This window comes from Dioscorea cayenensis, chromosome 2 (assembly GCF_009730915.1).
Source record: "Dioscorea cayenensis subsp. rotundata cultivar TDr96_F1 chromosome 2, TDr96_F1_v2_PseudoChromosome.rev07_lg8_w22 25.fasta, whole genome shotgun sequence".
Lineage (NCBI taxonomy): Eukaryota > Viridiplantae > Streptophyta > Magnoliopsida > Dioscoreales > Dioscoreaceae > Dioscorea > Dioscorea cayenensis.
The window spans coordinates 518,248-588,643 of NC_052472.1; the positions used below are offsets into that span (position 1 = coordinate 518,248).

Genomic DNA, 70,396 nt, shown 5'->3' on the forward strand with positions numbered 1-70,396 from the left:
TTAATTATTTCTATGGGTGACTTGGAAAATCTTGTCAAACAATTGTTTGAGAAAACGAGTTCATCCTCTGTTCTTTCTATTACTACAAGTAACCCTATCTCTTGGTATTATGAGCCTGGTTGTTGCAATTACATGACTCTTAACTACAATGTATGTCACCAAAAATAAAACTTGTCTTGTTCCCAATCAGTCAGATTGGTAACATATGTAGCTCTAAGTTGAACTTACATGATATTTTCATGTTCCAAAATTATTTTTGAATCTTGTCTTTATTGGTGTATTAACTTGATTGGATCTCAAAGATACTTTTTCCAATCATAGTTCTTGCATGCAGGATTCTCAATTGGGAGATATTCTTAGGTCCAACAGTACATCATAACACCTGTTTGAACTAATCAACTTGAAGATTTCTCAAAAGAACCTAACTAATTTTGTTACTTTTGCATCTTTTGAACTTTGGCATTCTCATTTTAGTTCATGTCTCTTCTTCCAGAGCCAAGTCATTAGTTTCAAGTGGGAAATTAGGATCAGCCACAAAAGAAAATAATGATTGCACTTCTTCTAACCCTGCTAAACATCATAGTCTTCCTTTTAATTTAAGGGATGTTTCTTTAGCTTCCTTTGGTTTGTGCATTTTGATGTTTTGGGTCATCACCTCATGAGACTATAGGAGGTTCTAAGCATTTTGTTACTTTGTTAATGTTTATTCTAATTATACTTGGATCTATCTCATGAAAACTCAATCCACAATTCCTAAAATTGTATTAATTTTCTCATACTACAGAAGTTCTAAGCATGGACAATGTCATGGAATATAGAGAAACTGATCTAGTTTATTTCTTTCACTTTAGGGCACTGTGATTCAGCAATCTGGCCCATGAACTTCTAAGCAAAATGGATGTGCAAAACACAAACACAAGCATATCCTAAATATTGCTCATGCTTTGCTCATATCTTCAAAATACCTTGAACATTTCTGGGGAAAAGTTGCTCTCACAACCATCTACAATATCAGCTGCATTCCTACACATACCATTGATAATATTTCTCCTTATGAACAACTCTATACTTCCTTAATTATAAATTGTTACGTGTTCTCACTTGTATATGCTTTATTCAATTTCAACCTCACGAGCCCAACAAACTTGAGCCTATAACCCGTTTATGTTGTTTCTTAAGTTATGGAATTAAGCATAAAGGTTGTTGATGTTGGGATCTTATTTCAAAACAACTTCAAGTCTCACATTATATCATCTTTTGGAAGCACAAAATGCTGTTTTTTTTAATCTGATTTTCAAATTTCAAACTTTAGTGTTTTGTATTTTACTAATCCCTCAATTGATTTGTTTCCCAATAAAACTTTAGATTCCCTACCTTATAAAAATTTATCTACTAGTTCTTCTAATGATCCTACTACAGCCACACCCACAGAAGTTGTCTCATTTAATGATCTCACAGATAGTGTTCCACTTGCCTAAGAGTTAGAGCTCTCCTAATATGCTCCTGCACCTTAAAGCATTTAACATAGTAAGTCAACCGCCTTCCCACCTTCATGATTGCCATGGTTATTCTGATATCATTTCTTTACATAAACCTAATACTTTTCAAAAAGTAAAGTCTGATCCTCTTTGGCACCAATCAATTGCAGAAGAACTATAGGCTTTAGAAAGAACACATACTTGGGATCTAGTTGATTTGTCCCTTGGAAAGTCAATTGTTGGTACAAATGGATTTACAAAGCCAATACCAAATCTAATAATTCTATTAAACATAATAAGGCTTGGCTAGTTGCCATGGACTTCACCCAAGAGTATGACATTGATTATGAAAAAACTTTGGTTCTTGTTGCCCGCATTACCTCTTCGCAACTTACTGGTAGTAGCCACTATTAGACATTAGCAACTCTTTCAAATAGATGCCAAGAATGTCTTTCTCAATGAAAATATTGAAGAGATGTACATGCAACCTCCACCTAGTTATGACCATCCTTCTTAATAAGGTATGCCTTCTTCGTTGTGCCTTGTATGGTCTTAAACAAGCACCACATCCTTGGTTGACAAAGTCCAGTTTTATTGCAACTCAGTTTGGCTTTAGCTAAAATTCTTATTATCATCCTCTCTTCATTTATCACTCTCAATGCAGATCTATTTTATTGTTGCTTTATGTTGATGACATAATTATAACTAAAAGTGATCTTTAAGACATCATTAAAATTAAGTGCTATCTTAACCAACAATTCGAGATGAAAGATGAAAGATCTTGGTCATCTTGCTTATTTCCTTGAACTAGAGGTTACCTCCGATGCTTCTAACTATGTCCTTTCCTAAGCAAAATATACGACAAATTTTCTATCTCAAGCAGGCCTTATAGATGTTAAAGTTGCTTCAAACTCCTCTTGAGGCAAAATCAGAAATTCACACCATTAGGTGGCAAACCTTTGAATAATCCCACTCTTTATCAACAGTTAGTTGGAAGCCTTACCTACCTCATAGTGACTCACTATAACATAGCTTATGCTATACAAGTAGTAAGTCAATTTATGGTTGCTTCTCAGACTACTCATTACGCAGCTATACTTCACATTATTCGCTATTTATTATGTCAAGGGAACCATGTTTTATAGTCTTAATTACTCTTCTCATTCATCACTGGAACTACCACATATTTTGATGCTAACTAGGCTAGTGACCCCATTGATTAAAAAATCACTACTGGTTACTAATTCTTTTTGGGATACTCCCTTATCTAATGAAGGAGGAAACAAATTGTTGTTGCCTAATCCAACACTCAGGCCAAATATCAAGCTCTTGGTGACACCACCTCGGAGCTTGTGTGATTGTGATGGCTATTTCAAACAATGTTATCAAAAGCACAACAAGCGCTCACCTAGGTGCCCAGGCGAAGCTACAACGCCTTATAACCCTCTAGGCGAGGCATCATAAAAAAAGAGTTACCTAGGTGAGCACCTTGACCCAAGTGCAAGGTAAAAAAAGCAAGAAAAACATTACCTTTATTAGTTCTCTTTTTTTTTAATAAATTTTAAATGTTTTTCAAGAGATTATATTACAGACCAATAAATATACGTTTATAAAGGACTGATAAATAATTATACTTGGAAAGTGTAATAATTAAGGGAGAGGTTTTCTATTTTTTAAAAACAAAATTAAAGCAATAAGGGCTATAAAAAGAGACTTTTTAAGAAAGAATAACGTAATAAATAATTATACTTGTTGGGTGTAACAATCAAGAAGAGAAAAATTTTCTATTTTTTCAAAACAAAATTAAAGCAATAAGAGGAATATAGAGAGACTTTTTAGGAAAGAATAGCATTACATGCTAAGCAAAATAAAGAAAAAAAAAAGAAACTTCAAAAGAAAACCAAAGGAAAACTTGAGAAATTTCAAGTGAAAGATAGGAAGTTTAATTGGGAAAGATTCTAAATGAAGTTTTGCATGCTAAACTTGAACGTTTAGATTGTCTTTTGTGGTTTTATGTTTATATATTTATTTTGGGTCGTCAATAGTTTAGTAGATGATTATTATATTAATTTAAGTTCAACCTTATGCAATTTCAATATTATTTTCTATATTCTTTCTATTTTTTATTTTTAACTACATCTTCATGTCACTCGGGGGAAGCGCCTAAGGTGGGGCCTAGCGCCTTAAGCGATTTACATTCTCATCGCCTTAAGGGCACCTAGCGCTTTTAATTACGCTAACTTCAAGATCTTGGTGTTCCTCTTTCCCATTCAATGACTCTCCTTTGCGACTATCACAACACTATTCAAATTGCATATAATAATATTTTTCATAAACAAACAAGGCAAATTAATATTGTTTGTCATTTTATTCGTCAACATTTTCTTCGTGACACTCTACATTTTGAATCAACTCCTTCCACTACATAGATTACATGTCTTTCACTGAGTCACATCCATCCAATCGCTTCCATGGTTTCTTATCTCCCATCTTGAGTTTGAGGGGGTGTTAAAATTAAAAGATCGCATGCAAATCGTGTGACATCTATTTAATGTGAACAAGTGAAATTGTGGCTTGAGTTTTTGTGTGAGGGTTTGCTTATTCTTAGTTAGCACTGTCGTTGCTTTCCTTGCAAGGCTTTCTTCTTCTTCTACAAGAATGACAAGCTTATCCAAGATGCCATCTTCTGCCAAATGTAACTTATATTCTTCTTACTTGCAGGCAGGAGGCAAGTAACATTTATGTATACTTTTCAACAACCTCCATCAAAGCTGAGTTAGGTTATCTAGTAGCCTCATGTAGATTTTTACATAGAATCAAGTAATATAAATGATACTTTTTTGAATCTAGAGATGGTATTCTGAACTACCATAACCTTTGATGCCCTTGTCTTGGTTACACAAAATCAGTGATTTAATACATATTTGATAACCAGAACTCCAAGAGAAAGTAAAAATTACTAATATTATGTAGGCAATTAACCAGAACGAAAGAAAAAGGTAATTTCAAGAAAAATTGTGTCAGGCAAAATTTTACCTATCCTAATCGTGTGGTCATTTAGAATTTGTTTCAATCTTTTGAAGGATATGAGAATTGATTTATGGTAAGAGCAGGGTTTAATTTTTAAGCTTTTTGGATAATGGCAAAAACCATGTCATACAACATCAAATCCATCAATAAAAGCAATCCGGCTTTCAAAGCCAAAAAGTAACTGTGAAGGGAAAATAAAACCTTTCTTTTTCTCGGTGGCAAGACTAATAAAGTTGAACCATCTCATGAGTTCAAAAACCTTCACCCATAATTAGCAATCAAACAAGAACGAAGTTGCTTGCTTGACCTTATTTGGTAACTTTAGTTCCACAATCAAGCACTAATTTCCATGACCACTAAATGCATTACTTATGTTGGGAGTAAGTATTGTGATAAATGGGTTATTTACCTAAGTTAAACCCTACAAAATATAAATATAATATAATGCAATGAAAATATAGATGAAACACAGATATAAGGTGGTTCGGCACTTCTTAACACAGAGAACTTCTTCATAGGTGACAGAACAAATGAAAATCTTAAACTCACACACACACACACAATGCTAGCAAATGATGGGTGTTGCATCCAGGACATCGGAAAACTCCATGAGTATCTCTCCTTTCCCCCTTTTTCTTTCTTTTTTACTTGCTCTCCAACATCTAGTTTCAAAGTGTTGCACCTTCCGAGATCTAACGATTTGATCAACTCTCACATACATATGTGGGTAAGGGTTACGTCAATTACGTAAACACAAAAAACCTTAACTCCTCATGTGATAACCAGTAATCGTCCTTCTTCACCCTTCATCTTCTTTACTTGACCTTACTTAACTTGGAAGTCTAATTATTGTACCCTAAAAACGGAGACACCATGACACCTCATGCAAAGAGACAAAATCGATCTGAGGGCAATGATCTATGTGCCTTATGGCCATGCTTAGAAATTCTAACCGTTTTACTTAATTTTCAGTTTATCTTGTGCTGATTGCATGCTTATAAGATTCATAACATCATTTTTCCAATCTTTCATCATTCAAAGTTTCCACTTAAACCTTAGCAACATCGAGGTAATTCAAAGATTTGTCTCCATGGTTGTTTGATTGCATAATTTCATCATCTACATATACCTTCCCTAAAGTTCCTGTTAATATTACAGAGATTACATCCATACCCCGCATTGCTTCAAAACAATAATATTTTAGTGATGAATTCACACAACTAGAATTCCACAGTGGAATGCAATCGTCTACCACTAAACATGCCCATCTACAACGCTCAATTCAACATCCAAATCAATTAAAAAGCAGGCATATTTCAATTATTAAAACGCAATTAACAATCCAAACATTCAAAAACAAGAAACGATAGAAATTGAAGAAAAGAAAAAAGCCAATGAAATGCCAAACCTCGTTTTGATCCCATAAATCCCGGAAGAAGACCGGCTCATCGGTGGCGGCAGAGAGGATGCTAACATCACCAAGAGCATCCAAGACACTAGAATCAAACCCAGAAACCGAAGAAGCCATTGAGCGCTCCGTCAAAGACCTCGTCCCGGAGATCGTTCTCACCGGCGCCTTTCGGGCAATGGATTGAGCGAAGGGCGAGCTCAAATTGACCGTAGAACGTGACGGAGAAGGGCAGAAGCTTGATCGAGGAGAGGAGAAGGCTAGGGTTTGGGGAGAGATGAGCGCCATGGAACCCTAGTGAATTGGATTGAAAACGAAAACCTAATTCGAATTGAATGTTTCTTCGCGGATGATGAAGGCTTGTGTGGCGGGAAACGAGGCCCGAAGCCCGAAGATGAACACGTGGAGTTTTATGGGCCTCATGGCTCCAATATGGAAATAGCTTAATGGGCCTTATTGGGCTCATTAACTTTTTAAATATTAATTAATTTCATTAAAAGAAAATGTTTACTTGAATTTTTTGTGAAATTGTAGATATAATTTAAATAATTTTTATTAAGATGTTTTTTTTATATATTTTAAGTATTATTTTTTTATATTTTATTTCATTTCTTTTGGTTTTTTTATGGGGCATTTTAATTTATATGATAAAAAATATATACATGATTTTATGGTGTCTAAAAGAAATATTTAAATTGATTTACATGATAATATTTTCATAATTAAAAAATAATCTACTTTAAAACTACTATTTAACCTTCAATTTAGCTTCTCTTTCTCTTTATAAAGCCTTATTATATTTACTACAAGTGAATTTTCAAACCATATTTCATGTTTATCATTATTTTTCTGTATTGTTTAGTTTTGTTTTACTTTGTCATGTTTTGTTTTGTAGCCATTTCTTTTTATTTAATAAAATTAAAATTTATTTACTTTAAGTAAGAAATAAAATAATGAAAAAAACATTTAACATAAAACTCTAAGTAAATGATTATTTATATATATATATATATATAAGAGTTTTTTTTTTCTCTCACACTAAAAGTAAAAAGATTAGTGCTAGTGTTACAAGGCAATATTGTTGTCAACACTAAGTTTAAATAAAATAGAAACAAACTTTTTTAGACTTTGTCATTGCTTAGCATCAAAGCACATGTTGTGGTTTGTTTAAAGCTCAAATCCCAAAGCCAAGAACATGAAGAAATGGGACTAATTAAGTATGATTAATTTTTTAATTACACTCAAGCAAGTGTTAATTATAATTAGCTAATAATAATAATAATAATCAAAAGTTCCCACACACACACTTGCATGTGAGCTAAGGCATGCATGAAGCTTTGGTTAACGAGAAACGGCCACTCATAATACAACTAATTAAGTTAAAGCAAGAGTGTTAGTTAAAACTTAATTAAAAGATGAAATTTTAATTAAATCCTTAATTAACTTTTCCCAATGCATGATGTCTTTCTAGGAGTGTGTAAAATAATTTTAGGCATCATTCCTAGGGTTCTCCCCAATCTCACTTGAAGGACTTCTCTTTTGTTCTCTTCTTCATTGCCAACACTATTAGTGATTATATAATTAATATGATGTTGTTCTTCATTAGTTTAAGATTATTTGATAATGTCCCCAAGATCAAGGAAGAGAGGTAGAAGGCATATATTGTTGAAGATTTGATGCTTTAGTTGTTTTAGTTTAATAAGGTTTAGGAGCTAATTCTATCTAGATTTGACTAGTCTTCAGGGTGTAATTAAAAGTATTTTAATTGAAAAATTAATTAAAGATAATTATCAATTTTAATTAAATATGATTTAAATTTGCATTTAGATCTAATAAAAAAAATCAAATATTGTTTGTGTTTTTCTCAAAATTTTAATAACACACAACTTTGTTTTTCCTTATTTTACATGCGATCGAATATGGAATGAATTAAGTAAAATATAATTGTTTGGTTTTTTTTTGCCTTGCATACCTTATAAAAATTAAAAAAATTACTTACATATTTGTTTATATACCATTATGAACTTATCTACTTATATACCATCTAGCAAAAAATCATCTAAACACTTCTAGTAAAAAATAAATTATTATTTATCTTCCACCTTCGTCGATTTTGAGAAACCAAAAAAACCAACATTAATTTATATTTTCATAAAATTTATAATTCAAGCTTCAAACATAAAAAACGTTTTGTAACAAACATAATTTTTATAATGGTATATTAGCAAATAGCAATTACCCACTTGTACAATGGTATGCAAACAAATTGTTTTTTATTTTTATTTTTTATTTGCTTGTTTGATGTTATTGGTGATCATTTAACAAAACATATTAATATAAATAAATTAACAAGTTGTTTATATATAATATACTACGTACCTAAGCTAGCTCTATTTCCCTTTCAATTGGAACTTGGTAACATAATTAATTAGCTATAGGTCATTAACATGTCATTTATATACACTATATGTGTGTAACAAAGTAATATATATAAATACAACTCGGTAGGTCATTGGAAATTCATTTATACAACCCATGCATGCATTTGTTGGCATGTGTGTAAGTGTATATATATATATATATATATAAGATTAAAAGGTAGGGGTGGGAATTTTGATGATGGAGAAAGGATGGAAATGGTCCCAATGAGAGGTGTTTAATTTCCCAAGCACAAAATAATATTATAAAAGAAGAAGAAGAAGGAGCAGAAGAAGAAGAGCATATAAAACCTAGACATTGATATTTGATACTCTCAAAGTGTAAAGGTTAAAGTGAGACATGTTCATGGGGGATGGTGTGTGACCTTGTTTTGGGAATCATTAAACCAACCTACTTTGCTCATTGTTTTACAACCCGCCACCTTGCATGGCCAACCCTAAAAACATGCACGTGTTCCCATAATCAATTTTTGAGAATAAAAACAAATAACAATATTAACAGCGACATATTTATTATATGTGTAATCAATATATATATATATATGAGAAAAGAACTCAATAAAAATACTTAATAAGACAATTATATATTTATACAAAACTTCTACTTGAAGCATAAGCAATGAAGTTGTAGTTGTTGAAGTTGTTATTAATTAATCCAGATATTATTTCATTGTTGTTTTATATTGTTTATGTGTTCATCTTGTCTGATTTACGTTTAGTGGATGTTGGTGTCTGTTATATATATATATATATTTATATTCTTATTTTTTTTAATTAATTACTTATCTTTTTGAATGAAATATGGTTTATTTATTTATTTTAAAATCAGATGGTATCAATAAATCACAAATATATATATGTATATTATACACAATTTTTAAAATCTAAAATTTTATTAAAAGTAATTTTTATTTTTGTAGAGTTTTTAATTCATATCAATATAGAAAAATATTACTTTATGCTTTCTGTTGTAGAATTTTCCTTCTTTAAAAAATGTGAATAGTTGTGAGAAGCAATATAGTAAAATAAAATAATTCAAATAAAAATTATTTTTTTAAAAAAAGTAAATCACTTATTTATAAAAAAAAAAAACCAAAGCATAAAATAATTTGGTGAAAGATTATGGAAAAAGAATATAATATATAGCATGATGATAATAAATATTATTATTAGATGGAGAACCCTTCTCCCTATATAATTTTATTTTTTATAAACATAAATATATATATATATTATGAGGATATTTTTTATTTCTAAAACATTATAATAAATAGAGAGACTTTGACCAAAAGAAGACAAAAGCACACATCATACCTAGGCTCCTAGGCTCTAGAGTATGCTTTTGTTTTGTAAAACCCTAGAGAAAGGATTAGGGTTTTTAGGTTCTCATGTCCTCACTTCATCCTAGAGACTAGGGCTCACCTCCCAACAATGTCCCTACACCTCCTTTTCTTTTCTTCTATTTATTAATCATTGTGCAAGTGCAACCCTCTAACAAACATTTGCATTTGTGTGTTTGATTATCAAAGTGTTCCTAAAGCCTTGCTTAAAATTAGTATTTTATTTAATTATATATAAAATAATATAGAACATATCAAGTAAATTAATGTTCCAAGAGTTAATATTTGAATATATGAAAAAAATAAAATAAAATAAACTAAACTAAAAATTTAAGTGAAATATAATATAAAAATATATTAATGTTAAAAATATCTAATAGACTGATAATATTTACATAAAAATAATTTGTTTATTGTTGTATAAAAGTTTATATTAATTAATATTTATAAAAAATTATTCTTTTAAAATTAAAATTTACTTCATTTTTGGTGCTGATACATTTAAAATAATTATTTTTAAAAAAATATATATTTATAATACATTAATTAGAACATGCTTGGTTTGTAAATATTTTTTTGTTTTTGGCAAATACGATATGGACGTATGCAGACAGTGACATGCACAAAAACAGTGATAGTTCACTTGTATTTATGAAGATTGAATTACAAATCTACTCTAATAACTGTAGACTTTTGATTTTATTTTATTTACTGTGCTTCGGTGTCAGCATTACCACCACACCAAATGTCTTTTAGAAAAAGAAAAAAAATTCTGCAAATAAATATATTATTAAAGATTTAACACTAATATAAACAGTGATAGTTCACTTGTGTATTCTTACATTATAAATATAAGGATTGGATTACAAATATGCTCTAATAACTGTGGACTTTTGGTTAGTTTTATTCTGTTTAATGTGTTTTGGTGTAAACAATACCACTGGATCGAATATTTTTATTTGTAAGAAAAAAAAATTCTCCAACTAAATATAACGTTAAAGATTTAGCACTAATATAAATACAGTGTATATAAATAAAAAATAATATTTCAATATATAATATATGGGCTATCCAAGTAGTAAAATAAAATATCAACATCTTCCATGGTAAAACACTTGTAAAAAATAATGCAACTTTTAATGATTTTTTTTTTAAAAAAAACTTTGATAAAATGTCTTAGAAATGGAAAAATAAATTTCTTATATATATATATATATTAAAAGAAATTAAATAACAGAAAGAAAAAAAAAAGAGGTTTGTAAGGTAGTGGGACCCAGTGACAGCTGAGAATGTTGGGCAAAGGACAAAAGTACACGTCAGCAAAGATGGGGAAAGGGGCAAGATGGTAATTTGAGTGAGGAGTGGATAGGACAAAGATGTCCACGTTGTGGGTCTCACACGTGTCAAGGTTGATTAAGATGTGACGCCGGAACAGTTTAAATGCGGCTGCTTTTGGGCCCCACCATCATGTCCCCTACCAGGAGGCGAACATCTTCCTTCCCCTGCCAAGCCATTTACTAACAAACATTTCTAACTCTCTATTTTTCTTTTATTATTTTTTTTTTTCAAATTTTTTTAAAATATATAAGTACTTTAATGGTCTTGGCAATTCAAAAAAATTTCAAAATTATGGTAGTTGTATATATATATATAAATGGTAATATATATATGTGTAGATGGAATCATGGAAATATGAGGAAGTGTAGGGGTTTAAATGAGAAAAAAAGAGGAGAGGGGTCCACGTGGGGCCCTGATCTGATGACACGTTTACATCAACATAAGTGTTTGATCGCGAGAGAACCACATGATTGATGATGGTCCAAAGAAGGGGAGCAAGAAATGGACGGCTATCGTTTTCCATCAGGATTTGCAAAAGATGCGTGTCCTTTTCGGATCCTAAACACCTCATCCCGGATCCGAACTTTAACGCTTACTAGGATCCGATCCGATAAGCCCCATTATTCCTGTGTTTCATCCGGAATTAATTAATTATATATTGGGTACATCCAAATCCCATTTTACTCTTAAAATATATATATGTGTGTGCAGAGAGGGTCGGTTTTTATAAACTTTCATAAATAAAAATTTTACAAACATCTGTATCTTTATTATTAGATTTAAATTCTATGACTGCAAATCATCATTTATGATAAATAGTTGACTCGATAATACTCGTGTACAATATTGGTCAACATTGCAACTCAGCAACCAACCAACCTCATACAACCCTCAGCTGCATATTGTTTCTTCACTACTGCTACACAGTACTTTTCCTTTCACTATGCTGTCTTTTTTTTTTCTCTTTTTTCTTATCAGTCATATTTTTTATTTTTTACTGACGTTTTATAAATGTCCGCATAGAACGTATTGTCATGTATATATATTTATATCATTGTAGCACTGGTTCTAAGTTTAATGAGAAAAGAAAAGTCGCTACTGGTTATCAATGATTAAACATTTGTTAGAAACACAATGAATATGAATTTTGGTTAAATACATGCTATATAGAGTAACATGAAAGAGAATAATTTATATAACTGACTCCAAATAGTCGGGACTATTAGCTTGATGCATGTATATGCATGTGTAATAAAAATAATTTAAATGATGAACTAGCTAGCTAGCTAGAAAAATAATTGACCATATCTCTAGAAATCAAAGTCCTTACACATTAATGGCATAGTATAGGTGATAATAAATCTTTCCACAAAGTTATGAGGAAATCAAAAAATCAAAAGAAAAGGTAAAAAAGAAGTTGCAAACATCATTGATTCAACCAAAGGCTTTGCAGAGACAAAGATATAAAAGATCAAAAGCACACATGTTTATGATTTATCATTAGAGTTGTCACAATATAAAATATATATATATATATATATAATATAAGAATGATGATGATCAAGAGAGAAGTAGTAAAGATGTGGGTCTTATGAGAACATGATATATATGATACACAAGGAACCCACACATAAGTACTTATAAGTGATTATAGAGTACAGAGAGGCGTGCATATTAAGTCTTGTCATGAACTCATGTTTCTTCAAAGTCATAGATATACTTAATAAGAACAAGTGATGGACCATTGGAGTAATGCCAAAAAGTTTGAGATATAAGTTCATAAAAGTGCTTTTTAAGTGGCCTACCATTCAGCTTTCGTTATACTTGTCCAACTTTATAATCTCTATGTTTCTATATATATATATATATTCTAAACTTATACCACCTTCATCATCTTGTTGAAAATAAAAAGTCAATGCTGTGTGTTCTTCTCTATCTTTTTTTAAAAACTTTTTTTATGTTTATTATTATGATTGTTTATTGAATTCATTCAAACTTTGACCTTCCAAAAAAGTACTTCTTAAGATGGCATGCATGCATGTCATTCAGCTTTTTTGTTTTTATATATGTAATTCTTATCTGCACCACCTTCTCCATGTTTGCTCTTCTCTAGAGTTTGTGATTTGAGCCTTAATGACTATTTGCTTTTATCCATTTCTTATTAAAATGTATAAGAATGAAAACAATAACTTTCACTGAAATTGGAATTAATTAAAAATACAATCATATATATGCACAACAAAACTCATATAAGAAGTTATATCAGATAGTAAAAGATATATAGATTAGATAGATAAAGAGAGAGAGAGAGATTAGTTATTAACAAACTTAATATTCATAAGATACATATAAACACATACATATGTATATATATATATATATATATATGGATAGAGAGATTGGTGGAACTATTGAAATGCAAGATGATAGAGGGAGGGACAAAAGGAATACAAGATAAATAAAAAAGAAAGGAAGGAAGGTGGATGATGGCTAGCAATAGCATGCATGTCAAAATAATATAACAAAGTGCATGCTAGGACTCAAATTGTATTATATGTATATATAATAAGTTTTAAATGGAGGAAAGAGAGAGTGGTTTGTGATTTATAAGGTACTAATCTCACATTTAAATATTGCAAAGATGAATCATCACCACATCTCCCCATTTAGTATTAAGCATTAGTTTGACCACAAATTAAAGCTTAAAAGGATCTCAAAAACAAAAGGATCCAAGCAAGCTTTAAGCTTAAACAAAGACACTCACCCATGGATGCAAAAGCATATATGCACACGTGAGAGACCTATAACTTGACTCTCAACTTGCTAATTATTTATATATATATACATATATAATTGCATGCTTTTCTAATTAACAATGCTTAATCTCGATCTCATGTACACTCATGTGAAGTATAAAAAGTTTAAATTATAATGCACATATTGATCTATAATTTAGATTAATTTAAGATTAATACTATTCCCTTCAAATTAAATGTTACACACACACACACACACACACACACACACACACACATATATATATAAGAGCATCTTGTTCTCCCCATTAATTCTATATTGTTAGTACTCTCAAATAATCTTGGTGTGATATCATCCATTCTTTTATGATGTTAATGAAGTCCTTAGCATCAAAATTTAAAAAGGAATCAAATCAAGTTGGATATGAGAACATATATATATATAGACACACATATGATGGAAGTATTCATTTGGTACAAAACAAAGAAGGAGGACCACTGTCAAAGCTTGCATGCATGAAGAGTAGTGCTGTTAAGTTTTCACTTGGTATTGATAAAGACAAAGTCCATACCATGCATGGCCAGTGAATATTTACTAGTGTGAAGTTAATAAGTTATATATATATTTAAAATAGGTCAGAAGAAAGAAAGAAGCTGCCAAAGTCCTCATTCTTCATTGAAGTTTCAAATCATAAATGAATGTACATGTTTGTGTTTTCATGCATGCATAGTGTTACTTATGCATGGATGGAAATAAACGGAAGATGAGAGAGTTGAGTTCAATGGGAACACAGCCATGAAATTTAGAGATTTGGTGGGTGGCCTCACGTGCCCATGCGTTTTTATCCATGAACACCCTCCAAAGTTTAGCAAATTCATGAAGAGAGAGCGAAAGTTGGCAGGGAGGGGGTAAAATTGTAAAATTGATAGTAAAGTTCTTGGGGTGAAAAACAAAAATAGAGCAAACAAGTGGACCTCTGCAAATGGAAAACAAAAAATTACAAATTAATTGCTACTCTGGCTAATTATCTTCTTTGGTATCATTGATAAGATAAAAAAAAAAAAGACTTATATATAATATATGATAAGTATATATATATAGTTTATTTTTACATTTCACCCATTATAAACTTTTAATTTATATTTAACAAACAAAAAGATTTATAACCTACCTACATTTGATCTCGCTGTGAAAATCAAATATGGAACATTCAAAAATTTTGAATTTAAAATTTGAAGGAAACAATGATGGTACCGGATCATCAGTTGTGCGTACAAACTCACAACCCAAACCTGTCATTCTCCGTTAAAGGCATAGCAGTCTAATGATCAATCTCTAGCCTAGACTAACACTTCTGACACATGACTTGTCTATATTTTGTAAAAAAAATTATATATGACTATTGTACTAGTAGAATTCAAATAATTCAACACAATATATATATTTCTTAGATAGTGATAGGTAAAGAAAAATCAATATAAATAACATGAATTCTTCATCACTATTGAATGGTTATTCTTCAAAATATTAGGAGCCATATTTATATGAAAAAAATAATAAATTTGCAAGGTTTACTACAAGATAATATATAAGAAAAATAATATATATATATATATTCTACATTTAAAAGAGGAGAAGTAAGGGGTTGCAATTTGCATTAGATATATAAATAATAAAACATTTGCTGGCTTCCATACACATCCCAAAAGGCCCACAAAGTCCACACAAACTCCAAAAAAGGTGACCATTCATGCATCCAAAAATTCTGTACATACCCAAATAATTCACCCTAAAAATAAAAATAAAAATAAACTCATTGCATTTATAGAATTTTTATTTCATCATATAAAATACTCCAATTTACCTCCTGACAAAAGACACCAATTCTTTTTCCTGATATTCAACTAAACAAAACCTTGGGTCCTCCCCAAAACGAACACCCACGCAAAGAATCCGATACCAATTGACCCAAATGCCGTTAGTCCTTCCCCTCTTTTTCCTTTCTCTTCATGTGTATATATATATATATATATATGTATATATTTATATAGAGAATATATATAAAAAAAAAGATAAGCCATGATTTAATTAAATACAGAATAGAAGACAGTAAGACATGAAACAAGATAAATACATGAAAAATAAGATATTAAGGAAGAAGATTTCTTTCATCCAATAATGTTAAATATGAATATTAAAAAATTAAAAATTTTGTATATTAAAAAAATTATCATTATAAATTCTTAGAAGATCTCCTAAGTAATACATAAACGAGTTAATCAGTTGAACACCTTAAATTAAGACTAATGTTTGAAGTAATCTCTTTAAATTCAAAACGAGAGATTGTTTAAATTCAGGTGTATTTAATATTTGATACGAAATCTTCTGCCTTCCTTAAATATCATTTTTTTTTTTAAAAAAAATGAATTTATTGTATTTATATTAAAAACTACAAGATTTATTTATTTATTCATTAAATTGGGAAAAAAAAAGAAGCATTTATTTGTAGGCTTGGTAGCATTATATAAGTGAGATACCTACACATCTGTTTCTCTCTCTCTCTCTCTCTCTCTTCTCCAATTATTACTTGTTGTCAAGACCACTTCTTTCTTCTTCTTACAATAAACAAATAATTTTTTTATAAAAACTGGTTTGGTTTTTCTTTGTTTCCTTCCTCAGCTCAAACACCAAAGCACCAGCAACAATAACAATAACAACAACAACAACAACAACAACAAGAGCAATGCTTTTGCTTCTCATTCTCTTCTTCTCTTCTTCTTCTTCTTCTTCTTCTTCTTCAGCATCACATGAGCATAAAGCTTCTACAATACTTGGTTCTTGTATCTCATTGTAGTGCCACTGGTTGTGGTTGAAAAACATGGAGTTTGGAGGGATGGTAGGCATGGAAGGGTTGGTGGTTGGTGGTTCCTCTGAAGCTGCTGGTTCTTCTTCTTGTGGCTTCTTCCCTTCCTCTTTAGCTTCCTCAGAAGTTGAAACCAGAGCTCAAAAAGGGATCTTTGCTAATGGTAATGGTTTCTTCAAGCATGGGAGAACTTGTGGTCTTGAAGGACATGACTTGAGAACTCTCAAGATGGCTAGGACTTCTTCATCAGCTTCTCTTCTGAGATCCAGCTTCCATGATGCTGGAGAACATATGCTTAGCTTTTCATCACCAAAGTCTGATGCTTTGCTTCTAACTAGTGAAGGGACTTTGCCCTTTTATCATTTGCCTTCATCCTCATCAGCATCATCATCATCATCTTCTTCTTCTTCTTCTTCTTCTTCTTCAACACCAGCTTATTTCAGGACTGCAGGTATATTGCTAAACTTGTTGAACTTTGTTTTGGATCTTTAGTTTTGGTTGTTTGGGACTTACTGTTGAAATCCCAACAAGCATTGATTGAAGGGGAGGGAGGGGGTCCATTCATGGTATTTTTGGATCTTTGTTTTTTGAGTCTTGTCAACAAAAAAAATTACAAAAAAAGGGAAAGTTTTGTGTTTTTCTCATTCTTTTATCCTTTTGTTCATCACTGTTGCAGGGTTGAGTTCTGGAAACACAAGTTTGATGAACATGCATGGGGTTTTGGCAGGGGTTAGAGGTCCTTTCACTCCATCTCAATGGATGGAGCTTGAACATCAAGCATTGATCTACAAATACATTGATGCAAATGCTCCTATTCCATCCAATCTTCTCATTCCAATCAGAAGAAGCCTCTACCAGTCTGGTTTTCCTCCCTTCTCAGCAGGATCCCAAAGATCCAACCCTTGTAAGTCTTTTCCTGCTTTTTTTTTTCATAAAAAAAAAAGATCCCATTTCTTGATCTTGTGATATGTTATAAACTTGCTTCTGATTGATAACCCAAAATAACAAAACAAAACTAAACAAAGGTTACTCTTTGATTCATTTCAGTAGGAAATATGCTTGATATCTGTAACATGGTTTAAGCTTGCTTCTGATTGATAAAAAATGGAAAGAAATAAGAAAGATACTCTTTTGAATGCATATAAAGTAAAAGAAGTTGCTTCTTTGATTCATTTCAGCTTTGTTTCTGTTTATTCTTACTTTAAGATGTGTATGTTTGATGTTGGAAATGTTATTATTGTAACAACAGTGGGATGGGGATCTTTCCATCTGGGTTTCACTGGAAATGCTGATCCAGAACCTGGTCGATGCCGTCGAACTGACGGGAAGAAATGGCGGTGCTCAAGAGATGCAGTTGCCGATGGAAAATACTGCGAGCGACACATGAATCGTGGCCGCCATCGTTCAAGAAAGCATGTGGAAGGCCAGAATGGCCATGCCGCGAAAGCGATGCCTATCATTGCTCCTTCACCATCAGCTTCGGCTGTTCCTGGTGGCGGATCATCTAATAGCCTAAACATTTCACAGCAACACACCAGAAATTTCCAGTCTAGTGTTGCTGATCCTTCCTCTGCACAGTTCAACAGGTACATTCCGATCAACATCCTCTTTCTGTTTCGATCACACATAAAAGTATTCTCATAAAATCGTCTAGAGTTGACAATTTATAGAACAAAATATTATCTTCTATTATGTTGCTGTAACACTGATTAAATTAATAGTTCGCAGATATGAAAATAGCTTACTTGAACTCCTGTAACAGGAATGATGTTTAGTATTTGAATGCATAAGCTACTAAGACAGCATATGTTGATAATCCTTGGTACTTTTCGCCTTCTATTTTCAGCCATATATATGTTTGAAAATAGATGCTGTGTATACTCCAAAAAGAAGCAGAACTATAAGTATGCATAATCGGTTTCTCGAGAAAGAAAATGATGATTCCGGTTCTTGCGCAGGATGTTAATGAGCAAAGAGAATGTTAATGGTGGTGTGCCGGATTCACAAGGCTTCTCCATGCTAACTTCTGTAAACCCAAAAGCGATGGACAACTCGTTCTCGATATCAAAACAACAGAACCCATTTGAAGGAGCTTCTTCTCGAACTGATTTCGGACTGTTTTCCACCGATGCGCTTTTGAATACTCCAAGGAACTCGTACTCGGATCATATGGAACTCAAAGACCAACAGACCCAAGCACATCCTCTTCGGCACTTCTTCGATGACTGGCCCAAGAACCGTTCTGATCGATCAACAATCACCTGGCCAGAGGTTGAAGAAACTCATTCAAACAAAACTCAGCTGTCCATTTCCATCCCCATGTCAGATTTCTCATCATCCTCATCGTCTCCCAACCATGAAAAGCTTACACTCTCGCCTCTCAAGTTATCCCGGGAGTTCGATCCCATTCCGATGGGTTTAAGCGTCGGAGTTCTGAATGAAGCCAGTCAAAGGCAAGCAAGTTGGATACCGATCTCTTGGGAGTCTTCAATGGGCGGCCCGTTAGGAGAAGTCTTGACCAACACCAACAACACGACACCGAAGGAATGCAGTAAAAACTACTCATCATCATCTCTAAACCTGTTGACTGATGGCTGGGACTCGAGCCCCCGAATGGTGTCATCTCCCACTGGCGTTCTCCAGAAGACCACATTCGGTTCCTTGTCTAGTAGCACCGGCAGTAGCCCGAGGACTGAGAGCCATAAAGCTCATGATGAAGATCTTCTTGGTGCGAACCTTGTACATGCGTCAACCATCCCCTCACTGTAAGCTTACAAGACCAAGGAATGATGGGAATAAAATACAAGACTAGAAGTTATCGAGGACATGCGAGTATTTAGTTTTGAGTTTGCTGCTGAAGAAGAACATATTGTTAGCTTCGATCGTTCTTGTGTTCTTTATTGTTTTTTTTTTCGTGTTGTATGTTAAGTGAAAACTCGCCGTATTTGTTCTGGCGATGTCTTGCCGTGCTGGTAACACCGGTATCGGCCATTTTGGCTTGTGTTTGTTCTAAAACAATGTATGATCTTATATGTTGTTATGTGTGCTTTGAGTTCATTCTCTGATTCTTTTCATGCATTCACTGTCTGAATTCTTTGATTTCATGCTGTGAGAACTGTAAAAAGCAAAGGCTAAGAAACGCTTTTAAATTTTTACTGATGATCAACAGATAATGAAACAGAAAAGATTAAAAGCACGTGAATTAGAACAAGAACTTCAGAAATTAGATGGGAAGCAAAAGAGAAAAAGGTGGAAAAATAAAAGAGAAAAAAAAAAAAAGGAAGGATTTCATTTCATCACAAGATCAAATGGAGAGATCTAATCAAAAGTAATTATCATGGAAATAAAGTTCAAGAAGAACCATTAAGGCAAAAGATTTAACTCCACTTATGGTTATCTTTATATGTTAAGAGTATCCAAACGTCTTTCAATTGAAATCAAAGGATATCATCCCACTCATAAAGACCACCACCTTCTTGAGTTTTTTTTTCTAATTTTTTTTAAAAATCAAAATTTAAAACAACTGCCTTCTTATGAACATTAAAGGCAACAAAAACACCCTCTTCTTCACTTGCTTGTGATGAAAACTCCCAACTCTCTAATTTTCTTTCCATCAAAATTGTTGAGAAATCGAACAATGATCTAAAAAGAAAAGCACAAGCAATCATACAAAGACACGAGATTTTAATGAAGTTCAGCAGAATATGCCTATGTCCTCAAGAGTAGAGCGTATGTGAATTCTCTTAGGGTTACATATTACATGAATATATATATAAACTTTACTCGGTACAATTTATCAAAATACTACTGTAACTCCGTTCCTACACTATGCTCTGTCTCTCTATTCTACTCTGCTCCAGCATCTGCCCGTTCACGATGAATTATAAAAAATCATGCAACCATGAATTATACTTATGAACACAACACTAATCCAATTAAAAGTGGCACAAATTCATATGAAAAAAGAAAAAGCTAAAAGAGTTGTTGTATAATTTAAAACTAGACCTTATGAGGAACATGCATGAACAATTTGGAAGGAGTAGGAAGAGAAAGAAATCAACACGTGTAATTCTCTCCATCTCTTTCAAGAAAATAAACTTAAAAGGTGTTGACAATGAACACAAAAATTAAAATGCAAACATATATATATATATATATATGCAAGTGGTGGTTGAGTCAAACTCAAACAGAGGAGCACACTTGTGTGGACTTGTGCTTTCTCATGAGTTGCTCAAGCACTAAAATCAAATTTGATGTTACTTGTCTGGAATGCCTTTTTTTGTCATGTATATCTTAATTAATAGTTCTTTGTTTTCTCTAATAATGGCCTAATATATATATATATATATATATATATATATAACTTACAAAGAATAAAAGAATTGAAACAGTGACAGAAAAATTTTAATTTTAAAAGAAGAAAACAAGAGTTTTGGCCTTGTTGATTGGATCTCAAAGTAAACACTCAAGGCATTATATATATATATATATATATATATATATATAATTATATGTGTGTGTATAAACAAATATATAGAACTTGGAGTTATGAACAAGAAGTATTGATTTTTTCTTCGATTAGAACTATGTGTCTTAAGCCTAAAAAATTAAACCAATCTTACTTTTCCAAATAATTTAACACCGCTTGTTCTATATTATATATTATATATATATATATTATATGCATAATGCATCTATCTATATAACTATCAATCAGAATATGAAAGGAAGAGTTGGTCGTTTCCAAATGAAAAGGTGAAAAATTATATATTTATTTTTAACATTTTATTTTATAATGTAGCATAATTTAAATTATGAAAGCAATATCAAAGGTTTCATAGCCTAGTGAACTTGGTCCTACGTGAAAAATGAGGGTAAGATTTAAAAGTCTCAAGTTCAAGACTCGTTGGAAGCCTTAGTGATAACAAATCACCAATTGTAAGGATGGACTCACAGTCCAAATCTCTTATTTTTAATTGAGATTCTAATATATATATATATATATATATATAAACGATATAAACATGTCTGTGGAAAGTGACAACCAAATAAAGAACTAATTCGTTGAAAGTGCCAAATTATTATTAGAGTAAAATTTTAATTGCACAAAAAAATGGGTGCTATTGTAAAAGTGGTCTTCCAAATTGATTCATCAATCTTGATTAATTAAATTATTATTCTCTCTAAATATTTATAAAGTAATGAATGTGCACTAATCCAACTCAAATTTAAACACACAAATATTATGGAAATGGCATCTTTAATAATTAATACTTTTTCACAAGGGGCAATCCATAATTATGAATATTTCAAGGGTGTAAAGAGAAAAGACTGCTTAAGAATATCAACCGTTCATCATATTAGATCCTGATAACGAGACAGTTTGTACGGTGAGATGATAGGGCATTCATTTATGCCCAAAAGTCAAGTGACCACCCAAATTTTCAAATACTTAAATATCTTCATATTTACTAGCGCGGAAAAACATAATTTTAACAAAAATATCATATTTACAAGCGAAAAAAAAAGTAAAAGAAAATAAATTTTAAACGATTACTCGCTCCCGTTTCCCCGTTTCCCAAAAAGAGGGAAACGAGGGAAACGAGAACGTTGCTCGTTTTTCCGACTAGATATCATTTTTTTTTGAGAATTTTTTCGTGATTAAAAATTCCCGAATTTTATTTTTATTCAATTTTTTAAGCGATTATGGATGATCCAGCGATCGCTGATCCCGAGGCAAAGCCGGGACCGCCACAGACGGGGGATGAGAGCCGTTGGATCTGGCGGAAGATGAGGAAGCTGTTGATCTCGTTGAACCGGCGGCGCAGAGCGGCTAACTCGGCAATAAGCCGGTTACTATCATGGCGGTAGAGGAGGCAGTGATGGCTGATGGTGGCGAGCCGGCTCGCCAACTCCCGGTTCTCGGCGCGGAGCCGAGCTGACTGGACCCGGAGCCCTTCGAGATGGCGTTGCTTTCTCATACGAGAGCGACGAGCCGATTCCCGGTTGGAAACCATACGGCGGCGGCGGCGCTCTTCGACCGGGTCGGGCCCGTCCGAACCGGAGGAGTTGCGGGCCGGGTTATTGTTCGGATTCGGGTAGAGTGAGTCCCATGATGGGGATCCGAATCCGAAATCGGTCAGGGTTGGTTCGAGTTGGAAGGAGAGCATGGTGTTAGACCGGGTTTGATTAGAAACTAAACCGGGTTTTTTTTAAGCAGGGGATTAAGGGAAGAGAGAAGGGGAAAAGGGAAGAAAGGAGGAGGAGGGGATCGGTATTTAAACTAGTTTAATGGGACCCACCAAACAGGGACAAAGAACACGTTTCTGGATTCTATTGGTTCTTTGGATTATACGGTGGGCCCGATGAGTCAGCAAAGCACTTGAACAAAGGACATGGAGAGGTGACATAAGTTGGGAAACTTTAGATGATGGTTGGTGAAATTGGGGTGAGTCGGGGAATGGGTTTGTTTTTTGGGTGGTTGTTCAGTGAGGAATGGTGGGCCCGGAGGTATTAGCTTAATCGCGAAGGAATGTTGGGGGAGGGAGGAGTGGGTACGTGGCGAGATGTGGTTGGATAAGACGTTGAGACACGTGACACGGGTGTGGGCACTAAAACGAAGGCTAATTGATCCGGCGGAACCCTTGTGGGGGATACGTTAGTAATTAAATTTTCCACCGTTGGATGGTTATCCAACGGCTGCTTCCAATGAAAAAATAAAATGAGGTTTAGTTAGTGCTTATACCAAAAATAAACATCGCTTTATTAGTCTTTAATAAGTTGTAATGGGATTGATCTCTTTACCTTTTAGAAAAATTTTTTTGTTTTTAACCTTTGTGATTCTTAATTACACTAGATCCAATGAAGCAAATAAAATTTATAGATATAACTAACACCCCTGACACACACACACACACACACACAGACAGAGAAGTAAAAATGAAAATATGTGTTAGTCTTTACAGTTAGCAGGTAATTAGGTAAAAGTGAAGGTATTAAACTTGGAAATGAGTTTAAAGCTGGTAAAAGGAACATATTGATAGGAAGAATAAGGACAGCCGCAAATAAAATGATGAGATTTAAGGAATATATGGTTAAATTGGTAGTAACTTTGGGTGTCACAAGTCTAACAAAAGACTCATTATAGTACATTGATTTGTCCCTACTTTCATTCTCAGGTTCCTTCATGACAAATCTTTAGCATCTCATGCTAATCAATATACTGTCTTGTAATTGGCCCAAGGTTTGTATTGTTCTTTCATGTCTTGTATTATATTAAAAAGAACACTCAGAATTAAATATTAAAAGCAAGCATGTTACTGCTTTTTTAAAAGAACTCAACTGTGTCCTATTACAGTTTGCTTGCCTGAAGAGCAGGTAAAAAGTTACACCCAGAACAAGCCAACACAAGAATTTTGTACTGATTGGTTCTTCCTTTGATTTATCCTTGTAATTTTTTTCTTAACATTGATCTAATCTAAATCTATTTATTTCAAAATTAAGAAAATAGGAGCAGAGGGACTCCAGCAAAGTGGGTCAAAACTCATCTCACCCATTTCCTCAAAAGTAACAATTTAGAAAAATTTAACTTCCTATGTATCCTCATTTCTTTCCCGGGAGTAATACTACTTTCTGCCCACTTCTATTAACTCACAAACTAAACAAATACAACATACAAACAAGCAAATATATCCCCACACATATGTGGTTTTAGGCATCTAAATGTTGTTTAAAATAGTACCAAACATACACAGAAATGTTGTTCAGGTCTCTAATTCTGTCAGTTCATCACACAATATATATATATATATATGGCAAAACATCCTCTATGAACGTCCATAGATAATAAATCTATGAATATCTAATTATCGGCCGTTGGATCGCGATCCAACGGCCGACATTGATAAACAACAGTACTATGTGCTGCTGTATTATTCCAAACAGTAACTATATTAACTACTGTTCATCAATGTTGGCCGTTGAAACCATTGGATCTTGATCCAACGGTTGATAATAGACGTCCATAAATTTCTAGATATATGTATATATATTCCTTATTAATTGATCAACCATACTATAAGCGAAGTGCTGGTATACAACCCAATCACTTAAACTTGCTCTGTTTTACAGAAGTGAAAAAATGAAGGTGTACTTTTGGTCTCTGACTTGTAAAAACAATGATTTAGTTTTCATCCTTGAGTGAATTTTGTTTTTATCTTTAGACCAGCACATAAATTTTTTTTGTTTTAAAAGACCACAACACAACAAATATATGAAGGCATAGTTTATAACATCTGAAGGTTATTTAAAATGGGACAGACTTAGTGATGGGTAATGGGCACCAAACATAAAGGCAGAGATGCTAATAAGGTCTATACTTTTTAAGCTTTCAGTCCAGAGTCCATGCTACCATGTTACAAGAGATTCATTCATTTGTCATATCCCCCACCTTGCTATGTGTCCACTTCTAACTAGAAAAATTTTAGTACCAAAATCTAGTTTATGGAACTGTCAGGAAATCTATGGAAAAAGAGGACATGACCCATCACAAACATGCTGCAACAAATGCCTTTATTATAGATTATGAAAAGAAAGCATCTGTTGGAAAACAAATGATATGGTTGCTTTAGATGATGAGGTGCTAAGACTGGGGAATTTGGCAATTGATGGACATCCATTGATGAAAAAGAATGGTGAGCTTTAGGAAAGGGTGGTCCTATGTGTGACGCATAAGCATGAAGACAGCCCTACAAACATGAAAGTAAGGTTACACCACATGGCTAAGTTCAGATACTTTGGGATACAAGATAGAGTGGAAAAGTAGGAGCTTAAGCTAAAAGTATTCAATTCTAAGGGAAGTCTATAACATTTGGATGGGTAAGTATATAAATCGACAAGCAATAGCTGTTTATCCAAAGTAAAAAGATACATTCTTTACCTGGATGGGGTGGCGTATTGGTCTGCGGATGGGTCCGGGTGTGCATGGTGATAAGATTGTGTTGCCTGCTCGGCGTATGATTTGAAGACCTGTGTATAGATAAGCATTGACTACCAGAAAAAAATGATCACCTTGATGTCGAACATTCAGTTGAAAACAAGCAAAATTTATCAGATCTCCAGTCTTTCAGAACGTAGCATCTGCGAAATCAACTTGATCAGTCACAATCAGCATCCAATTGGTTATCCAGCATGGTCTTTACAAAGGAAATAAGAGCAATAATTATGGCCGGTAACCTCCACATCTAATGATCTCCCCATACACTGGGAGAATCAAACTTCCATCAGGGTTATTAATATAAATTATTAGAGGATAAAGGTACCAGACATCCATTGAAAAAATTTGCCATACCAAAGTCATGAATGATGATTTCTCATCAGAGCATTTAGATTGTAACTTCCCTCCTGCTCAATTTCTTTTGTCAAATAAATTCAGACAAAAAAGCTTCAAATAATCGAATGCAGAGTGATTGATGAGGAAACCAGAACCAACCAACCACTTCAAACATGTTCCTTTATAATTTTGATTTCAAATGAGTTCATTCCAGGAATTGTTATAAGGATAATAGTTACACAGACCATAAAACAACCTGATACTTTCAGGATGACTTAACAATCAAGGTTATCTCACAACGACAATTAGAATTTACCAACCATCACAAAAAACGTTCATACATGACATTATCTACTCAAGACACGGCATTGTGTTCAAAAGTTCACCAATCTCGATTAATCAGACCGACACTCAAAAGTTCTTAATAAAGGCGCTCATCTCAAGTTCATGCATCAAACACAGGGTTTTAGTATTTGGTCTATGAATTTAATTCTTGATTGTGACATGCTGATTGAATGTTCACATTTCACAACGACCAAATCTTTGTTTCTATTTTGCAGCAAACTTTTGAATTGCCAAAAAGATATAAAGCAGAGAAAAAATACAAAAAGATTAGGAAAGAAGCATTTCCATCTCTCTTTACTGGGTTAGATACATATAAACCATTCACAAGATCTGCTTTTCAAACAATGCATTGAAGATACACAAGTGGTGGGGATAACAACCCACAATCCACTGCTTTCCAATGTGTTCATTTTCAAAAGGAGTACACAGCCTAATTTCTTATTGCTTGAATCTGTTGGGGAAAAAAATAATAATTGAGAATGGATCAAGAGCATCAAACAGAATTTAATATACATACAGTTCATATAGCTGTCTGTACAATGGAGGCATCCTTCAGCACAATTTCATAAGTACCTGTTGTTTGCTCTTCCGAACCCAATGCAAGTTTGGCTAGGGTAGCATGATTACATATTCACTGGAGGATTCTCCTAAGCAATCAAGCAAGCACATATTTAATAACAAATAGTAGTGGAACATCTAATATTTGTGAAGTTTTATTAATGGGTTATACTTGAGGATATAGGAACGATCGACATTCGATAGAAAATATTATTCATTTGTCATATAGAAATAAACATCAGAATAATTTTGACTTCATCAGAAGAAAACACAAAACAGGCAAATATTCATTGAGAAGCAACATGTAAGCGAAAGCAAATGTACTGATTGAAAGATTTTTGTGGCTGAATTTTAAGGGTACACCATCAAACAAGAACATAGCAGCAAGTTGAAATAAGAAAGTCAAATCAAGCCCCAAAAGTGTGTACCTTAAACAAAAGATCATGTGCAATATAATCCCAGGGTAATGCAATCGACATCAAACAGCATTTAAGTGGGATAAGGTCCACATCAGATTTTCTAGTGGAAGAGGCAGCAGCATAGGCTTGCTTTGCCAAAACAGAAGCAGCCTCTGCTGCTTTGTGGACAACAGTTCCCAAACCAATTCCCAGACCTTTCTTTGACAATTGAAGAGGTGAAGGAGGCCCAGATATCTGGTGGCTTTGATCTGCAGCATGGACAAGCAATAATTCAGTACAGATTAGCAAGCATACCAAAGAATCCAAACTATTAAAAAAAGAAGGCCATGCTTGCACTGAATTTCGGAAAAACCTTTTTCACTTGTCTGGATCTTCTTTTTTTACTATAACAATGAGCGCTTATTCAATGGTGCTAAAAGCATCAAACTAACATAAACAGAGAATGGGAAGATAGCTCTTCGTTTTCTTTCCCATTGTTTCAAGCATCTATTTCATAATCAACAAGCACATAGAACTAGGTGTTATTTATTCCAATGAACAATATGACATGTTGGCACTCGGGCCTTTCTTGTGCACTTGCAGTTCTTGAGATGGAAGTGCAAGGAAATTTAAACATGCAGCTTAAAGAACTCAACACCATCACCCAATATTCTCAACTCTTTGATAAAAATAAAAAATTAAAAATTAAAAATAAAGAATAACACTTTAAACAGATGAAAGTTGCATTTCTTCACCCAATCTAGTAGATACAAAAGAATAATCCAATCGCCGTAATCAAGCACAACTTTTCAAACTAGGTCATTTTGAATAACACTATCTTTACTCATCTGTACAATGTCAATACAGAAGAAAAGGACATCCAATGATATTCGCAACTCAAAACAAGTCAAGAATAATCCAGGACATGATCATGGATCTGGCATTCAAGAATTCATATAATATATTCAATGAAGCGAAGAACAAAAGTTATATTTTATATAGCAAACAAATGAGACTAGAAGAAAGATATTGGCTTAGATGCTAAAATTAAGATATGATATCAAGTAGGTAGTTAACTAGCCTGCAATTCCAGATACAGCTACTTCAACCTCCCCCCGCCCTCCAGGGCCCCTCATGTAAATTCGGTCTGTTTTTGCTGGAGAATGGCCAATTGATAAAAAGCTCCCAAACCTAGACCTTCCAGCTGCAAAGTAAGGCAAATAAATAAAAGTTATACGAATCAGCAAGTAAAACCAGAAGTCTAATTGATCATATGGATAAATGCTATATATATATATATATCAATTATCTAGACAAAATAATGTTTGCACATTGTTATGGAAAAATATCAACCCTCATAAATCATGAATTATTGTTGAAGCATATATTTCTTTCCTATGGTAGGCATTCACAAAGATCTTCAAGAACTAGAGGTTTTTAGTTTAAGTGAGAAACAACCTCTTCACAATGAGATTCTCAAAATTTAGCCATCCCAGACCACTTGCACAAGCATTGTATTAGATGAAAACCACACTTATTATTCAGGCCCGATTCAACCCAAAAGCTTAAACTAATAAGATGAAAGACCCTAGTTTAAATATTGAAATCCATATTTACCAAATTAACCAAAGTGGGACTACTCTAATATCCATCTTGATACAAGCTAATTTATTTTAACTTGCATTGTTATAAAGGAACCAAATAAGCCAAGCTTTGATACCAAATTAAATAAAAACCAAACCTATTATTTGGGCCCGATTCAATCCAAAAGCTTGAGTTGTAGGATGAGAGGCCTAGAGTTATACAGTTAGATTCATATTTACCAAAAATTAACTCATGTCGGATATTAGTTACTCTAATAAACTGCACAGTGGCAAACTACTACCATTCCAACAATACAATTCAACTTCTGAAATCAAATAAAGTAGAAGAGTTTAGGGTTTACACCTCTTATAAACAAGAAACACGCATAAATCCAGCGATTACTTAGAAGTACAAAAATGGTGATGACTGATATTACAATAATACCAACTACCAAGACAAGTTTATTGCAAGATCAAATTGATGCCCAATGCAAGAATACAGCAAAAGCAAGCAATATAAATAGTGAACCCTAATCATGCAACACTACTAAGGGCAAAGGTCAGCTATGAGAAAGGAGCTTGAATTTGTGAAAGGACATTTAGAGAAGGATACGAACTTAACAAAGACAAGCACATGATACAATTAAAAAGAATGAAAGACATCTGATTACTAAGAATCATCAAAGGATGATAGTAGGCTAAAAGAAGAACATATAGCTTGCAGAACATGTGCTGCTCTCGAAGACAAACATTTCACATATCATGTGCTCCATTGATATCTGCATAACCAAGGTCAAATCCAGGCTTTGCTTCCAATGAATAAAAGCACTTAATTTCCCTTCATGTAACCGTGAAGGATTTCGGACCTAAAATTTCCACATTTCATGAAACATAAAAAACAAATTGACAATATATTTGATAGCAATTTAAAATTTTATAAGAAACATACTGGGAATCCAGACAAAATTATAATTTGGCTGAACAAAGACATAACAAAAATATGGATCTTTATTATGATTTAATTGAAGAGAATCTTATATGTATGCTCTTAAGTCTTGTATACAACACTAAGTCTGATTTCAGAATATAGAAACTTGAAAGTGAACAAATGTACACCTTCGTATGCTTCTCGGATCATTGGGTAGCTAACAAACCCAGAGAAAAGAGTGATCTGCACTATAATAAGGACAGAGTTAAGATAGTCTCACACAATCAATATAGTAATATTCACAACGTGTTAATAAAAATAATTGAAGTTATATGATTGAAAAGGATGTTGTTTATATCTAATTCTAAGCATCTATACCCATGTCCTTCCATAGAAAACTTGAAAAGCAGGACCAACATTAACTTCTTCCAACCTAAAAGAAATTCTAGTACTTACTTGGCATCACAAAATAAAAATATTGCTCTAAAAATTTAATTCATCAACCGGATAAAGAGTTCCTACTTCCTGGGCTTTTTTATCTACAGAAGTGTATTCTGATTTCTAATAGGATTAATACAAGTGTAAAGAAATTCTTTTTTTTCCATAAAAAGTAATGATTTTCAAAGTCAAAACCTTTGCCTTCTTGGCTTGTCTGTCATTGTCAACTAAACCACTTTCAGCAGGCAATGCAGCTCCACCATGTGCATTGAGAAGCACACAGTAGCAGTGATCTGTTTCTGTCAGAACCTGAAAAATGTTGGAGACGACGTGTAAAACCAAAATAAGAAAAATACAGATGAGACTAGGAAAAGAAGATGGTTATGTGGTCTAACCAGAATGAACAGATTAAATTTACTAATCTAAAGGAGATATTAATGAACTCAATAAGATGGCAGGGTGACTACAGAAGGCCATGGATTGAAACCGGCCAAGATTTATGAAAAGTTTCTGTCAACTAGAAGATATGCACAACCAAACTGCAAGTAGCAAGAAAGATTTGGAAAACTCCTAAAAGTTTGAGAAACTCTTAAGGATTCGGAAAAAAAGGCATCTGGCTGGTGCCTTCCCAAAACACAAGTACCAGACTTTTGGAATGTAAAACAGACCGAAATATCAAGCTATCAGTCTAAACATGAGGCCAGGAACCTAAACGAAAAGGAACACCAGCTACACTAGTAGTAAAATAAGTTATGATCAAACATCTTCAGAAAAGAAAATAATTTTTTCTTTTTTTTAACAAATCAACACTGCATTTATAAAAGATTATTTAGTTTTAACACAAGGAATGACAAGTTAAGATGCTAAATGCAGAAAAAGTTACAATCCAATCATCCTATATCAAGGAAAATGACATCATACCACAGCATCAAATGTGTCATCAAAGTCATCAACAGCAAAACAAATATTTGGATAGGCAGGTAATGTTTCTACAGCCTGAAATAATGGAGAATTTGAAGTCAGAAGCAATAAAAACAGAAAAAACATGCCTGAGTGCTTGCTGCACACATTTTCATGTGTCTATGAGGCAAAAGGAAAATAAATAAATTAACATACCTTTTTGAAGTCTAACTGAAAATTTACACGACTAGGAGATGCATAGACAGTCTTTACAACCTGTTTGAATGATGATATTTCTTGATAAGAATCAAAATTGTTTTAGTTTATATTTAGCACAGATTGACGGTGTAAAGAAACTTGATGTGCAGGAGAGTAAAAGGGCAGAAAATTCTAGGATAGCATGCAGCATTTGACATAACATATACTATCATTAGGAGTAGACTAGAAATAAATATGATCTCTGCCATCCTCATACCTTGTAAATGGGGGATATCTCTAAATTTTCCCCTTCCTGATGTTTGCGCAGATCCTGAATACTGTATAATACAGTTATAATAACCTCCATAAAATTCCAATAAAGGTTTAAAGAAAATCATCAAAAATGCATTCAATTACATAAAAATTACATAGAGAATAACATCCTTCAGAGTAGCAGATAAGATAATTCAATAATATACAGGCCTTTTGAACATCTAAAAACCAGCTCATGCAGGGAAAGACTGATTTCTAACTTGATCCAAAACCAAATAGAACAAATTGCATAAGATAATAAGTTAAAATGACATTCTTAAGGGATGACACCAACATCAGGAATCTCAAGTCTAAAGTTTCTATCAATGAATGGCAATATAATCAAGCATATGAACCAACAAATTACCTGCAAATTGCAACTGTTACACTGAATGATGTATGAGCAATCAAATTCAAGAAGAAGGAGCGCCTCCAATCAACATCTGTAGGATTTTCACCAAAAACTTTTTCTAGCTGAAGAACAATAAAACCAAGACCCTTGTTATTAATGACAGCTAACTTTTAGGAGAACAAACTCACTGAATTACTCATGATAGACAAATTTTTCTTTCATAGATTAAATTTTCAATCCATCAGCTCACCAATGCGCAAATCACACTTGCTCAATATTGCTTTCAATATTATACCAATAGCTGATTACACCTGCAATACTAACACACCTACTGATTCTTACTTGGCACTTATAAATATAGCACGATATTCAAATGTGCTTTTTTAGTGCATTTAGCCTCTGTACAACACTAATCTCTAGTACCAAACAATTGTTTAAGGAATCAAGCTAATTCTATAGTCTGCAAAAACATGATTAAAAATCTATAAAATCTACAATCACATAATATGTCATGTGTATGATATCCAAGTGAAATATCAGTTATTAAGATTGATATTAGTTTCCAGTAGTTCATTAAAATTATTCAAACAAAAGCCTATATGTGTCTGGCTTGGATGGATTCCTATAGGTGACTAGTGGTAATTCCCAGAAATTCTAGAAATGGTCCTATGCTGTTATGCAGACATACGTATGTCTCAGGACTCATGGATTCCTGCTAAAACAAAGTTTAAAAGTATTGTCTAAATAAGAGGAAAACAAAACCAAGGGCTATGTGTTCCTAATAAAGCAAAAATTATATGCATAAACATTGTATACAAACAAAGCATGAGTTTAGATTGTACATAGAACAATTTCAATCCTATAGATACAGTAATGCACTATTACAATCTAACGTTCACCAACTTGAAATTTTTCTCAAAACAAAACCCATTCATCATCTAAAAGGTACTGATTTTTTGCTCTCTTTGTGGCATTACTAAGAATTATAAATTCACCAAACAGCTAACACTGAACACATGATATGCCTATTAGATGAACAACAGGAATACCTCAGGAGCCCACCGCCGAACAAAGAATGGAGGAGCTCCTTCCATGCTATCATTGAATCCATACGCATCCATACTCTGCAAAAACAACAAATTCAGCAAAACTCAGATTACAACACAAACCATTTCTTTTGAAAAAAAGAAAAGATAAGAAACGAACTTTACCATATTCTTAACAAAAAAGATCATATCATCTTCTTCCCGTCCCTTCGACACTCGGCCCCGAACAAAGTACAAATCGAACACCCGATTCCAGAACCGGGAATCCATCTCCACATCCGACGTCTCCTCATCATCCCCTCTAGCTTCCACCAAAGACCTCGAGTGCTTCCTCACCATACTCAACAATTCACATCTAAGAACATTCAACTCCATCCATAACTCGGCAATCACAGCACTAAAAACTACAATTAAGATGGAAAATCAACTGGAAAGCGGTGAGATACCTGGATGGGGAGTCATCGTCGGAGAAGCCGGACGAGATGGTGATCTCCTTGGCAGCCATCTCTCGAGCATGGATCTAGGGTTTAGAGAGAGAGAGAGAGAAGAGAAGAGAGAGAGGTTGAAGGACGCCATGCGGCGCGGGACATGACGAGGTTATTCGGAAACCCGTACGCCGAACACCAGGGTGTCAATGATTGGGTGTGAGGCACCGAACAGGGAACAGCTTTATGCGATGACATGGCATTTATAGTGGTGTTATTTTACTTTTTAAACCTTGAAAAAGATGGATATTACTTTGGAGTCACTGATCTACTGTTTTGGTGTGGGCCTAAAACTGGGACCGCTGATTGCATATTGGGCTTTGGGCTCATACGAACACTGGTTGTCCAGGTTGTCAATGATTGGGTGTGAGGTATCGAACAGGGAACAGCTTTATGAGATGACGTGGCATTGTTAGTGGTTTGGATTTACTGAACTACTGTTTTGGTGTGGGCCTTGAACTGGGACAAGTGATTGGATATTGGGCTTTGGGCTTTGGGCTCATGCGAACACTGGTTGTCCAGGGTGTCAATGATTGGTGTGAGGCACCGAACAGGGAACAGCTTATGAGATGACGTGGCAGTGTTAATGGTGTTGTTTTACTTTCTAAACCTTGAAAAAGATGGATATTACTTTGGAGTCACTGATCTACTGTTTTGGTGTGGGCCTAAAACCGGGCTTTGGGCTCATGCGATGGGCCATCTTTTGTTATAGATCTAGACTCGCACCAGGGCCCATTAATTCGAGCTTTATATATTAATATGGTCCAGAGAATATATTAACACGGTGAGTTAGATTTCTTTTATTTCTTCTTTAATTTTTTATAATTTATGTGTTTAGAATTTTTCTCATAATCACTGAAGTGAATAATAACATTTATTTATAAACGGGAGTTGATTCAAATGACAGAGGTTTTGATCATTTAAGCAAGTGATTTTCAGTTTGAATCTTTATATATAAAAAAGCACCCGTCAACACCAGTTAGAAGATCTATCTTTTTATAAATTTTTTATATCCTGCGAGTTAATGACAACATAATAATAATAATAATGCATGATTTTTATTAAAAAGAGATTTTTATAATTTTATAAAAACAAATAAAATGACATAATATTTGTAATTTAAAAAGAAAAAGGTTATGCTCTTTGGTCTCTTTCCCTTATCTTGGATACCCTTCCTCAAGATTTCTTTTATCTAAAAGTAAAATTACATTAAAGTCCTCATTCTTCCACTTAATTCTTGTCAAGACTCAAGACCAATGGGACTGTCGGCAAACACATACAATCTAATCACTCTAAAATTTAGCAAAAACCCCCTTCAACTTTGACCAAATTTTCTTTTCCTTCTCATCATCTTCTATTTATACTCTCCCCCTTACTCCCCATTCTTCACTCCTTTCTTCTTCTTCTTCTTCTTCTTCGTCTTTTGTCAAGGTACTCTATATTATTCCAAGGTTTAGAACCAAGCTACAAGTTTTGATAGGTATATATAGATATATATATATATATATATATCTGAAATATTAATAGAGAGAAAGAGGGAAAAGAGAAAGCAGCATGAAGAAGCTCACCATTATTTTTGTGATAACTCTCATTCTCATGGTGGCAATAAACCATGCATCAACCAGGCCACTTCCACCACTCCCAAAGATAAACAAACAAGAGGTACTCTTTATTTTCTCTTTATATATATATATATATAGATAAATACATTTGTGTGTTTGATATAAAGTCTTAGTTTGTTTTTATTATTTCTGAAAATAAAGGTGGGAGATGAAGAAGGGTGTGATGGAGTTGGAGATGAAGAGTGTTTGATGAGAAGAACTCTCTCTGCTCACGTTGATTACATCTATACTCAAGGAAAAGGAAATAAGCATTGTGTGTATGAATTTGGGATGTGAACATTTGGAATAGAAATATAGTCTTGTTTTTTTCAATCATGCAAAGCATGAAATAATGTATCAGAGTGGGAGGGATGTTGGAGATGATCTTATAGGATCTTATATGATAATAATAATAATATAATATCATTTGAATGTATAGACAAAGGGAGCAATCAATATCATACCATAAACTCCATAGTTTTTTTCCTTTTGGTTTATTTTCTCATAGTGTTTGGGCACTTCTTTTAAGTATTAAAAATGTGGGACAAAATCATGACATTTTATCTTCTAATGGGGGAGTTTTCTTCCAATAGAAATTAATTATTCCTCATCTCTCTTCAAAACTCTATCTAAAATGGGATTTAATAAGATTGATTTTTTTCCTTCCTTCTTTTCTTTTAAAAAATTAATTAAAAATTATAAGTTTTTTGTTCCATTATACAACAAAAAAATAGAAGGTTGTTTTGGTATGATGATGCCTTTCAAATCTCTGAATGCATTTTCTTTACTTATTGTGTTTTAAAAATAAACCAAAAGATTTAATTATAAACTGTTTTAAAAAATAATGCTAAAAAAAGCCTTCAATTTTTTTATTAAAATAAATAAACTATAAATTTATTGAAAAAAAAATAGCAAGTACAACAAAAACAACATAAAAGAACAACAAGCCCTCAATTTTTATGTTGTAAAATTATTTATAATTTAACATTTTTTTTAAAAATTCAGTGTTCAAATTTTGATTTACAAATAAAAAAAAAACCTCTCCATTTACTTTGATATATATAGATTCAACAAATTAAAGTAAATGAATTGACATGGACTTCCATCAGAGAAAATTCTAAGAAATTACAAAGTTTGGTGGTACACTAAATATTGACCGACAAAGCTTGATAGATCCATTGAGAAAATATAAACCACACAGAGTGCAAATTTAATACGTTCTATTCAATGTTGATGTGCAACATTACCTAATTTTTGTAACACTCAGTCATATGAATCTATCAATTTCACAAACATACATATTTTTTTCATACCTAACTCAAGAATATGAAATATCGATTTAATAATAATAATAATAATAATAATAATAATAATAATAATAATAAATTTTAATCAAGACAAGAAATATCGTCAAAAGGACAAAATAAAATACAGAGGTACAAATTATTATCTTTTTCATTCAATCTTGTATAAAATAATGAAAATATCTCAATATATAAACACTAGACTAAAAACGCTAATATATTATTTAAATTAATTGTAAATTATTACTTTTATAATTATATAATAGTAAAGATATATTACTTTAATAGAAGATCATTTTTATGATACGTTCGAGGAACGTAATCACTTGGATACAACTCATATATATATATATATATATATATATATATATATATATATATTTAAAACAACTCACTCGTTTTTGGTTTCCCTCTTTTTAAAAATAATCAAATAATTTTACAAAATGCAGATAAGTTGCGTGTTAAAGATGTCACAGACATAGAGTTTATATTTCAACTCAATGATGTCTTTACTCTATGTGAACTGAGGTTTGAACTCGCCTATTAAACGGGACATAAACAATTTAAAGAGGAGATTCGGTACCAATTGACTAAGTAGTAATTACAGGCAAATAATCAATGATTTAACATATAATTTATGTGGAAATTTTACAAAAGTTTCAAATTATTAATTTAGGGAGGAATAATAAGAAAGGATTGGAGGGTGAGTTGAGGCCAACCAACCAGTCACTAGAAAAAGGAAAGAAAACAAACAAGCACTTCATGTGCATAAAAACACACTTTTAGAGTCTTGATTGGAAACCATTCCAAGTGTTTGTGAAAAAGACAGCACTTGATACATTGAGAACAAGAGAAGGTTTTTAATCAGGGATGTGGTTAATAGTGGGAGCAGTCTAAACACCACTTAATGAATCTTTAATGTCTAAGTAATGAGTATTATTATATTTGGTCTCTGATATTTCATATAGATCTTTTATGCAAATGGGAGTGCATTATGATTGTGATGTCATGAAGCTTATGAATTAGAGTGTTTAACTATTATGATTAAGGATTAATCACATTATTATTTGCTGATATCATCCTTAATTACCCACCCACTTGATTTGTTGATATGTTATTATTCATCCCTTTCAGGTAGTGTTGTGTTTGGTTGGTAGGATTTTGTGAAAACTATCCATTATTTGGGATTAGGAGGTCTAAAACCATTCATGATCAATTTTGAGATTTCGGCTTTTGTCCTAATCCCGTGTTTTAGCATTAAAAGTGCATCGATCAGACCTACATCGGCAAAATTCAAGATCAATCACTTGCATATATTTTATTTCATACCTGAATTTTCAGCTTAATTTGATGGTACAAAACCCTAAATGAGTTTCATAGAACCACACTTTCAAAAGAAAGAAAAGAACTCAAACACTGTAACTCAATTTCACCCACCTCACTTTGTAGATACCTTATGCTTGCAATGATATTCATTTAAATGAGAATCAAAGAGAAGAACAAGATTGTACTAAGAATGAATCCGTTACTTTGGAAAAGTAAAAGTTTAACAGCAAGAGCACATCAACGACACGACGGCCTTATATATACAGAGACCATGATCATAAGTTTTTGTAAACAGAACTTATTCAGGACATTGACATGGCATTACAGCATCAGAAATTCAAACAAATAGTGCGAAACTTCTGGACATCAGCTCCTCATCAAACCCCTTCTGCAGATTACTTAAGGCCTGCCGCCTCTCAGATTTTTCGTTCATCATCTACGGCACAATGGTCACTTATCTTAATACCGACAGTAAAACAAATTGATTAAGCTAGTTGGCAGCATCAAGGTGCTTTCGGGTCATCAACATCCTCAAGATCACTAAATGATACATCTTCTTCATTTCCTATGGGAATAGTAGGGGCAATTGAGGTTCCCATGTCCTCGGTGTCTTCTTCCAGCCATTCATCAACATCTTCATCAAACTTTTGAATGGTGATCTCTGATGTAGTGCCAGCATGATCTTTATGCTTAAGCTGGGTTGGTGGTTCAACTTCAATTACAGACTTGTCAACAACTTCTATCTCAGTGATCTCAACAGGGTGTTTTTCAGTCTCAATGTCAGTTATTGGTATGCTTATGACTTTTCCAATTTTGGAAGACTGAGGTTCTTCGTTGTTCAGAATGTTTGCTTGCTCCTTAGGTGAAATCGTGACAACAATCTCTTCCCTAGAAAGTAAATCTTCCTTCAATCGAGCTGATTCTGGCTTTGCCAGATTTTGCAATTCTTGCAACCACTTCGCTCGGGCTTCGACAATCTGCATGAGGGACAGACAGTATATTTTACTGACAAATGACCAAATTGTTTAAAGAAACTATTAGTAAAGCAAAGTAGACAGAAAGCTTCTGTGTTAGCAGTTATTTCAGAGATTGGGCAGGCCTGACTGTAGTAGCATATAGCCCTGACTTGGAACATCCATGACCAACTTTTTAAGACAAATTTTACAGGTGCACCAAGGTCTTCCCTGCCCTGTCCTATATGGAAGGATATCTATCTTAATGACGCTAATGCTAATAGATATAATAATATAAAAGCGTGGAAGTTGTCTACTCTGGCCACTAACAAATGACATAGGATCACTAACTTTGAGTAAATTCTAAACAAGAACCACAATATTTGCAACGAAAAAAAGAAGCAGCATTAAACACAAAGAAGAGGTCAATTCATCATTTTAAAAAATTTCAATAGAATACCAACAAAAAGAGAAGGGTTGAAGACATGAAACATAAAGTAAGGTACCCATCTTCATTTCCTTTTAGTTTAGGTATACAACACATCATAGAAGCATCATCATGAGAGAAAACTAGAACCAAGTCAAAACTATTCACACACCTGAGGTGTTGACAAAAGCTCAGCATCATGCTTGTTGAGTCTAGAATGCAAAAGAACAAAATAGATCTTCCAAAAGCATCCTTCACTCATATGACTTGGGCAAAGCTCAATCCTCAAAGCAGCCAGTCTTGGTTCAAGATGTTCAACAGCCAAGGCATGCTCTTGCTGGGCATTCGACATGTTGAAATCTAGAGGAAACATCATAACATAAGTTTAGTTGAAATCCCTTACACACAATGCATGCATGCTAATGATGCCTCCGAATGTAAAACAGTGAACAAACTGACTGGTAAAAGCATTTGCAAGACGATGTTAATCAATAATTTCAGTTATTCAGAGTCTTCTCTTTATCATCTAATAGAAAACTGTCAAAAATATATCCTTAGGGTAGCCAATAAGTATTATACACCAGAACCTAATCCAAATCCAAATCCAAGCCAAGCCAAGAATATCTTGTAAAGGCCATATAGTTAAAAACCAAAAACCCAAAAAGGAAAGAAAATAAAACTGATGATGCATGAAACGACGGAAAGGTGAGAATGATGACGAGGGAATGAAGATTTGGGAAAGTATAAAAAAACAAAATTTAAACATAGGCACTTCCATGACCTACGACATTGATAAATTTTTCTGTTTGTGATATTCCCTTAACCTTGAGATGATGATCAAAGCTTCAAGATTTAAATAAGCTTTAAAAAAAAGAAGCATATTTGTATAGATAATTGACCACTTTTAAGTTTCACAGAGACTCTGTGCTTGCTTGATAGTTTTTATTGATATTACTATACAAAATTGTTCAAAAAAGTCATAATGATTATTAACAATTTTTATTTTATTTTTTCAAATCATAGCTACCTAGATCCCTATGATTTCTACTGCATAAACACTGACTAGCCTTCTTTACAATATTGCATATACTCCAGAAAGACAAAAAGTGTGTTCCTGTATTAGTAATTGAAGAGAACTTCCTATGTAGACAGAGGAGAAGAAAAACAATAAAATCCTCGCAAAAACTTGTCATTTCAATTTAAACTGCTTTCATTAAAATAAATTGATTGAGAAATTAAAATAAATGTATGGTATGATGATTGAAGACAAATTCAAGAAAATTATTTCTAGATAAGCTAAACATCTATGTAAAGTTGAAGTTGCTACCATGTATTAGTGCGGTTTACTTGAGGAATTATCAAGGCTTAACTTGCTTAACAAAATCTACGGCTAGGGCAAATAGAAAAACACGTTTCAAGTTGATATTCCTCTACTTGTATTACAATTGTTTTGGATATGCAAAGGCAAATAATAGGAGACTTAAAAACAAGACCATGCTAAAATGTGCCACTAAAATACAGCACTGATCACTAAACTTTTTAGGCTCGCCAACTCTATCCATAAATTCACCATTAAATTGCATTCCGACTATTGTTTCCACATTTGCTCAGTAAACGTCTATTAGCAAATATTTTCAAGATGAACATTATAACCAAAAACATAACAACTGCATTATATATATATATAGTAATAACAGAATTAAATCAAGAGCATCAAAGCTGACCTTAAAAAGGGAGCTCCTAAAAGAAGAATTAAATCTACTGCACTGGGATAAAGATTTCAGCAAAAACCACCAAAAAATACGAATTTGAAAACTAAAGTCAACATGTAACCACAGTTCACTTCGGCCACAAGGGATAACAAAGACATAATTAAGAGTTATATCAGTTTCCCTAAAAAGCAATTCAATGGAAACCTAAATCAGATCCATTCAATGAAAACAATTAAACAAAACAAATAAAAAGGGGGATAAGAAGCAGCAAACCATCGGATTCTTCATCATAGACAAACAATGGAAAATCCAGCCACGTCTCTGGATGCATTGATATATTCCTCGCGAACACCAGGACTTCGTCAGTGACCCCAATGGCACCGCCACCATCATCCTCCCCTTCCTCATCCTCCTCCTCTTCCGCACCGAACGGGAGGAACGTTGACGCGATCTTAGAGATCTCAGTGACCGTCTTGTTGCTGGACAGCTTGGAGATCCCGCTCCGAAACCTCCCACCAATCTCTGCGAAATCACTCCGGATCCCAGCAATCCGCGGCGATTCCACTGCCTCCAAGGGCTCCGATTCAACATGCTCGGCCGGATCTGGGCGGGGGTTCGACGTAGACGGGGGAGGAGCCAAGAACGAGGCAACACCCCAGAACTGGCGGCTAATGGTCTTGGTGAGCTCCGAGAAATCATCCTTAACGCCACGAGTGGGGGATCCAGGATCCACGGGTCCCCGATCATCATCTAGGGTTTGACTGGTGCTCTGATGGGCATTCTTAGGGTTCAGCTTCGGCTTCATCATCGTCAGAAGCCATGAGAGAGCTCGCGAAGGACCTTGAGAACCATGACATCGCGCTGTAGTTCTTCGTCCTCGATGGAGAAAAACGTCGATGTTGGGGCTTCAAACGAAGAAGCAAAGAAGAATTGCTCTTCAGGAACTGGTTTTTTTTCAAACTAACCCCTATCTTTTTTTATATTTATTGTAGCCCCCTCATGATCATTTATTTATCAAAATCACCCCCAAAGGACAATATATATATATTATAAAGTTTGAATGGCTTCCTAAGATGACAAATTTAGGCTATTTAGCTACAGAACACAAAGGACACCATAATTATATTGTGAAAGAATTTTATAAGTTACACCCCTTGAAAACTCTGAATTTACTGTCACCTTTCTTTGATTTTGCAAATATACACCTTGTAAAATGTAAAACTTTAAACGGGTTCCTAACCCGTTAACCCGGATCCGCTTGTTCATCCACAAAAGCTTCGATGTCACCAACCCGTTCTCAAACACTCCAAAGCTCGAAGCTATGCTTCTCCGCGCGCGCCTCTCGAACCCCCACCTTCTCTCCATCCCCTTCTCCTCCACCAAGCCCCGTTCTCCTCCTCCGCTCGCCGCCGCATCCTCCTCCCGTCGCCGGCCCCTATCCCTTTCCGCCACCCCGCCCCCGCCAGTGTCGGACGATCTCGTGCGCACGGCGCTGTTCGTGCCACCGGGCATCGATCGTGCGGAGGTCACCCCTTCCATGGTGCTCCCAGGGTCTAACATCGTCATCGGGCCCTACGCTGGACACTCGCAGATCAAGCAGGTCGAGTTCGTCAAGAGCAGCGCCCGCGCCCGGGACTGCCCCAAAGACCACCGCCCTGAGTTCGCCATCCTCGGCCGCTCCAATGTCGGAAAGTCTTCTCTCATTAACGCTCTCGTCCGTAAAAAGGACGTTGCTCTCACCTCCAAGACACCAGGTGTGTCCTTCATTGCTTTCCTCTTTTGTTGGTTTTCATATGGAATGGTTTCTATTTGGTGGATTTAATTGTTTGATTGATTCCTTGCAGGAAAGACTCAGCTCATTAATCATTTCTTAGTGAATAAGAGCTGGTACCTTGTGGATTTGCCAGGATATGGGTGAGACTCTTGTTTTTTCACTTGCGCGCTCTCTGTTTGTTAGTTTGCTTCAAAGGGACATTTTTCTATTGAATGGTGTAGGAGGGTTAGTTCCAGTGGGATGGACTTCTTCATGATAGTAAAGTCATGATTTTTTTCCATTTCATGAAGTATTTTGTTCCACTAGGATGGACTTCTTCATGATAATAAGGTCATGATTTTTTTCCATTTCATGAAGTATTTAGTTCCAGTGGGATGAACTTCTTCATGATAATAAAGTCATGATTTTTTTCCCATTTCATGAAGTATTTAGTTCCAGTGGGATGGACTTCTTCATGATAGTATAGTCATGATTTTTTTCCATTTCATGAAGTATTTTGTTCCACTGGGATGGACTTCTTCATGATAATAAAGTCATGGTTTTTTTCTATTTCATAAGTATTTATGCTTTGTAATCAACCAGAGTTTCATGATAGTCAAGCCATGAGTTTTTGATCACTTATTTCTTAGGTGTATATGAGATATTTTTCAAGCAGCAACCTAAACCAGGCTGCTAACCTGAATATTTTATTGTAAGTGGAACTTCAAATAGGAAGTAATCAGTGTGATGTGATGATCTTTTTATCTGTGAATGTAAATGTTTTTTGATTTCTTGTGTTTCTTCATTTTAACATGTTCAGTCTTAGGTTTTGATCAAAATGTTATTGTGCACTATCTTCTAGCATAACCTAATTCTAGTGTTTGTTTATGTTGGATATGGCCCAACCCAAAAGCCCAAACTAAATACACCCAAACCTAGGACATGTGAGTGGTGTATTTTTTGCCCGTTCGATCTTCTCCCAACGGATTTATTTTTTTACCGTTGATCTTGTGAATGGGTTTTTTTTCCGTTAGATTTCCTTATAAAAATCACCATGAGAAACCTAGCTTTACCACGAAATCATTTCTTCCTCTGTTACTTCCTATTTTCCATCTTGCAATTCTCGATCACTTCATCACGTTCTTTACCTCTTCCTGTTCATGTGTTTTCCCTTTTAGATCAATGAAAAAAAAACTTGAACTTGGTGGTGGGCCTGGTGGCACTTGCAAGCGTCTCTTCGCCGAACATGCTAGGCGGAGAGTATCTTTTTTGGCCATGAGTTAGTGTATTTTAGCATTGGAGTGAGGCCGTTCTCCCTGCACCAAGGGGGTCAACTCAGTGTTAGGGCAATGCCATTGCACACATAATCCAAAGCGGGATTATTCTAACTTTCGTTACTATTTTTACTTGAAGTTTTATTGATTTATTTGCATGGTAATAGAGATTTAATTCCAACAGTTTAATAGTAATTTAATGGAAATGGCAGCTTCACCTAGTCATCAAAGTGATTCTTTTCATATGTCTAGGGGACTAAACCCGATGTTCATTTGGTAATGGGTCTTGAAGACAACTCATCCTTTTAAAGTGATCAAATAGTTCATGAAATTTTCCTCTGTTGTGATCACTTTCCATTTTCAAGAGCATACACTGTACTGCTCGATTGTAACATTGGACTTTCTTTGCTATGAGACCATTGACTTGGAGGCCTTTAGCTACATCAACCTTCTTGACCATTTGAGAAATCCATATAATGATTTCTTCTGAAGGATATGTTACATTTATGTTTACTCTTGATGTTATGGTTTGTTTGTCCAATCCCGTTCATGGGGAGGTCAAATCTAACTTCTCTCCAAGCAGCCTTTGGATCTGCTTAGGTGTGTAGAAATTGCCGCCCTTCAAATATTCAATGGAGTGATAATCCTTGTGAAGATTCTGACTTTAAATCTATGACTTTGACCTCATTGGTTCGTTGTTCATCTGTTTTCTAGTCTTTACTTTAGTATGGTGCGGTGTTAATCAAGTTTTAAACCATTGCTTCAAAGTACAAATATGAATATCTATTCTAGCTAATTGGTCTTTTTCCGTGTATTGTGTGCCTCTTTTTTTAATCCTTTCAAGTGTGATCAATATATGCCAGATTATATTGAAGACTTTCTTCTTCTTCTTCTTCTTCCCTTTTTTGGTTTTTTTTTGCTTGATGTTTGATGTTTGATGACTTCATCAAAATTTTTTGACCTATTAGTTATTTTGATTGCTTGATGATATATCCTTCATTCTATTTTAAGTTCAATAGTGATTGTTGCTTGTAGTTTTGCAAATGCTCCTGAATCAGCCCGGATGGATTGGTCATCATTCACTAAAGGTTACTTTCTGAACCGGGGCACGTTGGTTGGCGTCCTATTACTCGTCGATGCGAGTAGTCCGCCTCAACAGATTGACCTTGATTGCGCGAATTGGCTGGGCAGAAACAATGTATGACTTTCTTTGTTTCCTATTTCTATTCTCATAAGTTTGTTCTATATTTCCGTATTGCCCTTCAATTTCTCTAACGATCAATGTAAAAACTACAGATTGGAATGACATTTGTTTTTACAAAATGCGATAAAACAAAAGGCGGTAAAAAGACTCGTCCTGCTGAGAACATTGAGCAATTCCAGGCGTTGATCAGGAAGCACTACCAGGAACCTCCGCCGTGGATCATGACAAGCAGTGTCACAGGCATGGGCCGCGCCGAGCTCCTCCTCCACATGTCTCAGCTAAGAAACTACTGGGACAACTAGCATTCAAACTCGAAAAATATCTCCGTGTGCTCTACGATTGTGCTAAAAGATAATCAACACAAGTTGTCGGCATGCTTCATGATCATATCCATGCATCATTGACCTTCAAAACACAGACTTTGTCAATGTATGATCCACTTGTTTGCTATCACATTCAATCAACTTCTGGTACATCATTTATACTGGTAGGCTCTAGCTACATTTAGAAGTTACAACCAGAAGATTTATTTATTTATTTATTAATCTTGTTTTTTTGTAAGATATCTGAAAATAGTTCTATTGTACTCTCTTTATATCTGATGGATGTATAAAATTCTACGGTTGAGATTTTATATAAGGGCTTCTGTGTATCTGCCTTTTCATGAATATTAATTGTGATTTAAGCTCCATCTTATCAATATTTGAGAATAGCATCTTATTGATTTTAAAAAAAAAAAAAAAATTGAGCGCTTATTAACTCACGCACGCATGTCTTTTTATAGGCGTGTTCGAGGTATTAACTCACGTAGAGATTAACTACTAACTACTGAATCTCTACATTAAAATGCATAACTAAAAAATCCACTTAACAACCATACAGTTTACTTAACAATTATTTACAAGCACTCTATGGCTTCAATCTTTGTCATATACACTAGTATTGTTTATGTATGAATTACAGTAAACATAAAATGGATAATCCCTTTGTGTTTCTTCTTTGAGGTTAAAACTTAAAACACACCAAGAAATAACAAGATTAAAAGCTATTGATATATATATATATATATACTAACTTGATCCATATATATGAGATAATTAAAACTACTCATGGATAGGATTAAATCCATGATAAGTAATTTTATTTCTGCTATAAAGAATCAAACATATAATGATACAAAGAACAAAAAAATTAAAAACAACCCTGAAAATGATATATATATATGATATCTTAATTAATTAAAAAGCTAGCAGCAAATTAAAGCTAATTAATTAAATTAAAGAACATGAGTGCTGCTGCTGGTGCTGCTATGATCAAGAGCAGCAACAGTTCCAGGGCTGAAAAGAGGAGACAAACACCACCCTGAATAAAACGTCGGCGATAAGAACCCCACCGGACCACCACCACCGTTCACCGCCGAAGTCTTCAACTCTTGAAAACAACCAACATCATTGAATTCCGGTGTAAGTGAACGAGGAACCAAAGGCAAAGCAGGCGGTGGTGCCGCCGTCTCTTTCAGAGGTCTGGCCGGAGCTTGTGGTGCTGATGATGTTGCTCCAGTGAGTCTTTGAACAAGTTGCCTGAAACCTCTTGGCTCCACACGATAAACTCTTGCCGGTGCTGGCTCCGGTCGTCTCCATGGCTTTGAAGGTGGCTTCCTGACTGTGTGTATTGCCGCCAGTGAGTACGCCGGCGGTGGCGCCGCCGCTTGAGTTGGTGGTGGTGGTGTTGTTAGTTGGAATAGTGGAGGAGTTGTGAAAGACTTGTCCATTGTTTGCAAGCTTGTGTTGTTGTTGTTGTTGTTGTTGTGTTACTAACTTACTACTACTAGTCTTTTGTTATATTTTCTTTAGTTTTTCTCTTTTTTGAAATCGTTTGTGGGGGGGTTTTATAGAAGTATTGTAAGTCAACTTGGCGGCTAAGATGGTAACACGTGGCACTTTTGGGTCAAATTTAGTGGGCTGTGTTGACGTGGAGCAGACTTGCTTTCTCATTGGTTGTTAGTAACAACACGAACTTTCCCTCTAATTTTTGAGGTGTTTGAGTTTGGGATTATAACAATTAACCTTTATACCTTATATATATATATATATATATGATGATGATAATCATGTATCATAAGGCAAGAGGTTGTTTATACTGTTTTGGAGGTTTATTTCGAGTTAGTTTTGAAACTAACATGTTATGTATATAATCATGTATCATAAGGCAAGAGGTTGTTTGTACATCTTTAATATTTTATCTAATTTTTTTATATATAATTATCCGGAATAGTCCAAATGATAAAAGCTTGAGTCATTTAAATAAATGGTTTTAACTTTTAATAGAAAAAAACACATGCTGAGGAAAGATTTACCCTCTCTTGTAGAGTTGTTAAATGATTTAGAAACTTGACTTCTATAAAATAGATAGGTCAAACAAAATAAAATTATCAAATATATTTTATAAAGTAAAAAAAATAAATAAGGTTTTTTTAAAAAATTTTTCTATCTTTTATTTTTAAAAAAACAGTATTTTGTAAACATTTGAAAGTTTTTATTTTGTGTCATTAATTGAGTAATCTAATGTTTTTCGCTGGGGTTATAGTCTATTTAAATAAAAAATTTATTTTATGAAATCCCCTTTTCTCCTAGCATCTATTTTTATGAAAAAAACATGATTAAATATATAACATCTATTTTTATGAAAAAAACATGATTATATATATATAATGCTAATGTTGTACTCCTTTTATTTTGAAATATAAGTCGAATAATATCTTGCATAAGAATTTAAGATAATATTATTTTTAAAAAAAATTTAGAATAAAAATGAACCAAATAACTACACTACCCCTTTCTTGGAATCATACCTCTTTTATCATTTATATAACTTAAAAAATTAAAAAGGATAAAATTGGAAAAAAAAAACAAATAAATATTATTTTGATATTATAAAACAACAACTAATTTGAAATTTTTTTCTTCTCAAAACAATTAGTATTTGAGAATTGAGGGAATAAAATGTAAAGAAGATTTTATACATAAAGGAGATGGTCAAAGAAGTCATTTACTTACATATAATGTACTTCAAATTAAAATATAAAAAATTTCTCTAAATATTTCCAAATAAAATAAATTAAAAACAATCTGTTACAAAGTATTTTAAGTTTTTTTTATGACAAAGTTTGGAATAAAAAAGCAGCCAATAAAATAAAAATATTTAGAAGGTTCCTTCAAAGCACCAATTAAATAATATGTGACTTCCATGTTTTTAGGCAGTGATTAGAACAAGAACTCAAATTATTCTAATGAATAAAAGCATGTGATTGATTGCTAGATAGATAACCTAATCTTCATATTAATAAGTGTGATTAATGTCCTCATCTAAAGATCTAAAACTGACTTTCAACAAAATAATAAATATATATATGATATATTTTGTATTTATCACCGCAAATTCATCTAGATACGTTGATTTTTTTGACCAAGATTTTATTAATTTAAGAGCATAAAACAAATTTACTAATGGATATGATCATGCCAATGAAAGCTTCATAACTATGTTTTTCATAAGTTTATTCTGACTTTTATTTTTTATTTTTTTAGGGTTCGCTTAATACGTGATAATTTGAAATACAACACATTATAAAAGTTTTTGTCACGCGTTTTACAAATAAAATAAGCGTATAGTATGAAAAAGTAATTAAGTACAACATAATTTTATAAATTTTTTATACCCGAAGATTATGGTATAAAAATTTTGTCAAGTTCTAACACAACCAAAAGACAAAACTATCCTTGGTTAAAATAAAATAAAAAATTATTAAGATTACCATCAACATATATGATCTTAACAAAACTTAATAAAAATTTTATGTTGTTCATTAACATCAACCATAAAATAGTACAAGTATTATTGCTATAATTCAACCAATTATTTTGTATTGTATTATATATGCGGGACCTCACTGCATGCAAGGGGTCTTTTGGTGCCAATTTGTTTTATTATAACTTTATGCTTATGATTTGTAATTTGTATTTCTTAATGCCTCTCTAGCTTTAGTTTATCACTTTATATACGTGCTTTATCAACAACTTAGTTTTATCCACTTTTATCAAATTAATAATAATAATTTTCTATGTACTCCTCTAATTCAAAATATGTACATACATATATATAGACAAAGAAATCAATGTACAAAACGGATGATTAAACATGCTAGTCATAGTGATAAGACATGCATTTGAGTAGAGGATTAAATAATTCTATGGATGACAATACTGACCATAGACTGAACAATCAAACTTTGACATTTATCAACAATCAATATCATACATATTTTTTTTTCCTATAAATGTGAATATAAATTCAATAATTGATTTCATGCTCATCAAACACATCCCAAATTAAGAAAAAAAAAAAAAAAAGCTTCCATTTTTGTCTAATTCCACGTCTTCTCTGGAAGATAATTGATTCTTTGTCCAAGAGATTAGAGTCTAAATAGTTAAAAATAAATTTGACAAAAACTCTCAAACTCTTACCACTATTTATTTATTAAAAAAATAGTTAATTGGAAAGAAATTTATTAAGAATTTATGTTTTGTAGATAAATTATAACTTCCCATCAAATATTCCAACAAATTTGGTGTTGTATTTTTGAAAAAATTAACAACATCTTGAATTACAGACTTGTACAAAAAATGAATTTGTTAGAAAACTTTGTCTCAACAATTAAATTAGGTCTTTATTTTCTAGATTCACAGTCATTGATTTTGACAAAAACACAACACTAGTGATTGTTTCATAAATGTCCCTACTCTCATTGAATAACTCACTATTTGGTGATTATTTTCTGGATGTCTCTAGTACCTCATGGTCATGATTTACTGATTCACAGAATTTCCAATTCAATTGAACAATCAAATCAATTCCATAACCACTTCTCCAGCCAAATTATATCAATGTAGAATAAGCAATCAAGCTCATAAGTCTCAATTTATCATCAGATGGTTCAGATCATTCAGTAAATCAAACAAACATTAACCAAACAACAGGAAATCACCAACTGAAATTAACAAGCTCTCAGAGCTATAGACCCAATTAAACTGAATTAAAAATATAGTAAAATAATGGGAATAACTTCCCTCATGCTAAGATCACCGGAGAAGATCGCCCGAGAAACCAGTCAGACTTAAGAGCTCTCTTCCTTCTTCTATGATCACTGACCTTTATGATCTTTTTTTTTTTTATATCCCTTTCTGCCTCGTGATTAGCTCTCCTAATCATATCTCAATGAGTCGTAACATATCCTTCTGCCTCGGGATCATCTCTCGTTATCATATCTCCATGAGTCATAACACTCAGGTCTTCTAATTTATATTTTTATTAGATCTCACATTTATATTTTTATTAGATCTCACATTTACATTGAGGGCCCTAAACTTTGGTTATATTTCTTTCTTTTAATAAAGTTGTGATTTATCCACTTTAATTTTATAACAGTAATAAATAAATAAATTATAACTTAATAACACATTGCGCAAATAAATAATTACCTGCTTGTTAAACATTTGCCAATAATTCAGGAAATCAACAACATCAGAAACTCCATCAATTATGCAGAAGAACTACTAACAACAAAAGAGTTAACTTGATGAATTTCTCTCAAAACTTCTGTAAGAGCTGCATCATCTTTAAGAATGCCTTCATGTGATACATTTGGAAGTTTAATCACCTTCAACAACTCCAATTCCTTCAAACCATTCCACTCATTCTCTGGTGCCAAAAGACTAATCAAATTCACAAGCCCATCACCATCTCCATAAACAATCTCAGGTTGCACATCAAAATCTCCATCACCATAAATCAGAGTCTCAGCAGTTTTGATCCCGTGCCCGGTCATTACAGTCATCGGTACTCCGGCAGGCGGTTCGAGCCTTTCAATCATCGGCATTATCCTCGATTCATAAGGATGAACACAATGACTGCATCCAATGTAATTCAGAAACTCAGACATTTCTGCTGCAGAAAAATTTTTCACATTAGTTTTGGACACAACAATTGGCTTGTCTTTAAAAGTTCTTGGGTTAGGCAAGAGCCATAGATTGGTTTCAAGGCTCCACATTTCTTTTCTTAGCATCAGTGGATTGATGTTTGAATAACCCATTGAGTCCCCTGAAGCAAAGATGAGCATTTCAAGAACTGTGCCACCCCAAGGTGCTGAGAGTGCGATAAAGTGTTTGATGAAAGTGCGAGACCAAGACGGAGAGTTGCGGTGGAGTAGTTGGAGTGCGAAGAGACCACCGAGGCTGTGAGTGAGGAGAATCACTGGATTGTTGTTGTTTAATTTGCTAGCATTCTCAATTAGTTCTTTCAGGCTTTGGAGGAACTCAGAACCTACTTTGGATGGATGGCCAGCTCCGGCGAGGCCATATCGGAAGTCATATGGTGCACCAAACATGTTTTCGCCTTCTTCGTATCCTATTTGCTTCAGTCGATTTATTAGAATTGACATATATGAAGATTGATTCCTGCAATCTCCCACAAACTGATCTTTTGACAATGTATATAATATATTGATATCAAAACATGAATCTCTTAATTTTCAACTGGAATAGCAAATTGCCAGCATTGCATGAACAAAACAAAGAGAATAATAAGCTTATGAGACACAATTCACATGATCATAGGCAATCATAATAAATTTTCTGGCTAAATCTACAGAATCCAAGTCTAATGCCTTAGTTTTTAAAGCAGAATGAAATTCACTAAGAACATTAGAAATCTTTAAAAGGCATAGTAAAAGAGTACCACCAAGTCTCACTACAATTACAAAGAACAATGAGTAAAATCTTATCTTCAAGGCTAAAGAATCTCAATCCTAATGTCCTAAATTTCAAAATAACATTGACAAAGAAGATGAAAAATGGTTAAAGAATAAAACAAGAAACATGCAGGGGAGAAGAGAGAGAGAGAGAGAGTGTGTGTGTGGTCATACAAGAGATCAGGGTCTTTGTAGAGGAAGCCATGAGTGGAGCCAAAGAGGGGGACTCTGGTCTCAACTCCAGGAGTGTTACTATAGTCATCAAGAAGAGGGTCATAGTGAAGCTGCATTTGATCAGCAAAACAGGGAAGAGTGAGAGGGTTCTCAAGGATGGAACAGTCCTTCCAGAGCCTGAACCAGTTTCCATCTTCACTCATAGCTCCTCCACACTCTTGTTTCAATGGCTTGTATTGCTTATTGTTCAGCCTGGCTTCAAGTTGGTTTCCTCCTTGCCCTGGGATTATGATCAATGGGTGAAGAAGAAGAGGAAGAGACTGTTTGGAGAAGAGATGGGGAAGTTGGAGAAGGAATAGAAGTAGGAAGAAGCTCCATGAGCTCATTGTTGTTCCTCTGTTTCTCTGCAATGATGAAGATGAGTAGTTTATGGAGAAGTGAGTGTAGCAGTGGAGTGTAGCAGTTGGAGAAGGAATGCATGGATGAAGCATTGGGCTTTAATCAGACAGTGAAAAAACAGGGTGACAGTGTTTTTGTTGTTTTCCCAACATGCAGAGCACATGTGAGTTTGCCTAAATAATAATAATAATAATAAAATAAATAAATAAATAATCCACTATTTGTCATATATATATATATATATACATGCTTTCTAAAAATATGTACCAAAAAATTGAATTTAGAAGAAAAATATATTAATAAACAGAAAAAGGGCTGGATTTAAAAAATCTAAGTGTGGATATCTAAAAATTAATATATATAGTTTTCTTAAGCTAGAAAATAACAAATATGAAGGAAAATTTCAAAGTTTAGTGAAGATCTAATTCACTGCTGAAATCTGCAGAGAAGAATGCATAAAATCAATGCAAATATAATTAGATCTAGGAAAATTAGAGTAAGAACCAACAAATCTAAAGAAAATCACGAGGAAAGTGGATCCAATTGCTAGAACTTAATAAAGGATGATGAAGATGCTTTCTTGCAAGGTTTTTCCGATAATATCACAAAATGAGATGATGTTCTCCTATGGAAATCTAATTAATGATGCAAACAGAGGATGGCGATGATGCTCTCATGCAAAATCTACAAGTGTAACAATTCTTGATGGCAAGGGCAGAGCATCCAAGGGAAATCTCACAATGTGAGCGGAGGACAACAACAAACCTCTTGAGAAACTAAAAGGCACTCGTGAGTTGATTTTCATGAATTTGATTTTATGCCTGATTTGGGCGTAAAATGAAATACACCCAAATGAGGACTGTAGTGTAAACTCAGATACACTAGGGTTTGTAAATACACCCAAACAAACAAAGGATTTGTTAAAGTAAAGTAACTTCATTTATAGATAAAACTAAATACCTTCAACACAAAATATTGCATTAGTTTTTACCTTGTAGGTTTTTTTTTAATTACCATTTTTTTGTAATAATTATTGGTAGATTGTTTTTTTAGTGTATGTTGTTGTGTCTATTCTTTTTTCCAAAGAATGAATGTGGGTTTATCCTATTTTTTTTAAAAAATTAATATAATTAATTGAAGAGTTACTTCTAAAGAATGCTAATTTTGATTTTTTTTTAAATAATAAAAAAGGGATTGGAGTAACACATTTAATTGGTACCCTTGATTCAAAATTGAAAGAAAAAGGAGCTTGAAAAAAATTAATTAAAATTATATATAAATAGGCGACAAATGTCGTCTCACAAAAGGGTGTAAGAGACAAGTAGATAGAATGTGCACTAATTATAATGGTTTATTGATCTTCTAGGGATTTATTACCTTGGCGAGACATCACATGAGCTAATTAGAGTCCTAATTGAGTTAATAAATTTCATTGCCATGTAACACTGGAGGGGAGGGAAATAATATTTATTTATATGATATTCTTCAGGGTATGTATAATATTATAATAGTATTACTTACCTCGGGATTTGATCCGGAGTTTGTTCACTCATTATGATTATAACATTTTACTACATCAAGTATCGGTTGTTATTTTTAAATGTTTATAAATAGATAATTAAAATTTCATTTTTAAGAACAACATGCGGTGGCAAGTTATATCACACTAGTTACATGAAAAAATTTATAAAAAAATTCCAGTTTGATGACGTGCCATCATGCACGAGACAATATCACATACATGCCAGCTACCATGTCATTAAAATATTTCCATGTTAATATTAAACCATTTTTATAATATGAAATATATATATATATTATTAATGAAGGATTACTGCAATAGTTCAGCAAGGTAGTTCCCGTGATGATCGTTGAACAGTAACCACGTTCAGGATGCGATTTCTTGGAAGTTCCCGTGATGGTTTCGCTAGTTCCGTTGATGGTTCTGGTGGCTATCGACACCCTCGCGGCGGTGCTCGTGGAGGGTTTCACAGCAGATCTCGCAGAAACTTTCGGCCTTTCGCCTCTCAGCCAAGCTCGTCTGGTTCTCAACCTCAGATCCCACCTGATCGCCATTCTTCTAAAGACTCCCCTGTGAGGGAGGGAACTTCATACGCTGACGTAGCCCGCGCACCACCTTCTGAGACATTCCCTCCCGCACCCCTGCTCCCTTGAAGCGCCGTCGCTCACCGGATTCTGGCGATCTTTGCAAGAATTGCCTGCGATCTGGACATAAAGCTGATGAATGTAGACATCAACTTACCTGTAAACGCTGCTCTGGTGTGGGACATTTCGCCATTCGCTGCCCACTTCGCACTCCTCCTCCTCGTTCTGACGCTAAGAAGGCCAGAGTTCGATCTAAACACTACTCCCCGGGAAACTCTTCTGAGCTCAAGCCTCTCCTTCACGTTCCTATCAAACCACGCCCTGCTTCTCTCCGTGTGTCCTTGCCTATTACTGAAGCTATTCTTAAATCAAAGGAAGACCTCAAAAAAATGATTATCATCAGAGTTCTTTCAGGCAATGCAAGCGTCCGATCTCTCCATGACTCGCTTCCACACTGCTTGAATCCTGATTTTTGTGAGCATATAACTCCTTTTAACAATGATTTTGTCCTCACTATGACTACGGCTAGGGATGCTGCCATGGCTGTGAAGAGAAGCCCACTTTCACTGAACTCCAACCTTGGTCCTTGCCGTATCAGTCTTTCTCACTGGACTGCTGAGTTTGGCTCTCATGCGATCGCCGCCGGCAACTATAACTGGATTAGAATCTCCAATCTCCCACTTCATTGCTGGAATTGGGATTCTATAGTGGACGTTCTTCGACCGATCGGGGACTTGATCTTTGTTCAAAAGAAAGAACATATCACTCTTGAGCACCTTCGTACTTTGGTTAGGCTCAAACCATCGATCAATTTTCCGCTGGAGATCACTGTGGATGTCGGCGTTAGAAGCTTCATCGTTAAACTGGAAGATGATGGAGTCCACGTCCTTCGTTCCAAGGTGGTGCAAGGTCCGGCGGCTCATCTCCCTTCGCAGAACCCCTCAGCTCCGCCTTCCCGCAACGCTCATTATATTCCTAAAACTGATAAGGGCAAAGCCCCCATTGTTCCCGTCGATGCTTCTACCGGCGAGACTGTTGAGCGTAGCTCCGGTCTCGGCCATTCGACGAGATCCACGGCCATCGGACTTCAGGGAGATGCTCCCCCTCCTCCTTCCGATGAACGACTGATCGCCGGAAATTCCGTGGCCCTGCGGACCGGGAATTCCGTGGCCCCGATGGCCGGAATTTCCGTGGCCCCGCTGTCCCCTCGTGAGAGTTCCGAGGTTGGAGACAAATTGTTGCCATGCAGTGGCGACGTTGTGGCTGGACTCTCCTCAGCCGTTTCTCTGCCTCGTGATAAGGATTCTGCTATCATCTTTGGCACCATGCATGCGTCCCTTCTGCATCGAGATAATAACTCCCTGGATTCCTGCAAAATCTCAGATGCTCAGTCATTGCCTCGTGATAACACCGCTGTTGTTAATTCCTCCCCTCGTAATCAACACTCTAACACTTTTACTATCACTTGCACTGATAATATGCACCGAGATAAACACTGCTCATCATCCACCTTAGCACATGATCTTGTGCATCGTGATAAGAATTCGGCAATTATTCCAAATCCCTCTTCTCTCAAGGATGATCTGCATCGAGATAAGCACACTCCTGATCCTCCTTCTAATGTTAATTTAATGCCTCAAGATAAGCATCATCCTGATTTATCTATTTCAACTCATGACAAGGCTCTCTTGCCTCGTGATGATCATCCTCCATCATCAAATTCTGAAATTGATCACCCTCCCTTAGATGCACCACTTGCATCTACTAATCAGGGGATCTTGCCTTCACATCTCAAACCTCTCCCCCCGACAATCTCAATTCCAGATGGATACAGCTGGATTTTCATTCATGGAGGGTGGACCTTGATACCTAGTATTAACTCTGAAAAATTCTACTCTCTTGATCCTTCGCCCCAGAACACTCCTTTAGATGATCACTCGGATGAAGAACTCCTAGACTGGGGTGAAGAGGAGGATTTCCTAGAGAACGAATTGGCAGATGACAATCCCTATTTTGAGGAAGATAGTCTCAATCTTCTTGAACATGATCCACCTCCCGCAATTGAAGGAGATGTCCAGATGAACGATGCTATTCCGGACTCATCTACAGTACACAGCGGTGCTCGAAGATACAAGTTCTTTGGAAAGTATTCCTAAACAACTTCCCCCTGATATTAAACAAATTAGAAGAAGCGATAGGCCTAAAAAACCATCGGGACGATGGAATGAAGAAGTCTGGATTTGTTCCTCTCCCTCACGCTCCTCCAAGAAAAAAAATACCTGAGGATCCTAGAGAAGGTACGCCTAATCCCTCTAATTCAGTATTTTTCTTCTTGGGTGATGCTCAATTACTTAAATCTGATTATTCTTGTGCCATTAAATTCCTAGGATCACCTACTCATAAATCTAAATGCCTAGATAAAAATTCGCTCTCTTGAGCGAGAAAAGAGCTTCCAATGCTCCTCAATCCCATGGATCTCCCTCGAGATCTAATTATTAGACCATAATTGTTTCTCATGAAAATTTTAAGTTGGAATGTTAGAGGTCTTGGTAGACCTTCTAAATGCCACCTTGTCAAAGATGTTATTTTGAATTCCCATGTAGACATTATTTGCCTTCAAGAATCTAAACTTCAAGAGCTCCATCGTTCTTACTGGAGATTAATTGGAGGCAAAGCGATTTGATTCTTTTCGAATTTTTTTACCGGCTCAAGGTACTGCAGGAGGCATTATCCTCGCTTGGGATAGTTCTCAATTCCTTGGTACTTTAATTCATCTGGGATCCTTTTCCATCTCCATTAAATTTTTAAATCGATTTAACAATTCTATTTTTGGGCTTGCACTAGTGTATCTGGCCCAAATACTCGTTCCATTAGACTTGATTTTTGGAACGAACTTAGACATTTAAGAAACCTCATCTCCATCCCTTGGGTTATCTGTGGAGACTTCAACACTGTGTTTTCCTTCGAAGACAAAAATAATGGTTTATTTAATCCAAGAGATATTTCTTCATCTCAAAACCTTCTAAGTGAACTTGACCTAATTGATCCCCTATTAGTGGGAGAAGATTTACTTGGACCAACAGATCAATCTAATCCAATTTGGGTTCGCCTTGACCGTTTCCTTTATTCCCACAACCCGGATCTCTTTATTTCCCGGATCCACTCAATTTGTCCTCCCAGTTTGGCTCGGACCATTCTCCCATTTGCCTTGATTTTGGAGATCATTCTTCGCGACCCCGATCTTTTAAGTTTGAGAAATTTTGGTACAGCGACCCCCAACTTGTCTCCCTTATACAAGATTGGTGGACGGAATCTAATCATGTTGGCTGTGGTGCCTTCATTTTCTCCAAAAAACTTGCTTACCTGAAATCCAAACTTCGCTTTTGGTCCAAGAACACCTTTGGAGCATCCAAACTTCTCAAATCCAGTCTCCTCTCTGAACTTAATGCCATTGATGTCATTGGTGAAAGTAGACCCCTCACTGAGGACGAATCCTCTCGTCTCTCCCAAATCCGATCTGAGCTCTACGCTATCTTAAATCAGGAGGAAATCTATTGGAAGCAACGTTCTAGAATTACTTGGCTTAAAGAAGGGGATTCTAATACTAAATTTTTTCATCATGTTGCAAATGGCAGGAGAAATCTAAACCTTATACCTCGCATCTTTCATAATGATCATTGGATTGCTGGCAATGAGCAAATTGGTAGGATCTTCACTGATCATTACCATTCTCTCTTTGGCTCACCCTATCCAAACAGATTCCTCCTCGACTGGCAATTCCTTTTTGACTATAAAGAAAGAGTTGACCTTTCCCATCTTGATTCACCTTTCACTCTTGTTGAAATTAAACAAGCTGTTTTCGATCTCAACCCTGACAAAGCTCCTGGCCCGGATGGATTCCCTATCCTCTTTTTCCAAAAACACTGGACCATCCTTCAGGATTCTATTGTTAAATTATGCGAAGACTTTTTTGAGGGCTCTATCAACCTTGAGCGCATTAACTGGATCAATATCGCTCTTATCGCAAAAAAATAACGTGCCAGGAAATGTTGCTGATTTTAGACCCATCAGTCTTATCAACTCTACCTGTAAAATTATTTCTAAGATTCTTGCTAATCGGCTTAGCACAGTTATTAGTAACCTAGTGGACGATTCTCAATCTGGCTTTATTAAAGGAAGATGTATCGCGGAAAACATTGTTGGAGCCCAAGAAGCTATCTTTAATTTACAGAAACGGAAAATCCTTGGATATGCCTTCAAAGTGGATTTTGCTAAAGCCTTTGACTCCCTTGACTGGAACTTTCTCCTCGATATTCTTGCGGTTAGAGGATTTGGGCCTAAATGGATCTCTTGGATTCATACTATCCTTAGCACTGCCAAGATTCAGTTCCTCATTAATGGTACCACTCAAGGTTATGTCAGATGCAAAAGAGGTTTGAGGCAAGGTGATCCACTTTCCCCTTTACTTTTTTCCCTCGCTGCTGATGCCCTGAGCGCAATGTTCTTTCATGCACTACGATCTAAAGTGCTTGTGGGTGTACCTTTGAATCAATCGGTTAACTTTTGCCACTTTCAATATGCTGATGACCTCTTAATCTTCTCTGCTGGAGGTCAAGAAGATCTTCTTATCATTAAATTAATTCTTTATCTTTTTGAGGGTTCTTCTGGCTTATCCATAAATTACTCCAAAAGTTGCTTGTACTCTACAAACTACGGATTCCAACCACACCACTCTTCTGCCAGAATCCTAAACTGCTCCAAAAATTGTCTACCAATTACTTATTTAGGGATTCCTCTTTCTGGTCGAAGACCAAGGCGTATTGACTGGGCAAAACTCACTGGCATGGTCCGCTCCAAACTCACTTCTTGGAAAGCAAATTACTTATCTCTGGGTGGACGGCTAACCCTTGTGAACTCTGTTCTTTCCACCATTCCAGTTTACTGGATGTCTGTCTTTAAGCTCCCTATTTGGGTGATCAAAGATATTGATCAAATCCGAAGAGATTTCCTTTGGAAGGGCCCTGTTCTTGGCCCTAAAGGAATCAGGCTGATCGCCTGGAATAGGATCAATAGACCTCGCGACATGGGAGGCTGGGGAATTCTCAACCTTCAGGAATTTAATAAAGCTTTACTTGGGAAGTGGTGGTGGAAATTATCTTGCAACCCTAACTGTGGGTGGGCTAAAATCATTCAATCTAACTACTCCTTCAACGTTGCAAACGGCTTGTTACACCACACTCCTCCTAGAAATAAATCTTTTTTTTGGGCCGGAGTGACCTCCACTTTATTATCCTTCCGCTCTTTCCTAAACAAAACTATCAGAAGTGGCTCTACCACATCCCTTTGTTTTGATCGTTGGCACGTTGGGCTTGTTCTTAAAGATATCTGGCCAACTCTCTTCTCGCAATGTACTTTTCCCGGGATAACCATTAGGCGATTTTTCTCAACATCTAAATAATCCACGAGATGTTATTTCCCTTGATCTCACGCGACATGTTATCTCCTCTTACGAAATTATCACGATTGCTCCCCTAATCGGGGACGACACTCCTACACGGGCTCTAGAAAAAAATGGAAATTTCACAGTCAAATCTTTTTTTACAAATTTCTTATTGATGGTGGCTCGCTGACTAGCTTCACTCTCTCTTACGGAAAATTCGTTGTCCTAGAAAAATTACCCTCTTTTGTTGGCTTGCTGGGGAAGACAAAATTCTTACTCTCACAAATCTTTCTAAGAAAGGGTGCAATACTCTAAATTCCTCAGATACCTGTGTCCTCTGTCATAATGCCTCTGAAAGCCTGAATCACCTCTTTTCTCAACTGTGATTATTCTAAGCGTATTTGGGCATTTTATTCCCAGGCTTTAGATTTAAATTCTTCACCTCAATCAATTACTCTACTATGGAACACTTGGCTACCAACTCTCACCTCCGAGCACCGTATCCTCTGGGACCTTATCTCCCGTGCAATCTTGTGGAACATTTGGATTGAGCGAAAATCACGCGTATTTTTTTCACTTGAATGCGTTCAGCCTTACAACATTATGTTTAAAAAGTGCTAATATGCTTCTCTCTTGGTTCTCAGCAGTGGCGATAGCCACCACCAATCTCTCGATGAAGCTTCTCGGGAAGATCAGCGCTCACTCAACTTCCTCGGGAGCTAGAGGCCCCAAATCCTGTTGGAGACTCCGACCCTAATGCTGCTCAGGAGTAGTTGCTCATGATGTCTTTCTAGGAAGGCCTGAGATGCCAGACGGTGTCTTCCGCCTACTTAGATTTTTCTCCTCGTCTCTTTACTTCCTTTTGCTGTATTCTGTTTCACCTCACCCCTGGTGAGAGGAGTTTCCTATTTTGTACTGTCTTTTCCTATTTAATAAATCTGTGGTTTATCCACATTTATTTCAAAATATATATATATATATATTTTTATTACTCTGTAAACACGAAACAAGTAATATAAAATAAAATGAATTTTATACACTTATACCACAGTATAAAATGAATTTGACTAAATACCACAATATGGAGATCAATTATGCATTTAACCCTTTTTTTTTTTAAAAAAATAAAAGAAACATGGTTATCCAACCTTTAGCCCTATATACTCTTTCGTTTTGATTATTCATTATTAGTCTCATCAGGGACAAGAAAGCATCTTATTAATTTAATACAATAAGCTGTACTTATGAAGTGTTTGGTTAATTTGTAATTAAACATTATAATCTTATATTCCCTTTTATTCACACCTAATATTTTGCATTTACATGTAATTGTTATTATTCCTTTATAATATGTATACATACATATTGTTCGTTTAACCACTTATCATTTTTTTTTATAAAGTCATCATTTTGAGTTTTTTATAGTTTAATTCATAATATTTTAATTGTCCTGAATCATAAAAATAAGTCCAAAAAAGTTACTTAGACTTCAATGGAAAAATATTAATTTTGAAAAATAAATGAGTTTATACCAATTTATAATAATTATGATTTGTGGAGGAATTGCAAATATAATTAATGTCGGTTCAAAATTAAGATATCACTTTTATATTTCAAGTTTTATAAACTTTTCACCAAACTAAATCATATGTAAGTTAAATTTGGTGATCCAAATAACACTTAAAGATCATTTGATTGCGATAATTGAAAAATATTACTGTACATTACATTGTAATTTTTTACTATGTTTGAAATTGTAGTACAAGTAATCTTTACGGTAATATGATATTACCAATTGTAAAATATTTGTAAGAAATTTGACAATAACACTCCCACCAAAATTGATATATATCTTGAATTATTGAATGATGGTAATCAAAACTAAAATTATTAAATAATTTTACCATTATCTTTGAAATATAATTTTTAATAAAAATAGGGTGAAAAATGATTAATTATTATTTTAAAATAGATAATTTTGCTCTCATCCTTACAATTTTTTTTTATTATTATTTCGCCTTTGAAAAGTAGAAGTTGTTCATGAGCCTATACTTTTTTTGTTTTGTGCATATAGATTCATTTTTACATTAAACATTATATTGATACACCGTATAAACTATTTGTAATATTTCATAGAACGAATGCAGTTGATCGTGTATATCCTATTTTTACATTAATATTTCATAGAACGAATGCAGTTGGCAACCTGTATATCCTATTTTTTTTGCTGTACAATTATTTATAATACCGTATAAACTACTTTGCACTAAAGATCACTGTTGGTCGTGTTTGTTGAAGACGCGGCCCCTTATAATAAATCTTAAAGTTTTATTCAATTATCATTAATATAAAGGGATAAATACATTGACTTCTATAAATAATTGCATATATTGAGTAAACAAAGCATAGTTTTGTTTGACTTGACCCAGTATAAATTAAGTATCTTTTCTTGCTTAAATTCTTCATCAAAGCGGTAAAAATGATTGAGGACAATGAGGAGGATGCTTTAACAAATTAAGCTGTGATTGTCCATTGCTTAGTACTAATTAATTAAGTTTTATTCTTCTTAATTACTCATATACTATAACTTCATAATTGATAATTATTATATATTTATATATGTACATCAACATATGGTTGGTCATGCTAAGAAATGTCTCAAATAATAAAGAAAGTTTATAGCGTTTGAATGGTTAAAAGGAGAAGAATTAAGTTAATCACTACAATTAATGATGAATTTAAAAGGGAGGTCTTTATCTAAGAGATTTTAGAAAATTTCTTAAGAACCATCTGAATTAAAACTAAGTGATATGCCTGTGAATTGATCATTTTCCATATGCTTTTAATTAGACCAATGCATGAAAGATAAGTAAATAGTTTGAAAGTTCAAACTTTAAATTTAGTGCTCATATATATAAATTAATATTTATGAGATTAGGAAGGAGATCAATTAATTAGCAATTAAAAAATAGCGAGTTGTTCTCCTAATAAATGATAACTCATGTCCCAATTGCAAGTCTCCCAAGTCAAAAACACATAATTGTCGAATATTCAATATTCTAGAAGGACATATATATATGTTCATATTAGAAAATAAAATTAGAGAAAATTAAAAAGAAAAATTAAAACAATAACAAAGTTAAGTCTCATATATATATATATATATATATACTGTAATTGCCAAACCTCCATCTCCCCCTTCATCTCTCAACTCTCTTCTGACTCTCTAATTCTTCATCCTTATAATTTTTTTTTATTCTTCTTCTTTTTCTTATCTTTTTCATAAATCTTAACTTTCTCTCTTTTTTTCTTTTTCTTTTTGTTACAAACCTTAACATCTTCTTCATCTTCATCATCATCATATTCTTCTTCTCCCTTTTTTGTTGGTAACCCCAACTTCCCGTCTTCCTTTTTTTCTTCTTCTTCTTCTTCTTTGGTTGATAAACCCTAACTTTTCTTCTTCTTCTTCTTTAGTTGATAAACCCTAACTTCTCTTCTTCTTCTTCTTCTTCTTCTTCTTCTTCTTCTTCTTCTTCTTCTTGTGATAAACCTTAACGTTTCTCTTCTTCTTATCTTGATTTTTCATTAATCTTCTTGATTTTTCTTTTTCAGTAAATCTTGGCTTTCTTCTTCTTCTATTATTTTTGATAAATTAATCCTAACATCTTCTCTTCTTTTTATCTTAAGTTTTCATAAATCTTCTTGTTCTTTTCGATAAACTAGATCATAACTTCTTCTTCTTCTTCTTCTGCTTGTGATAAACCTTAACGTTTCTCTTCTTCTTATCTTGATTTTTCATTAATCTTCTTGTTTTTTCTTTTTCGGTAAATCTTGGCTTTCTTCTTCTTCTATTATTTTAGAAAAAATAATCCTAACATCTTCTCTTTTTTTTATCTTAAGTTTTTATAAATCTTTTTGTTCTTTTCGATAAACTAGATCATAACTTCTTCTTCTTCTTCTCCATAAACCAAACCACAACAACAACAACAACAACAACAATAACAACAACATGAGCAACCAAAATGTTAGCACTATCAATAGTAACAACATTAGTACTACTAGAGAGCAAAACACAATGAACAACCCTAACAAGTTGGCCAAGTACATGAAGGCACCATACCGTGGTCTCCTCCGAGCACGTGACTCATACGTCAGCTGCTTCACCGGCTGCGCCGGCCGCTCCCGTTATGGCCCTATGATGGGCCACCCTGCCCGTGCCATCTCCGCCGCCCCCCGGGGCTTCAGTTTCAACTCTCACTCCACTTCCGGTGACGATGACATCGGTGACCTTATCCGTTCTGCTTCCAAGGCCAGTATCAGAGCATCTCCGGCGAACTCCAATGCTTCTCGTGTTTCTCTTCCAACAAGGACTCAGAGCTTGGATATCGGGAGGATCGACGAAGATAGTGAATTCATTGACGATGTGCTACCGGGGAAGATGCATCCCCGGAGCCAGAGCTACGACGTCCGATCAAACCGGAGTAAGCTTACCTTTGCAGCTGCTTGATGTTCTTGTTTTTGAAATTCCAAAAAAAAAAAATAATTAAGTGTTAGAAAGATTGATAGATGTCAGTATGTCACCGCTGCAACAACTAAGCGGTAATTAAAATATTTGACTTTTATACAGGAGATTGAGTTCAACGTCTCATATTTCACAGTTAAAATATAAAAGAGTGAGTGTGTACGATGATTTATATCCACATTCTCTATTTTCTTTATATTTGTTTCATTGAAAGTTATATATAGATGCAGTTCTAATGCATGATTTGATCCTCATCTTCCTCTCTATATATTCATATATATATATATATGTCTATTTGATCTCTAAAATTTTTAATAACTAGTGTTTCAAGATGGAAAAGAAAAAGAAAGCCATGAATTTTCACTTGATCATTGTTGAATCAATTTATTTTTAGACTTGGACAATAGTTTTGGTATTTTTGGGGACTTATATCCAGCTTTATATTCTTGATCTTTTGTTAGATTCATTCATATATTTAATGAATGATACAAATGGCCTAAGTTTATTTTAATAATATTCTAGTTTTATATATTAGCAATAATGGTCTTGTAAACTTATGTTTGCATGGCTTTTTAAGTTTGATGCTTTGCTAATCATATATATCCATTATATATGATTCCCTTGAAATATCTCTTTCTTTGTTTGTATATATTGTTGTCATGATCTCTTTGTTTTTTGAAATTGTTCTGTAGTTCTTTTCATCTCACCAATCCAAATTAAATACATAAATAAATAAATATTATAATTACTAATTTTATTTTTTTAAAAATAAATAAATCACAAATTTATTAAAAAAATAAAATTATTAATTAAAATTTTTAAAAAATTAATTTAATTTATATCTATCTCTCAGAAAAATAAGACGAGAAAATTTCAGTTATATGCCATCCATGTAATAAAAAAATTATATTTTATTTCTCATCAAACTCAAAAGCTAGGTTCTATCTTATGACTTGTTTATATTTTAAAAAAACAAACTAGACATAATTTTAAGTATTTAAAGAGAAAAAAAAGGTGTTATTCATATTTATTTAACAATGATTGCCAAATGGGACATGGCACATTGTAACATCTTTGGTTTTTTATTGATATATATATATATATATATATTCTTAATCCCTCACCAACTTAATCAAAATGCATCGTTTTCCATTTATTTTATTAGGATAATGTTAAAAGAAGCTGATAGGTTATATATATATTTGGTAAAATGTCATTATTCTTCATTGGCGATTGAAAATGAGACTTTGGCACCAAAAAGAATATTTTTGTAATTTTATGATTTTAAATGAATGCTCACTAAAAAGAAGTTATATCACAAATGAAAAAGAATAATTGCCAACTGAATCCGGCATAGCCTAACAGTATCCATCTTGCATTGAGTTTGAGTCTTTCAACTTGCAATATGCAGCATTCTTTTGTCGGAAGTCTGTGTCTAGAACACTTTTTTTTTCTTCTAAGATTGTATGATAAAAAGATTTATTTTCAGAAGATTTACAAATCATTATAATTGGTGTACTTCTGTATTTTCATGTGTTTTGATTAACAACGCTTATGTTTTAAATAAAAAATAGAAAAAATTGCTAACTCATTAAAATAATTTTACAAACTAAACCAGTGGGTACAACCAGTGATAATATAAAAACCATTTTTATATAATTTAACAAAATAAAAGCCTCCTGAACAATGTTAGTAATCTCAGCTCCACACAGTTTACATTATAATATATATATATATATATATATATATTACAAAAATGACAATCACTATATATGTTAAGGGGCGTGCATACAAGTTGAGAATTAATCGTTTAATTTGTGCATCCTCAACGAGTACGACAGACTTGTGTTGTGAGCCTCCACCTACATCCGATGACTTGCTACTATTATTGTGTCCAATGAGTCTTGAACTCGAGACATTGCGAATGGTTCATTTTTGTTTTCAGAAATAACGCTAAGTACCGCTAGCTTACATTAGAATTCACTAATATTATATATAAATAAAATTAACAAAAAAAATGTAAATATTTTACAATAAAATTTTGAAAATTTAAAATTAGGTTAATCTTTTATATATATATATATATATATATATATATATATTAGTAATGGCCATGGGCATAGGGTTAATCTTAATTATAGGTTGCTTAGTTGACATGTTTAAGAGAAAGATGCTCGGTTATATAATAAAATATTAAATTTCACAAAAATTAAAAAAAAAGAAAATTTATAAAATAATTCCAAAAAATCCTGAAAAATAAAAACATTATAAATTATCAAAAAATGAATTAATTGAATGAAAAATATTAATTTTTTATTAAAATTAAACCATCATCATTCACATAATAAATTTCATTAAGTATCAAATTTTAAATAAATTGATTATATTAAAAAAATAAAAAAATAAATTATTTTTTATTTTAAAAAGATTAAAAAAACGTACTATTATAGTAAAACGACATAAATATTTGAAAATTTGCCATTTTATTTATTATAATAGATATTTCTTGAACTTTGGTATCTTTTAAAACTAAAAAAGGCCCGGCCCGTTAAGAAAACTTTGTAGGCCGTGGGCCCATAGAGCCCGCCCGCCCGCCCGCCAAGTTCGGTCCGACAAGAGCACCAGGTGACATGGTGGACACTGTAGTATTTTAAATTTAATTTTTGTAGTTTTTATTTGAATTAATAAAATTTTGGTTTAATTAATAATATAATAGGAAACCTTGACATAACCCAGTGGTTTAACCAGCTTTAGTGCTATACAGGGCCTTGTGAGAGGTATATATAATTTGCATCTCCTCTCTAAAGTTACATGAAATTATGAAATTAGTGCATCTCTGTATGTGTTTATTTTTTAACTAAACTATATATATATATATATATTTATTAATAATTTATTTTTAAGAATATTAATTAACAAAACAATTATTTAATTAAACAAAAAATTTGAAAGAAATAAGGTTATTTGTAATTTATTCGATGAAGATAATTCGGTACTTTTCAAGGGTTATATATGTATATTATATTTTATAGGGGTTTAGATGCAAGTTAGATCACAAAGCACGGATCTCAACGCTTCCGATTAGCTAATCCTGACCGCCCATTTAGAGAAAGAATGATAATGTAAGAGAGAAGAGAGACGGAATGAGAGATCACACTGAAGGACCAGCAATGGCGCACTCATCGAGGGTCACCTTCTCGTCGGCGGCGGCGAGGGCGGCGGTGGTAGACGACGATGACTTCGATGAGGAACCCGGCGAGGTCATCGAGTCGGCGCCACCCCTCCGCGTTGGTGAGGAGCGGGAGATCCATCCATCTGGGCTCAAGAAGAAGCTCCTCCGCGCTGGCCGTGGTTGGGAAACCCCTGTCTTCGGGGATGAAGTCACAGGTCTTGCATTTTTTTACTTAATTAACGATTTCCAGACGGAAGATCTGATTTTTGGCATTGGTTCTTTGTGATTCTTCGTTTATAATTGAAAAAGTTGGAATTTTTGTGCTTCTTATGTGTGATTTCAGTTCATTACGTTGGTAGATTGATGAATGGAAGCAAGTTTGATTCAAGTCGGGATAGAGGAGACCCTCTCACTTTCAAACTCGGCAATGGTGAGATTTCTATTGGTTTTCTTCCAATTCGAGTTGTGTTCTTTCAATTAGTTGATGTAGCTTCAGAGATTTTTATTGGATCAGTTGTCTTGCTTCTTTGGATGAGATATTGCAGTGTTTTCATGGGTGCCTTTTCTGTAATTAGGAGAGGTAGTCAGTGGGTTGGATCATGGGTTAGTGACAATGAAGAAGGGTGAATTGGCATTGTTCACAGTGCCATCTGATTTGGGCTATGGAAGTGTTGTTGGTATTCAAGGTGTTCCTCCTGGTGCTGACCTCCAGTTTGAAGTAGAATTGGTATCATGGCTCACTGTGGTGGATATCTGCAAGGATGGTGGAATTATCAAGAAAATCATGTTCAGCGGGGATGACGTTCAAGCTGGTGATCTGGATCAAGTTACAGGTGCTCCTTTGTCAATCTTGTTTGAGATTCCATGGGCTAGTTTTTGACAACTTTGTGCCAGCATCTTTTTAGTCTCTCGCTGTCTTGTGGCATGAATGATCTTAATTGGCTTTTCATCATGTTGTCTTCAGTCAAATACCAAGTGAGGTTATCAGATGGTAAACTTGTTGCAGAAAGTCCTGAAGGAGGATCTGAGTTTTATGTCAATGAAGGTACTAAAACCCATGTCATTAATATGAGAATTATTTTAGTATTTTATTTTTGTGCAATCATGCGCTTATATCAAGCTGAATTAGATGCTATTATTGTTGTTTTCCTTTTTAATGATATGTTATTTTGACATCTTTATGATGCCAATATCCTTTATACAAAGCCTTCACAAATCCTTAATTTATGTCTGAAATTTGACCTATGTAATAATGTGCTATAATAAGGAAATGTTGTTTTACTTTCTTTTGTGAAATTTTGATCATTCTTTATAATGCAGGGCATCTATGTGAAGCTTTTCCAAAGGTCCTAAAGACTATGAGAAAAGGGGAAAAGGCTGTTGTAACTGTTCAACCACAATGTATGTCTCGGTAGCAAATTGACCCTGATATTTTAAGGTTTGAATGAGTTGCTCTTGTTAGCTTAACTTGGTTTTAACACTGCTAGATTATTGCCTGTTCTAGCTAGCCAAAATGTGACACCGATTAATGAAAATCATGTTCACTTTGCTTGGATTTGCTGCTCGAGGAAACCTTCATAGAAGCAGTGTTCATGGTAGAACCAACATAGTGAGACTCTTTGTAATTGTTAATATTGATCAGATCACTGTAGACCTCGATGCTTGATTCAGTTTTGCACTTTCAAGTTGGACCTTTTTATTAACAAGAATTTCATTATCAAGTTTCTTTCAAGGATAAACCGTTTTGCAGTTGAACTTGTATTACATTGAATGTCCATTGCCCATTCAAAAATATTTTTCAACACTAGTTTGCACTTTTTTTTTTTGGGTCAAATCTGGCTGTATGATCATTTGCTTAAGATCAATTTTCTGTTCCTAATTCACCTTCGAATTCTATTCCTTTTCAGTTTGCTTCCTTTCTCCACACTTGTGTCATTCTGATTGTTTTGATGAAGACATCCTGATTAGGAGGATCTGGAATTAAGGATATTTTCAGCAAGTTACCTGCCAGAAAGTTTTCTGATGACACAATTGACTTGCACAATTTAATAGGATATATTTGTGGCCTACCAACATCCATGATTTTCTTCATCTCTTGACTGTAATCTGCTTTATTTCTTGTTATAACATCATATAGACCACTGCAAAATTTTCTGGCTTAGTTCATTCTTTTCCTGCAGATGCTTTTGGAGAGCATGGGAGAGAGGCTGAAAATGGATTCCAAGCCATTCCGTCAAATGCAGTTCTCACTATTGATGTTGAGTTGGTATCTTTGAAGCCTGTTGTGGATGTTAGTGGTGATTTGAAGGTCTTGAAAAAGGTACTGAGATCAGGAGAAGGTATTCATAGACCAAAGGATGGAGAGGCTGTTCGAAGTAAGTCTTTGCATTTGTGATGTGCACTAATTGTCTGCAATTCTTTATTTATATATGTTTTGATAATTATTTATCATCAACCAACAAATCTAATCCAAATCACAAATAGAAGCCAAAATTTCCATTTGGGAACAAGGACATGTATAGAATCCTTTCTTTATAATATTTGTATCTCAATTCAGTTAGGTACACAGCGATGCTTGAAGATGGCACCATATTTGAGAAATTAGGCTTTGATGGAGAGCTGTTTGAGTTTGTTATAGATGAAGGTAAATATAATTCAAATTTTCAGGTAAAAATGTTTTTATTTTTTCTATTTGATT

The 70,396-nt window shown here is 34.0% G+C and overlaps 10 protein-coding genes across 17 annotated transcripts in view; 4 read left to right on the top strand and 6 right to left on the bottom strand.

Annotated features, from left to right (window-relative positions):
• LOC120276631 (thioredoxin-like protein AAED1, chloroplastic) overlaps positions 1-6,267 on the bottom strand; it is a 10,342-nt gene extending 4,075 nt beyond the window's left edge. The window contains exon 1 of one of the 3 annotated variants that reach the window (XM_039283323.1): positions 5,917-6,267. In XM_039283323.1, the coding sequence (XP_039139257.1) occupies positions 5,917-6,204 (288 nt within the window). In that variant the 5' untranslated portion in view covers positions 6,205-6,267. The remainder of the gene's footprint in view (positions 1-5,916) is intronic. The other 2 variants (XM_039283322.1, XM_039283324.1) reach the window with 2 other exon arrangements.
• Positions 6,268-16,445: 10,178 nt separating this feature from the next.
• On the top strand, positions 16,446-19,709 carry LOC120280515 (growth-regulating factor 6). Its single transcript, XM_039287378.1, has 4 exons — positions 16,446-17,103; positions 17,329-17,556; positions 17,902-18,238; positions 18,611-19,709. The coding sequence occupies exons 1-4, from the start codon at positions 16,668-16,670 to the stop codon at positions 19,419-19,421; spliced, it is 1,812 nt and encodes a 603-aa protein (XP_039143312.1). The 5' UTR covers positions 16,446-16,667; the 3' UTR covers positions 19,422-19,709.
• Positions 19,710-21,971: 2,262 nt separating this feature from the next.
• LOC120278949 (basic leucine zipper 4-like) lies at positions 21,972-22,895 on the bottom strand. Its single transcript, XM_039285717.1, has one exon. It carries the CDS (start codon positions 22,820-22,822, stop codon positions 22,349-22,351), a length of 474 nt encoding a protein of 157 aa, XP_039141651.1. The 5' UTR covers positions 22,823-22,895; the 3' UTR covers positions 21,972-22,348.
• Positions 22,896-26,595: 3,700 nt separating this feature from the next.
• LOC120278446 (uncharacterized protein KIAA0930 homolog) lies at positions 26,596-33,681 on the bottom strand. Of its 6 annotated transcripts, none has more exons than XR_005541738.1 (13): positions 33,488-33,681; positions 33,207-33,396; positions 33,045-33,119; positions 32,011-32,117; positions 31,609-31,669; positions 31,350-31,409; positions 31,155-31,229; positions 30,429-30,542; positions 29,984-30,038; positions 28,366-28,488; positions 27,315-27,553; positions 26,902-26,962; positions 26,596-26,779 (listed from the first exon to the last, which is right to left on the bottom strand). XR_005541738.1 is itself a non-coding variant. In XM_039285247.1 (12 exons), exons 1-12 carry the CDS (start codon positions 33,544-33,546, stop codon positions 26,952-26,954), a joined length of 1,176 nt encoding a protein of 391 aa, XP_039141181.1. In that variant the 5' UTR covers positions 33,547-33,681; the 3' UTR covers positions 26,596-26,951. The 6 variants fall into 6 exon arrangements, 3 of the variants coding, with proteins under 3 accessions (XP_039141181.1, XP_039141185.1, XP_039141175.1); XR_005541736.1 differs by having other exon boundaries at positions 26,902-26,975; positions 33,488-33,680; XR_005541737.1 differs by having other exon boundaries at positions 26,846-26,975; positions 33,488-33,680.
• Positions 33,682-37,936: 4,255 nt separating this feature from the next.
• LOC120277304 lies at positions 37,937-41,789 on the bottom strand. The gene is made up of 4 exons (XM_039284096.1): positions 41,650-41,789; positions 41,123-41,618; positions 39,310-39,497; positions 37,937-38,734 (listed from the first exon to the last, which is right to left on the bottom strand). Exons 1-4 carry the CDS (start codon positions 41,704-41,706, stop codon positions 38,261-38,263), a joined length of 1,215 nt encoding a protein of 404 aa, XP_039140030.1. The 5' UTR covers positions 41,707-41,789; the 3' UTR covers positions 37,937-38,260.
• A 364-nt stretch (positions 41,790-42,153) lies between these two features.
• Positions 42,154-45,714, top strand: LOC120269161 (GTP-binding protein At2g22870). The gene is made up of 4 exons (XM_039276485.1): positions 42,154-42,603; positions 42,694-42,763; positions 44,912-45,074; positions 45,173-45,714. The coding sequence occupies exons 1-4, from the start codon at positions 42,171-42,173 to the stop codon at positions 45,380-45,382; spliced, it is 876 nt and encodes a 291-aa protein (XP_039132419.1). The 5' UTR covers positions 42,154-42,170; the 3' UTR covers positions 45,383-45,714.
• Positions 45,715-46,356: 642 nt separating this feature from the next.
• On the bottom strand, positions 46,357-46,851 carry LOC120279126 (proline-rich receptor-like protein kinase PERK8). The gene has a single exon (XM_039285997.1). It carries the CDS (start codon positions 46,849-46,851, stop codon positions 46,357-46,359), a length of 495 nt encoding a protein of 164 aa, XP_039141931.1.
• Positions 46,852-50,625: 3,774 nt separating this feature from the next.
• Positions 50,626-52,521, bottom strand: LOC120271685 (lecithin-cholesterol acyltransferase-like 1). Its single transcript, XM_039278367.1, has 2 exons — positions 52,060-52,521; positions 50,626-51,592 (listed from the first exon to the last, which is right to left on the bottom strand). Exons 1-2 carry the CDS (start codon positions 52,443-52,445, stop codon positions 50,677-50,679), a joined length of 1,302 nt encoding a protein of 433 aa, XP_039134301.1. The 5' UTR covers positions 52,446-52,521; the 3' UTR covers positions 50,626-50,676.
• Positions 52,522-64,079: 11,558 nt separating this feature from the next.
• Positions 64,080-64,511, top strand: LOC120279137. Its single transcript, XM_039286005.1, has one exon. It carries the CDS (start codon positions 64,080-64,082, stop codon positions 64,509-64,511), a length of 432 nt encoding a protein of 143 aa, XP_039141939.1.
• A 3,160-nt stretch (positions 64,512-67,671) lies between these two features.
• LOC120277769 (70 kDa peptidyl-prolyl isomerase-like) overlaps positions 67,672-70,396 on the top strand; it is a 4,238-nt gene continuing 1,513 nt past the window's right edge. Inside the window, exons 1-7 of the mRNA XM_039284612.1 lie at positions 67,672-67,913; positions 68,042-68,128; positions 68,274-68,531; positions 68,663-68,743; positions 69,019-69,099; positions 69,879-70,073; positions 70,256-70,342. Coding sequence (XP_039140546.1) covers positions 67,697-67,913; positions 68,042-68,128; positions 68,274-68,531; positions 68,663-68,743; positions 69,019-69,099; positions 69,879-70,073; positions 70,256-70,342 — 1,006 coding nt within the window. The 5' untranslated portion in view covers positions 67,672-67,696. The remainder of the gene's footprint in view (positions 67,914-68,041; positions 68,129-68,273; positions 68,532-68,662; positions 68,744-69,018; positions 69,100-69,878; positions 70,074-70,255; positions 70,343-70,396) is intronic.

What these genes read in the sequence shown, in the direction of transcription:
- LOC120277304 (XM_039284096.1), bottom strand. Translation starts at nt 41,706, where the DNA reads ATGTCATGGTTCTCAAGGTCCTTCGCGAGCTCTCTCATGGCTTCTGAC. An exon ending in TGGCTTCTGACGATGATGAA is followed by an intron (nt 41,619 to 41,649) that starts GCCGAAGCTGAA and finishes AATGCCCATCAG; the next exon opens with AGCACCAGTCAAACCCTAGA. An exon ending in CTATGATGAAGAATCCGATG is followed by an intron (nt 39,498 to 41,122) that starts GTTTGCTGCTTC and finishes TGTTTCCTCTAG; the next exon opens with ATTTCAACATGTCGAATGCC.
- LOC120279137 (XM_039286005.1), top strand. Translation starts at nt 64,080, where the DNA reads ATGAACAACCCTAACAAGTTGGCCAAGTACATGAAGGCACCATACCGT.
- LOC120269161 (XM_039276485.1), top strand. Translation starts at nt 42,171, where the DNA reads ATGCTTCTCCGCGCGCGCCTCTCGAACCCCCACCTTCTCTCCATCCCC. An exon ending in GTGGATTTGCCAGGATATGG is followed by an intron (nt 42,764 to 44,911) that starts GTGAGACTCTTG and finishes TGTTGCTTGTAG; the next exon opens with TTTTGCAAATGCTCCTGAAT. An exon ending in ATTGGCTGGGCAGAAACAAT is followed by an intron (nt 45,075 to 45,172) that starts GTATGACTTTCT and finishes TAAAAACTACAG; the next exon opens with ATTGGAATGACATTTGTTTT.
- LOC120278949 (XM_039285717.1), bottom strand. Translation starts at nt 22,822, where the DNA reads ATGCTCTCCTTCCAACTCGAACCAACCCTGACCGATTTCGGATTCGGA.
- LOC120280515 (XM_039287378.1), top strand. Translation starts at nt 16,668, where the DNA reads ATGGAGTTTGGAGGGATGGTAGGCATGGAAGGGTTGGTGGTTGGTGGT. An exon ending in AGCTTATTTCAGGACTGCAG is followed by an intron (nt 17,104 to 17,328) that starts GTATATTGCTAA and finishes TCACTGTTGCAG; the next exon opens with GGTTGAGTTCTGGAAACACA. An exon ending in ATCCCAAAGATCCAACCCTT is followed by an intron (nt 17,557 to 17,901) that starts GTAAGTCTTTTC and finishes TTGTAACAACAG; the next exon opens with TGGGATGGGGATCTTTCCAT.
- LOC120278446 (XM_039285241.1), bottom strand. Translation starts at nt 33,546, where the DNA reads ATGGCTGCCAAGGAGATCACCATCTCGTCCGGCTTCTCCGACGATGAC. An exon ending in TTCGGCGGTGGGCTCCTGAG is followed by an intron (nt 32,118 to 33,044) that starts GTATTCCTGTTG and finishes ATTGTTCTTCAG; the next exon opens with CTAGAAAAAGTTTTTGGTGA. An exon ending in CACATGATCTTTTGTTTAAG is followed by an intron (nt 26,976 to 27,314) that starts GTACACACTTTT and finishes TTGATTGCTTAG; the next exon opens with GAGAATCCTCCAGTGAATAT.
- LOC120271685 (XM_039278367.1), bottom strand. Translation starts at nt 52,445, where the DNA reads ATGAGCTCATGGAGCTTCTTCCTACTTCTATTCCTTCTCCAACTTCCC. An exon ending in TACAAAGACCCTGATCTCTT is followed by an intron (nt 51,593 to 52,059) that starts GTATGACCACAC and finishes GGGAGATTGCAG; the next exon opens with GAATCAATCTTCATATATGT.
- LOC120279126 (XM_039285997.1), bottom strand. Translation starts at nt 46,851, where the DNA reads ATGGACAAGTCTTTCACAACTCCTCCACTATTCCAACTAACAACACCA.